The sequence below is a fragment of the Dermacentor variabilis genome, chromosome 10 (genome assembly GCF_050947875.1).
Source record: "Dermacentor variabilis isolate Ectoservices chromosome 10, ASM5094787v1, whole genome shotgun sequence".
Classification (NCBI taxonomy): Eukaryota; Metazoa; Arthropoda; class Arachnida; order Ixodida; family Ixodidae; genus Dermacentor; species Dermacentor variabilis.
In genome coordinates this window covers 86745636-86817724 of record NC_134577.1, presented here as the reverse complement: position 1 = coordinate 86817724, position 72089 = coordinate 86745636, and the positions used below count along the sequence as shown (strand labels likewise).

Here is a 72089-nt window from a genome sequence, read left to right as displayed (position 1 = left end):
ATTGACTAAAATAGTACAAACACGTGTTATAGCACTCAGGCCTTATGCATATTTACGGAACGCTTGACTCTATACATATACATTCCAACTCCATTTAAAACATGCTTTTGAATTTGCTCCTTGCTTCTTACTTGCAGCTCTCTTGGGCAGCGATACGAGCGAGTGCGCAAGGTATTCACCTACTGTGGTACTTTTGCTGGATAAAAATAATTTCAGGTATTCAGAGAAAGACATTTTATGCCAAATAACACAAGACTGTGTATGTGCAGGTATAATAGGCTTATGCCATGAGCTCCAACAGGCCAACATAAGCTCCATAAACCAGCAGGCTGATAGGCAAACAGGCCAATACGCCAACAGGCCGATAAGTCAACAGGCCGATAAGGCAACAGGCAGATAAGCCAACAGGCTCGTAAGCCGATATGCCAGATTTATGCATAGCCAAAAGACTGGTTGAAATTTCCTTGTTTCCATTGTTCAGTAGGACAACGTTCAAGCACTTACTGACTGCAGCATGGTCTTTGAGAAGACCTTTAATTTGGAAGTCTGCTTACACCAATTCACAAATTCAGTTTTTTGGTAATTGAATATTTAGGCCGCAGGTGAGGAGTCATTCAAACAGGGTCTCAGAGCGAAATTTCAACAACTGATATCACGAGGGAGTTGGCATAGTGGTACCAAGGAGGTTTGGGGAACTTCACTTGCTCAATACATTGCACAGATAGAGCACTTCATGCTTGCGGACAATGTGAGCTAAACACTGTGGTGATCTTGTGAGAGGCTCTTGTGATCGTGTACCGCGTAGCTTAATCGGTAACGACGGCAACCCATTTATTTCCGGAGCCGAAGAGATGAAACGGCATAAGAAGGTCTAGACCAACTCGGAAAAAGGGTTCCGGCGGGACGACAATTCGCGGGAGACAGATAGCTGAAATCATGGAGGGTTTTTTCCGGCGGTGATAGGGCTCACAAGCGGCAACGTAACGCCGCACGGAGCGGGTGAGACCTGGCGAAAAGAAGCGAAGGCGTTCACGGCCGTATGTGCCAGTGCGTAGCCAAGGGAACGTCATGAAGTGGGTGGAGTACAGTCGAACACAGGTGAAATGGGATGACAAGCAGAATTCAGGGCCGTGAGGACCAAAATTATGGTTCTATATTGTCTCCTTGAGGAGAAATATCCGGAGAGAGGCGTCACCCGGCGCTGACTTCAGCCGGTTGATGAGGGCTCGTAATGAAGGATCACGGCGTTGCTCGTTGCCGATTTGAAGCAACTGGGACATAGAGAAAACGGAAGCGATGGTGTCCGCATATGCCGATCAATGACAGCTCGTAACGAACAATCACGGCGTTGCTCGTTCCCTATTTGAAGCAACTGGGGCACAGAGAAAACGGAAGCGATAGTGACCGCATCTGCCGGCTCTTCCACGGGGTAGCGGGACAAACATTTCGTATTCCGGTGCAATTTCCCTGTCTTATACACGATTGAGAAGGTATAGTTCTGAAGGCATAAAGCCCAGCGACCGAGTCGCCTGGTGGAGTCCTTGAGCGAAGATAGCCAGCAGAGAACCTTGTAATTAGTGATCACACAGAATGGGCGTTCGTACAATTGTGGATGAAACTTCACAACCTCCCGCACATCAGCGAGGCACTTGCACTCTGTGATTTAGTAATTGCGTTCTGTGCACCGGATTGAGCAGCGGAAATTGGATCAGAGCCCTCGAAAACTACGAACGTCTTTTGTAGACTTCGGGATAGGAAAGTTCGTAACATCGCAAATTTTATCCGGGTCAGGTTGCACAGCTCTTGGTTCCACTAGGTGTCCAAGGGCGGTGCCTTGTCGGCGAGTGAAGTGGCATTTTAAAGAGTTTGACCGGAGACCAGCACGGTGGAATACGCCATGATTACATGAGACACGATCAAGATACGCGTCAAATGTGGGCGAGAAAACGATGACGTCGTCCAGATATTAAGAACAGGCGGACCACTTGAACCCCTGAATCAGAGTCCACCATTCGTCGAACTTGGCCGGAAGGAACAGAGACTGGAAGGAATCACTTTGCACCGATAAAGACCGTCAGGGGTAACAAATGCAATCTTCGCCTGGTCCAAGTCGTCGACGGCAATCTGCTAGTAGCCAAAAAAAAAAAAATAAGCGGCACCGTGCAGGCAGCCTAGAGTGTCATCAATACGTGGTAAACTGTAAACGTTATTTTTGGGACTTTGTTCAAGCGGCGATAATCAACGCAAAAGCACTACGTTCCATTCTTCTTTTTGACAAGTACGACGGTAGAATCCAGGGCCTACAGAAATACCCGATAATGTCCTTTGAAAGCACCTTTGTTACTTTCTATTGGATAACTTCTCGCTGCGACGCAGAAACGCGATGTGGACATCGGTGAATAGGGTTCGCATCGCCAGTATTTATGCGATGGGTCACCAGAGACGTTTGGCCTAAGAGTTGATTGCCAAATTAAAAAAATGCTGCGATAGCCTTCAAAAATGGGCAAGAAGGCTTCAGCTTCAGCAGGTGTAAGGTCAAAGGAAGCCATCTTCTCACTTTCGACGCCGCTACCGTGGGATGAGGTAGCGGTATGGGCTGAGCTGCAACAAGCTTTGGCTGGGACGCACCCGCCCTGACCATCCTGCAGAGCACTAATTTCAGTCGATGAGACAATATAGACAAGTAAACAATTAGGCAAGTAGAAAGCAGGTGCGGTTGCCAGTAATTGGCACCAGAGTGTGCGGAACGGTCATACCATCATAAGCATAACGGCCCTAATTGTAGCGACCATGTAATTGCTTTGACGTAAAACTGGTGTGGAAAACAAATCAACAAGTCGACTGTGTAACAAATATAGGTGGAAAACAAATAAAATCCATGCAGCTTCAACAGATTTGAGGCGCGTCTACAGGGTCAGCAACAAGAGGCAAGTCAAGGCGAAGTGAGCCGGGCGGATTGAATAAGGGCAGATTGAGTGGCAAGGAAATCCAGACAAAAAATGAGTTAGTGAGGTCAATGCTTGACGATGGTGAAGAGAACGGTGGTGGTCACGCAGTGATGGTGGGTCGGGCAGAACACATGCCAACTATAGCCATAGTGCTTCTTATAGCGACTCGTGAAGAGCAGCACTCATAATGGACACATGTGTGCCGGCGTCAATCAACGCGCACGTAGGAACATTGTCAACAAGAACATCCCAAAGATTCCGGTTCGTGGGTAGGGTGAATCAAGGATTTCGTGCCAAAGTCGTTCATGTAGCTGCACCTCCAGAAGCTGCACTGTCTAGTTTTCTGATCGGGGGTGCTGCAAATAGGTCGGAGAAGGATCACGGCGGGATGGAGGCGAGTGAGAATGAGAACAGGAGTGCGAAGATGAACAGGCTTACAGGGGTGTTGTCACAGGTGGCACAGGGTCAGATGATGGGTTTGGCAGATAGGGAGCGAATGACAAGCACACTAGAGGGAAGAGGGTGGTCGACAAAAGAATCGCATGTCGGATAAGACCAGCGGTTGTGTTGTCTATAAGAGTAGTAAGAGGGGCGAGGTGAGAACGTGGGTGGATAATGAAGTTTAGAGTGCATTGTCCGAACTAAGTGAAGGCTGACATTTGACAGTTCTTGGCGGACGATGGCCTGGATCAAGGATGTTTTCGCCGGAGAAGGATCAGATTACATGAATGAAGTGGCCGCCGGCTGTGGGGCCCTTACTTCCCGACGAATGATACGGGTGTCACATCGTGAGGGCTGGTGGAAGGCGTCGTCACGCAATGACGTAGCGGCTGTGTTGGGAAGGCTCGTAATGGGTTGGGATACTTGGCAGCTTTTAGCATGCTTGAGGCGGTGGCATTTCTTGAGGATCGTATCGATGCTTGTGACGTTATTAAACACCAGTAGGTTGAAGTCGTCGTGAGCACTGCATTTGAGGACGCGACTAACGTTATCATCGTCGAAATGCTCGGAACAGCCTTGCTACAAAGGGCCAAGACGTCGAGAATGTATGACATGTAGGGCTCGGTCAACGTCTGGAGGCATGCGGCAATTGCCTTCTTTGCACTGAGTTAGCGACAAAACAAATTGCCAAAAATGTCGTGGAGCTTCCCTTTGAAGAGACCCCAGCTCGTGATCTCCTCTTCGTGAGTCTCGAACCATGCTCGCGGAATGCCGGCGAGGTAGAAAAGAACGTTTGTGACCATAATAGCGGGATCCCGCCTGTTACTAGTGCTGACGCGTTCGTAGAAGCGGAGTCAACGATAACCATCAGGGCTGCCGACTCTGGAGAAAACGCCAAGATCCCGAAGTGGGGAACTGGTGACGTACGTCGTAGCTTCAGTCGCAGAGGCTTGCGTAGATGAAGTGCCGCAAGCAGGAGCCGAAGTTGCGTTGTCGGCATGGCGATCGCTGCGAACCTACATGGCGGATACGTGTAGTAGATGAACAAGTCTATTTGCAATATATTTACACGTAGACACAACGGTGTTTACGCAACGGTGGCCACGGTGTCGACTCTAAATACATCGACAACGTGTGGTCTTCCTCCGCTTCAGTACCGTACAGCCGCACTGTGGCGGCTGTTCCATATCAGTATCTGGACACCTTGCATATTGTAATCCTTTTCACTCCTTTTCAGATTTTATGTGGGGGGCAAAGCTTTCCACTAAATTCATTCACTCTTTTCACAGGGGTTAGACCGCTCAACTCTGAAATGGACATTGCTTCCTTAACATGGTTTAGGATCCCAGTGGGTGGCTGTAGATAAGCATTATTTTTCTTCGCTCTGTGACATTGAAGAAGGCAAGAATGACGACGTGATCTGAAGGCGAAAATAACCGTCGTTATGTGTCGTCGACGACGACGACAGTCATCGTCTTTGCAACAGTAAAGACGGACGGACTATGAAGGCAGGCACAGGAAATCGTGTTCGGAGCATCCAACTGGTGTCGCACAAGATCAAAGAGGCAAGGAGGCCAGTGGTGCTCGAAGTAGACACAAATGCAGGGTAACAAAGATATGCCCTCCATTAATGTAGCTGTTTGGGCTGTTGATTATCCATTACAATTAGTAAAGGTAGCATGCAAGGAAAAAGGACTAAGGAATGAGTGTGCCTTGCCAGTTTTTCGCTTTTATTTGATATTATTATGTAACTGCGCGTTGGCTTTGTCGTGGGCCCAAGACAGACAGTCTAACACCAGATGAACTAAGTCGTCAATTGAATCGCCCGGCATTAATGATGCCCAACTTCAGCAATTTGACTTAAAAATAGGTAAATTGATGCAGGCTGTAGTGAGGAGAAGGCGATGAAATAAATCTGATGCACTTTGAAATAATGTTCAGGGCGAAGAACATGTTCTCCAAGAGTTCTAAGTATAGAGAATGGTCGTTTCGCGTCATAGAGCCATACTGCTGCGCATTCGAAGGTTGCTCAAAAACGCTTGCTGAGTCAGGAACACAACGATGCACTGTCCACCATGTTTGTATGTGGGATTGACATTTCATCGCTCTCTTATTTAAAAACGAATGCAGTGTCATTTCAGTTTACCATGTGTACCTCCCACCTGAATGTGGTTAAGAGCCTTGAAGCCAATATTCTTGAAATGTCAAGCACGTTAGTGCTATACGAAATAAAAAGGTTGTGTGAGTCATCCGAGAATTGCCTCCCAACAGTTCTTAAAATTCTAACTTTGTCTTTTTCGTAAGTGCAAGGGCCTTCATCGGAAATCAGCGCTCGCTTAGTGCAGCCCCTCGATCATTTCGCCTGCGCCAACCTTCTGGAAACAAAAATACGTCACTGTATGCGGAGGATGTCAAGTTGACCTTTTGGTAAAACAGACATGACCACCCGCTGTGGAGAATTGAGAGAATATGAAAAAAAAATAATCAGGAAAACACGCGTACTGATCAGCGCCCTTGATGTCAACGATAAACAAATTATTCCCAGCAGTAGTTATGCTGAAACTGCTTTTGCTTGGTTTAACAAAGGACATTTAATACTACTGACGACAACACTCCATCTACAAAGGCCGAAGAACGAGACACAGGCAGATCCAGTCACATTTTCCTGGAACATTGTATGCGACGTATGAAACGTACACATATTATAAATCCCGAATAATTTTCTTTAGCAGTTAATTATTACGTTGATTTGACCATTTCCCACGTCACCTGGCATTTATATTTAACGCCATTTACTCTTGATATTTCTGTTGCATCTTGCGATAAACAAGAACATCTGCCACGTAGAATATTAAAAAATAAATGAGCAGTTTACTTGCTGAGCAAGTACTACTTATTTGTATATTTTAAAAAACGATGACAACAGGATCCATTTGTCGTGCATAAGCTACGTATCTTAATTCATTCGCAATGAACATTTGGTTTTGTGTAACTGTAGTCAATGTGAGGTTTATAATAATTGTAGTCTTTTGGCAAAATCACGTGGCTATCCTTACTTCTACCGCGTACAGCCACCGTCTTAGTAAGACTGAACTCGGCTTGAGCGCGTTTTTCGCTTGTCACGCTGATTGCTGCCGGACATTTCTGTTTGGGATGCCCTCAGCAAGATAGCTTAGTGTGCCATCCTGTTATTATATCTAATGTTTACTCCTTTCTACTCCGGCTTGTTAAAATTAAGCCGCTATTGGCGTGTGTTCACTGATCGAGTTAAGTGTGACTGCAGCTATGCTTAACGCAAGATGCAGTTTCGTATAGCCAAACCTGTTGCTGCTTTCAATATGTACAAATTCTTGTTAATGGTGCTACTGTAAGAAGTGAAATGAATGCACATGCGACACTCTACATCGAGAGATGACGTCAGGTACATTACACCACCAACCCTGAGTGTCATCACTTTTTGTCAACCTAGTCTTTAGCCCTGGAGCCCAGTAAATCTTAGGCTCTTTCTATTTCATTCACCTTTTATTTCTAAAAGGGAACAGCCAGTATAAAAATCACCTTCCTTGAGATGGATTGGGGAGAGATAGATAAATCTTTATTGTTGCTGAGAGGATAACTCAGCAGGTTGCCTCAGTATAGGGAACCTCTTAGGGCTTACTTGATGGGGGATAGGATGCACACTAGGCATTGGGGTGTCAAGGTCACTCCTCTGTTCTTGTCCCTCTCTTCTACTTTTCAACGTCCGCCCACTACAGGTTGTAGGGGTGTCCAAACAAATCTTCACAGAAATTGGCCTTGATATTTCCACACCGCTTATCAACCATCTGCACGATACATTTTATTACTGAATTCCTTCAACTTTACTTCGTTTTCCTGGTTGTTGTCTTCGAGCTTTTCTTATACCTGTTGCAAAAATCTCCTAATCGTGCGCAACATTTCGCTACTGCAATTAGCTCGTGGCTTGTGCTCTATTGAGCGAAACAAAGCAATATATTATGCGCGCGCAGACCTGTATCGTAGGAGTCTCTGTAGGATTGTTCTATTTTGTTGACATCGGCATTCTACAGAAAAGCGTGCTTCAGTCCTTATATCTAGTCGGTTTGTTGCCACGCTCTGCATTTGTAAGGTGGCACGTTCTCATCAAGCTGAAATTGCAGGTTTCCTTGTGCGATCTTCCTGGCACAGTCACTTCAACAGTATCAATGTTATGGCTTGCATTGCCATTCTATCTTTCTCTGACGTTAGTGCAAGGGCCCGTACGAGCTTGTCTTATCCTTATCACATTTGCTTTTGTACATGAGGTTCATGTTGCTTTCACGCCATCCAACCAGAATTTCTTTCGCTCTAATGACTTCATTTATGGTATTTGTCAGCAATGCCTTGCTCATTGGACCGATGTTTTTGTTATCTGCTTTATTAAAGTAAGAGCTTCCTATAGTAAATTTCAGTATCTCAGCTTACTCTGTTGTTCCTGGATCTGTTTAAGGCTGAACTACGCTTTCTTTCGTGCCAACGTTATTCCTAATAACGTCTGTGATGTACCGCCACGCATCGTCTCCTTCGTGGATGTTGTCGTTTTGATCGCTTATAGCCGTTTGCGAATTTTAATTGGCACTCCGAATGCTCTTATATGGTTCCAGAATCTTTTGGGGCGCCTTTGTCCCTTTTGCGAGTGTTATGCAGCCAACGTTCACTTGTACATTTAATTTTATCTTGCACGAGCTCACTCGCCACCATTTTCTTTCTCGGTATTTGTTCCAAGTAAGGCGCACGTCTTCCTTGTATAAACCCAAGTTCTTGGCTTCCGGATGATCCCAAGACGCCTGCTTCTGATCTTCCACAACTTGCTTTATTTCCTTGTTCCACCACTTACGTGGCTTCCTCTTTCCAGTCCAACAATTTTTTGACGCGTTTGTCTTGTCTCCCTCTTCATAACGTCTGCCACTTCCTTATATTCCCAGGCTGCTCTAGGAAAAGCTTCCATTTTTCTTCTCTATGCTTTTGCGATCTCTGTAATTTGCTCGTCATTCATTTTAAGAAATTGCCTGATTCCACATTCCCACGCTACCCGTCCATGACACTTATTCTGCCTGTTAAGTACTGTAAAGTTCTGTTCATAACGGAAATCCACTACTAGAGAACCGTTGTAATCAGTATATCCATCTAATTCATTTTCCCGTTCATATCTCCCAGTGAGGTCACCTTACCCGAATTTCTGAACTCAATAATATCGCTTCTACTGCAATAAATCAATTCCTTATATTTATCTCTGTTATCACCATGAATCCATAGATAATCTATTCCCAGCCATGTCGCTTTGCGTTGGTATGGGCCACAAATACATGAATGCTTCTTTCATGTCTCTTTTACTCTTTCCCTCTTCAGGCCATGCCTAATTAGCATGCTTACGCCTCCTCCTTTTCTTCCGAACAAAATTTTTACCCAAAATAGTCAGTAACGGGCGGCTCCTCCAAATCATGTACATGCGTTTCAGCATAATGGCTTCGTCATTCACCTGTGTTTAAATTTTCAACCGTTCTCCCTGCTTCTTACCATCCTGCACGTTCTTGCAACCAATTTTACCTTCTGTATTCTTATCCGTTGTGCCTATTTTTCTAGCTCTTTGTCTTCTAATTCTGCCCTTTACTGGTGTATCACTACAGTCTTAGCCTACAGTATCTACAGTCTTAATCTACCTTCCTGAGTGCTTGGGGCCTCCTAAAGGAAGCTACAGCCCGCGCCGCGAATCGATGTCCAACCGATGTTGCTACAGTTTCACTAAAATGAATCCCGTCACACACAAACGCGCCTTCGCGGCCTGCTCGGTGCACTTCTCGTCCGGTGGCGGAAGGTCAAGACGACATTTTATTTTATTTTATTTTATTTTATTTTTATTTATTGTTATGACATGTACAAAAACGGGCTTACATATTATATACAGCATCAGGAGGTCCCAGAGTGAGAAACTGCCAGGGGGACCTCCTATCATTAGTGGGTGCATAAGAGTGTTAGAGCAGCAAGTAGAGGGCGAACAAACAAACAAAACAAAAGAAAAAACGCGTTAAAAATACAATTCGTAGGGAACAAGTGCAAATAAATAGAAGACATTTAAATATATAGTAAAAACAGCGTTATACAGTAATATCACAATAAATAATCATAAGCAGGAATATCTAGTAATGTAACAAAAATTTGGCTCTTCTGCATATTACGAACTAAGAAAAATACAAAGTGTTTTACAGAAATATGAAGCCCAACGATACAATAATAGAAGTAATGTAAAGAAAATGTAATAAATATGAAAATGTTTTTATGATAAATGAAAAGATGCTTCTGCTAACAGTATTTTTTTCGTATTGTGTTTAAAAAACTGCAATGAAAGAGATGACTTAACATTAACAGGGATGCGATTCCAAAGCGAAATACCATGGAAACGAAGTGTAAATTTACCATATTTAGATCTGATTCTAGGTAATAGAAGGTTATTGCGTTCTGCAAACCTAGTATTATTTTTGTTCATGAGGTTGATGTCACGGACCGTAAAATTCATTGTCTTAGCTAGCGCCCAAATTTCCCTGTTTACTGCGATCACTGCCTTTTCGGTTGTCTAACACCACCTTTCAACCTCTGGCACCGTGCACACCGCGGTACAAAATTCTTTTGAAACATACCGGTGGTCGGGGACCCTTTGGCTATTTGCTTCGCAATCCCTGCGCCTCGTCCTTGCAGTAGGAAAACCTGCGCCTATATCACCACGAGGTACCTCTCCTCCGTTGTGTCCACATGCGTTCCTTGGCTTTCGCTATCCTCTCCCTAATCGGTTTTCCCGGAAGCCTGCTAACCTGGACTCGTACGCGTGCACCTACCTTCTGTGTTATTTCCGGCTCTAGTTTAAGCATGTTGGAATCCCCAAGAATGACGACTGGACGCTTTTCCTTCTTGCCATCGAAAACTGCACGTGAAGCCACGATGAGATCGCCTTGTGTGTTATCCTTTTGCTTTGCTGTCTTCTTCAGCGGTCGGCACGTCAGTGGCAACCCATTCGTGACCATCAATGGCGTGCCACTGCTTTCCGGCGTGGTGGTTTCGGCTTGATTAGCTGTTCTCACTTCGTTGCAAGCCCTGTTCGCCGTGCTCGCATCGAAGTGTTCGCCATTGATTTGCGCAATTGGGGCAATGAGTTTCACTTCTACGTACGCTAGCTTATCCTCTACCTCTTTCCTCTGCTTCTGCTCGCTCTTGAGTTCCTTTTCTATCTTTCCAACCCACATAGCTAGCATATCCTTCTCCTGCTCTACATAGTCTGGCCGAGACCCTAGCACACACATCCTTCAGATAAAAGCTGCACCTCCCGCTTCGCGTATTCGCTAGAACCGTGTTTCTTCCAACGTGTGACAGCTCTCACACTCTGAACAATGCACGCGTGGGCTCCCCTTGTATTATCTGTCAACTTTTACTAGCATGGCGCAGTACAAAGTCACCCGAGTTGTGTAAAAAAAATACAATTATTCCTTAGGTAACTATATCTAAAAAAGCCTCAGAAACTGAAATTCAAGAAAAATAATGTGTAAAGATTTCTCGGCCAACCTAACATTCCAAAAAAAATTTTCAAAATATCAAATAAATCACTTATCGATTCGGCATGCTGCTCCGGCTGCGCTGAGAAGGGTCCTCTACTCGGCACGTCTGCTCCCTTCGGCGTGACTTGAGAGAGGGACAAATCTTTCTGTGGAGGGATGACCGTACCATCAACATTTCGGGGGGCCAACTTCTCTATGGAAAAAAAATCTACATTTGCTGTTCGAGTCTTGCTGCGCTAAGTTGGCTACCGCGCCAGCTCATCTCGCATCGCATATACAGAGCATACAACAATATAGATGAAGCGTAAGTCAGTGAAAATATTCACCGCAACATCGCGTCACAACGTAGACTGAATGCACCCGTCTGTATTTATAGCCCTCATTCTATAACAACACGCATTACACTGGTGAACCCTGTGAGCGTGGCATGAATTCAGAGCAATGCGTTCACCTAGATGTCCTACGGTGTACCTTATTGATGTGCCTTTTCTACCAAACAAATCTATTATTCCGTTGTTAAGAGGAAGGTTTAGCTCGGGCACAACTCCGATGCGGCCTATTCAAATACATGTAAAAGGCAAAAACGTTTTTCCTAAATAACCCCTAGACCGAATTGAATGAAATTTGTTGCATTTGCGAGAAAAAGCTAAATTCCAGTGACTGTTGGAAGCGGAATTTCGATTTAGGGCTTGCATTTTGTTACAAGAACATAAAAAAGTCCGACCGTTTGGAAAACATAGAAGCACTAAGTTTACAAAGTCATAGCTCTGCATCAAGAAAAGATATTGCGATTCTGTGAAAAAGCATCGATTAGATCGTTCAAAAAGGAAAAATTCTATATGTCATTTTATATCTTACGTGAATTTGTTACGTTGGCTACAAGGGTTCTGCAAAAGGTGTATTTCCTTATTACTAAATTTTTTATACTGATGTGTAACATACCAATTTTGTCTGTTTTAGATGTACTATTAGATGGAATTCACGGAATTGTATTATCAATTTCCGTTATTGAGTTACAGAGATCTAAACTTGATAGTTTTGTTCTTTGAAAATTTTTGACTTTTGCCAATGTTTAATAAAAGAATTGACGACCTAACTCAGAAATTCCAAACCAACAGTCACTAGATTTTAAGATTTTCTTTTGAATGTAATAAACCTCGTCAAATTTGGTACAGTGGTTGCCGAGAAAAACGAATTCTCCTTTTACATGTGTTCAGACAGGAGCAACCGAGCTAAGGCTTCCTCTTAAGGTAAAATGAACATTACATTGAAACATTGAAATAATAATTTCACTACATTGAAATAACTAGACTATAATATTGACTAAGACAGCACACGCACCATTTTCAGAAACCCTGCACAGTTTCGTACTTATATTTATTCGTCGATGGAAGCAAGCAGCCTATGGCTTCACGTTCCCCTATTCTAATGACGTTGCCTGTACTTTTCCCACTTTTATATTGGTGACATACTGAATGAATAATTTTAATGAAGTAGTGCTTTGACATGCGAGATGAAGTCGCGCTACAATCGCATGACCACACTGGCGCTCACTGCTAATTGCTTTGGAACCGAATTCAGCCTCGTCTTCGCGACCATGTGAATTGACATTGCAGATGGTATAACACTCCATTTGCCATTAACGTACCAACACCAGGTGTCATAAATGCCTTTATGATTGAAATGTGGCGCATCTTCAAGCTAATGTGCCCTCTGCCGGGACCGAGTGAAACAATTTGCTGCTATCTTGTAACTTCACCGGCCAAACCTCAGTTGCGATGCTATTCGAGACGTTATCAAATTCCGCCATAGTGCTTAATTCTGCAATGGCGGCGCTTCGATCGAATCAGAGAGGCCATATCTGTCAGGTTGGTTCAATCACACATGACAAGATGACAACAACTGGATGATATTGTGGAATTGAACAGTGTCAAGAATAACACGCATGAACACCTTGTCATGACATTGAGTGTGGTGGTGCGGCTGCACCTTGCGTGCGAATACGTAGTCGCGTGGTATTTTTCCTATTTCGTTGGGTTTGTCTTGACGGAAATAGGTAAATACACGATGGCTAGCCTTCTGGAAATATCTCATGTTATTTATTTATTTACAATACCCCTAAAGGCCCTCGAAGGAGGGTATTACATCGGGGGGGGGGGGGGATACAAGAAAAGCAAGTGTACATTCAGGTACAGCATACATAAAAAGAAAAACATTTACAAGACGTGTGTTTTTTGATTTTCGTTCAACAAGGCAGTGTAGTCATTGTAAGGAACAAAAAAAAAACGTTTCATAAAAACGTCAGGAGCAAGCAACAAATCACAAAGCATAAAAATTATCAGGGAAACACACTTAATAAGGAAACATTTTAACAGCTTCTCACAGTAGTGCAAATTGTTTCCTTAAATTTGGCTATGTCAGTTTCCATGGCTATGTATGAGGGTAAATCGTTCCAATCGATGATAGTGCGTGGTACGAAGGATTGAGCGAAAGCTAATGACCGACACAAAATGCGTTTCACTTTGTTAGGGTGATCGCGGCGAGGAAAGATAATCGGCGGTGACTGAAAGAAATCATCACGAAGTGTGGAATGGTGGAAAATTTTATGAAATAGTGATAAGCGGGAATGTTTTCGACGAAGGCTCAAGGATTGCAAACCGGCACGATTTTTTAAAGATGTAACGCTGGTGAATGTAGAATAATCTGAAAAAATAAATCGAGCAGCACGGTTCTGCAGGGCTTCAAGCTTAGAGGCTAGATATACCTGATGGGGATCCCAAATTGCCGCAGCATATTCAATTTTCGGGCGAATGATTGTGGTATATGCCTGTTTTCGTACGAGTGGTGGCGCTTGCTTGAGGGTTCGTTTAAGTATTCCAAGAGTACGGTTAGCAGCTGCCAGGGTTAAATTTATATGGTCATGCCACGTTAGGTCAGACTGGAAATGAAGGCCAAGATATTTGTAGGAAGTGGAAGACTCAATCGTGCTGTTATTAATGAAGTAAGTGTTTCCAATTCGAGATTTTCGGCCGTTAAATGTCATGAACTTGGTTTTAGAGATATTAAGCGACATTAGCCATTTGGAGCACCATAAGGCAATTGCATCAAGGTCAGAATGCTAGCATTGGCGATCGATATCAGAGGAAATTGTGCGGTAAATTACGACATCATCGGCAAAGAGACGAACCCGGGATGTTACGCAAGAAGGAAGATCGTTAATATATATTAAGAAAAATAAAGGACCTAGCACGCTGCCCTGGGGGACACCGGAAGTAACGTGGGCAAGAGAAGAATTGTAGTTGTTAGCGGAAGTGAACTGGGAGCCTGGAGGAAAGAAAATCTTTAACCCATGCGAGGACGTTAGGGTGAATGTTTGGGCATGCAAGTTTGAGAAGTAATCTGTGGTGCGGAACGCAGTCAAAAGCTTTGGAGAAATCAAGGAAAACTGCATCTACTTGTAAACCAGCGTCAATGGATGAGTGTAAGTCATGAACAAACCCTGCAAGTTGTGTTTCACAAGAGTAGCCCTTGCGGAAACCGTGCTGATACTGGTATATTATGTTGTGGCTTTCTAAGTATTTGGCAGTTTGGGAGTGAATGACGTGTTCCATGACCTTGCATATGGTACTTGTTAGCGAAATAGGTCTGTAGTTGCATGGTGAAGAACGGTCGCCTGACTTGAAAAAGGGTGCTACCTTGGCTATTCGCCAATCATCGGGGATAGTGCCTGTCGCGAGAGATTGTGAAAAAAGGGCCGTCAGAATACTACAGATGCCATGGCGTGTATTTTTCCGTATAGTGTTATTGATACCATTATGATCACATGTATAAGAATTTTCAGTTTACTTAAAAGGCAAAACATGCCCGCTTCGGTTACATCAATTTCTGGCATGTCGATGTCAGATATACAATCCTTCATAGGTGTGGTAGTAATGTCCTCGCAGGTAAAAACAGCCGTGAATGTCTCATTTAGAAGTTCTGCGCATTGTGATTCCGGAAGTGAAATGTTGTTGCTATCATGAAGAGGGATACCAGGATGTTGATTGGGATCCACGATGCGCCAGAATCTTCGAGGGTTATTTTTAAGCATAGATGTTAGGTTATGGCAAAAGAAATGACGGCGTGTGGTTTTAAGTAATGTTTGGTATTCTTTATCGCAGGCTTTGTAACGCAGTCAAGAAACCGACGTAACGTTTTTACCGGCCTGTCTGTAGAGTCGCTTTTTTATTGTTTAAACGACGACGCTGCTGCGTGAACGAGGGAGTAGTACGGTTGCTTTTTATTGTAATAGTAGGTATGCATTTTTCTATTAGTTCTTTGAGGAAGTTTTTAAACAGAAGCCAATTTTCTTCTACCGTGAATGATAGGTGCTTGTCAATAAAGTGCTCTGAAAAATTCAATAATTTGGAATTCATATTAGCAAAGTTGGCTCTGTTGTAGCATCTGATTTTTTGTTGGTGGCTTGTCGTGTGTTAAACGGGCGTGTGAGGTTGCCGGTGATAATGGCGTGGTCAGAAAGGCCATCTAAGTCGGTGATATCAGAGCAAAGGTCAGGATTGTTTGTAAGGATGAGGTCGAGAATATTTGCAGAGGTTGGCGAGTGCCGCGTAGGTTGATCTATTACTTGTGTTAGCGAGTGGTCAAGGCAAGTGGTAAGAAATTCGTTAGCTTCGGTATCTTTGCACACAACTGCATGTTACATCTGCAATTTTCTACAAGCACCTAACTGGTACCATGACAACTAGTACGGCAGTTACAAGTTAGTGAATTTCCTATAAATAACTAATTGACTATCAGTGACTAAAATGAGTGGCGACTTGAAAACTTTTCTCCGTATAACATAGCCTGCTTCTGACTTGAGTAGATGGATTACCTCTTGATTAAAGTTTCGCGCATGACACCCGCAGAACCCCATATACATTTTGCTTAAGCTTTTCTTCCCATAGAATTTGCCATATCTTGGGGCCCTATGACGTAAAACTATTTGAATATCTTTTTATTGAAATCTCCTGCCATCAAATTTACGTAAGCACCGGAGCAATAATTGGGCCGTGACGCGAAGAGTTGCCTGAAAAGCCCAATCAAATGCTCTCCTCGTTCATAAGAGTTAACGTTTGTTTGCTTTGAAAACGAATAACATTGCCTACATTGAACGGGCTTTCCCATGTAATTGGCTGACTAGAGGCCGGGAGCACGCTCAAGTGGAAAGGGTTTCGTTGGGGCGAAGCCAACGCACCGAAGATAGATAACCGGATGAAGACGGAGGTGCAGGCTTTTGCGATTGCTGCACCTTCCCTTACTTAGCCTACGTTTGTTTAAATCGCGGTTGCGTGAAAAGGAAGGTTAAAAATACCGCTAAAACAGATCCTCAGCAAAGAATAGTTGGCACAGTGATGTAGAAACGTGCCGAAAGGGTTCAATAAGGTTATATGGCCACGCAAAAAAGTATAGTTATCTGCAAGTAAACCCATGCTCTCCGGCAGGTGTGAGTAACCAGTGCCTGAACAATCGGCGGCAGCCATCTTCTATTCCTTTTCAAACGGGGCAGTCTCCGATTATTCAGAAAAATATCTAATTTTGTTCGGCATATAATTGCACCTTTAACGCGTACACGTCACTTTGACGGAAGGAATTTTCGTCGTTTCGTGACGTCGACTGACAGACGAGTGAAGTGGGTGCAGCCTGAAACCTTCTGACCAATATCAGAGGGCTAATGACGAAAAAGAGACGAATAAGAAATATTTATTTTTGTTTATTTCAGTAAAATGATGCATAATCAGTGTGGATACGTTACGTAAGATTGGGACATGTCGCAGTTTTTAAGACGTCTCGTGACAGGCAGGTGAAGGGGGGGCGGTCCAAAAAAGTTTTTGACCAATTGCGGAAGGCTGATCGCCGAATAATTGCAATAGGAAAATTTGGAATAGCTTTACGTTATCGGGTCCTTGCTTAACGTTCTGCACGTTTCTATCATATAAATTTGTGTAACAGGCTTTTGAACTTCTATCTTTCAGAGGAAACAGCTGTTATCGGGCAATATTACCACTAGTAGGTTCCTGTACTCTTAATTCATAGGCCCAGATTTCACGTTAGAAAAATAGAAACGTGCAAATTCGAAAAGAAGTAAACGAGCCTTTCATCTCTACCAAACAACTGCTGCCGTTTCTGCCCAAATATAAGAAATGGTAAGCTAAGTTTACTGTCTTGATTGCATTTACTTTCAGGAAGGCTCCAAGGGTTTCAACTTCGGCTATGTGGTGATTTTTTATACAGAGAACTTCTCAAACATCCGGAAAAGCACGAAGACAATACAAGCACCAAAATGAATACAAATCACTTTCCTTCATTATACCGCGAGATTTGGTCACTCTCCTGCATACACGAATAACGTGTCATATCAGATCGGCACAATGTTTTCAGCTGTCCGCAAAAGGAAAAAAAACCGAAACGATTGGTACTTTTATTAAACTAATTGTCAAACTCAGGTTAAGTGGTGTTGTGGAAAATTTCGGGCTCTGAATTACAGCTGCATAAACGAATCACGCGTGCTTCATACGTGCGACCAAGCATTGCTATACTGTAATCATTTCACGTCTAGCATACCGTGCGAACCTTAATGCAACTGTTAGCTTATCTTCTCCACGTCCATTGCATTGTGATTCGCCGTGGCGTCAGTATCGAACCTGGATTGTTCACTGTTGACTGAGCCATTAAGTTTACGATTCCCTGTCGACACGTTAAACAAACCAGGGGCAATAAATAATGAAAGCTTTAAATATGGTAAACATGTATCATTTAGTATCCTCAGAATACAGTCGCCGTAGTGGCTTAGAGGCTATGGCGTTGCGATGCTAAGTATGCGCTCCCAGGATCAAATTGAGGCCGCGGCGGACGCAGTTCAATGGGCACAAAATGCAAAAAAAAAAAACACCCATGTCCCGTGGATTTGAGGCACGTTAAAGATACCGTGGTGGTCAAAATTAATGCGGAGTTCGTCACTGTGGCTGGACGCACCATCTAAGCGTGATTCTGGCACATCAAAACCAAGAATGCAATTCAATTCAATCCTGAGATAAGCAAACACATACAAAAGCGCCCTCGCAGGTTTGTATGATACGACGCAGCTAGTCGAAATACAGTGAATATTACAGAAAAAACTGCCCCCCTCCCCCGCGCTCCTGTCAGCTCATAATAAACCAGGGCCTTCATTCCTTATCGTTTATAAATCCTATCGAACAGTTATAATAGCACCACTATATACACAATAACATCAAACTTTTTATATGAACACTTGCACTAAAATTTAGTTCTTTGAAGTGTCGCCTGCAAATGGCAGCCTTCAGAAACTCGGGCTGAGAGTTCCATTTTTTTTCAATCTCTGTAATTAATTTTTGTTTCTTTCTTGCTGTGGCACTTTGATTATTTGAACCTTGAATCTGCCGTACACTAAATATTAAAGTAAACTTGTGTGTTCTCAACCAGTTGAAAGTACACCATTAGCTGAAGCTAGCGCTGTTATAGTCACAGAAGGCTTTCAAAATTTAAGTAATGCTTTTTATTCAAGCTAGTGCAAAAATTCCATGCTAACACTGCCGCAGTTTTCTGTTTACACTACAGCCTGCCGCACAAAAGTTCAACATACCGTTTTAGTTCATTCTTTCTGACCTATCCATAACTTATGAACATGATATATACAGGTATCCAACTCTACAAAGCAAACGTGTTTGTCTGACCCTATGGTAGAGGCGGGTTTTTAAAGTCATTGTAGAAACAAAGGCGAACTATGTTTGGGCGAGCTGTATTCCTTAAGGGTAATCAAGTATCCGGATGAATATACATCAAGCTTTTGACGTCTTCTGTTGAAATACTTGTGGTATTAGTAATAGCGGGTGTTCTGGTAAATGTTGAAAAACAGCTAAAATGATAATATCTAGAGGCGCACATTTTCAAGGCAGTAACGTATATATAAATGACCATAAGTGTTAGGATTCATATGATGGATTGGTTACACTAATAGGGATGAATTAGTGTATAATACTCGGCTAAAAAGCTCTAAAGATCTAGGAAAACATTTATAGACGGACGGCGTATCTTTCAGGATTCAAATTATTATGGGAAATAAGATATGTTGTGAGAAATTCAAATGATGCGAACACTCTTGCTGGTCACAACATGGAAACCATTGGGAGAAACGCTGACGAATAATGTAAATGCCTGGTGTGAATAAATAATTAATCCACGAACACGCAAAACACACTGAATTAACAGATATTGAGCATGACAAAAGCCATTCACTAAGGATTAGTGGTACTGAATCGTTTTGTTGAAGCTGTGGCACATTGTGATACGGAAAATAAAGGCCATAATGATATTGACAATATCTGAATTGTGAAAGCAATGACACAATACATATTCATTCGTATTTAATAGTGCCCGTCTGGTATGGGTTTGACAGTATCGTAGACAATATTTCTATGTCATAGGTATCCTCGCGTATGAACAATATTTTTATAGACGAGAGTGCATGTATTCAGTGGAAAATCAGTGCAATATTTCACACCAAATAGAAAGACGCCAGTGAGTACAATATATTGCGCTTGCTGCAGAACAATAGTCTAATCCAAGCTGTAGTATATAAGGGTATCTTGTAGCCAATTTTTGATGGACATATAAGAAACGCGCACTTGGAATGTCTGCCCAGAGTACATGGCTGATATACTGCACCTTCTTTACTGTTTTACTACGGAAAGATAGCTCAAAGGATGTCATGACATCTATTGCAATTCTGCCTCCAGGAACGGAAAGTTCGGCAAGTTTTCACGAGTGCATTGTAGACGTAACAGCAAAGGTGCGATATAACTCAGGCAAGACGACCGGATAGGGGCTGATTTTAGGCTAATTTTTAATCCAGAAAAAAAAGAACTTTTTGACAGCCACTATTATAATAAAGAAAGCAAGACAAGCCACACCGATGCGCTTAAAAAATAATGAATAAAGTTGGAAGGCGATTCAACCTTCAGTTCAGGTTGATGTACGACAAAGTCTTCCTGAGCGAGTTGGGGGTTAAATAGGGGGTAGAGTCACTGCTCCCTGCGCTTTATCACGCCACTCATCGCGTGAGCGCGAAGTGTGAGAAGGGGTAGAATGCGCCCCAGCTGCAGCACTGAAGGATCGAAGGTTTTAGGAAATAGGAAATGAGAAGGTTGGGTTGGAAGTTGTTGGGTGGGGACTGCAGAAAGCAGCAGGAGGAAGTAGAGAGTTATAGAAAATTGGAGCAGGTGAGGGTTAAAATGTGGAAGTTTAGAAAGGTGTTGGTGAAAAAGTATGAAAGAGAGAAAGAGAAAGCTACTATCAGCATGTACAGCCAAGGGGACGGGCTCGGCAAGACAGCGGGCATTTATGTAACAAAAGCAAAATAAAGTATAAATAAAATGTTATTTCCTCTTCGTTTTAAAGGGATTCTTCTTTCTGCCATCTGCTGGGTGTTCGTTGGTTGCCTTGTCGTTGACGAGATTCTCAATTCTTGTCGTATCAAATTCTTGTGCTCGTTGTTAGGTCAGTTGCTTGCTCTTACGATGTTGATAGGTTTTGAGCGGTTTGCTTCTGATTGCAGTAGCCCATTGTGTTCTTGCGTGTATATCTGTTGTTTTGTTGTGGTAATATTTGCGGTTTGATAAGAAGTATAGAGCAGTAGGAGGAAAGTTGGATTCAATTTTTTACAGCGTAAACCTTTGTAGGCTCATTCCAATAGCCGTTTCCGTTGGCAATGGTGTCCGCCGGCGATGCCGCCTCCGCCGCCGGTGTCCGTAGCAGCTATCGCCCTGAATGAAAAAAAAGAAATATCCAGTTTCTGCTGGGACGGAGCCCGGGTCTGCAGCATGAGAGTCAGCTACTCTACCATTGAGCCGCGCCACCGGTTTTTTTTCTTCTCTATTGCATAGCAGAAGAATGTTCAGCAAAATTTAAAAACCGAAGCGCTAGAAAAATTCAAGATGGCTGGAAACGCATTTAAAAGTCAGGCGAAGGCATCGAGTCCAGCGTTGTTTCTAGCGCAGCGTACACACTACAAACATAGGTAGCAGATTCCCGAAAAAAGCACTGAGTGCTTCGCGGTGGTTCGGCGCGCCTGCCACACATGCTACTACGCCAAAGGCTACGGAGGCGAAATAATATGAACATGTCATGTGATGGGTCACAGGGATCATTAAAATGCAGAAAACGAATGATGTATGGTGCGATTTTTAAATATTTTTTAAGTGTTCTTGGGAGCATGTCGCTGAAGGAGACGGCATTCCTACAACCAACGAAACAGTGATTCAGCATTGAGCCACGCCAGCGTTTGCTAGCCTGCAGCAGAAGCATGCCCTATAAGTGCGTCCCAGGGCGCGAAGACACATGTGACGTGACATGCGCGCCACGTACTGTCGATAAGTGCAACATTTCTATATGCAATTGCATATAATTGCACCAGGTACAATGTGACGAAGCTTATGCACATTCATCGATAAATGCAGTTAACGAATGTTTGAGGAAGAAAAAGAACATTAGGGAGATGTATACAACAATGCTAGACGAAAGAATACATTTCGTACCTAAATAAATCGAACTGGCTTCGTGACTTCGTCACCGCCATATTTAAAAGGGGATGCCATTAAATGATCAATATTGCTATGGTACCATCCTACTTGTCTTGCGGTATGATATCCACGCCAGATAGCGCCTTTACGTGCAACCTTTGCATTGCAGTTTCCTATTAGAGAGTTTTACAATTGCGACCCCAAGACTCTGGGGTTCGAAGTGGCGATACATCGGTTGCTCTTGGGTTCGGAGGAGCATCAGAATTTTAGAATTGCGACAAGATCAGCTTTAGGTTGCGTGCTCGGGACGCTGTACTGGCGAAAATAGAAGACGCTTGAAATAAAAAAAAACAACAAGCAGAATTTTCTTACAAGCGAAACTTCAAAGAATTCATTTTTCACCAAAAAAAAAATAGAATTATGCTCTCAAGCCTGCGTTTGCGGAACAAGGTCAGCTCCCGCCGGATGACGGCGAAAATGCATGCCGCTGGTCGCTGCCGATGAGATAAAGAAGGCCCTGCCGCTTCCTCGTCGCCAGCCATGAAGAATCTGACCTTGTTCGCCGAACGCACGCTTGAGAGCAGCACAATACCATGGAGCAAACGCTCTGTCATGTGGCTTTTTTTCATATTTCGCGCGCTTTCTTTGCAACCCGGAATAAAGGACTACGTGAGATGTCTCCTAAAGGAAACAACTCAATGGGTGTTTTCTGAAGGTGCCCTACAAATCTGCGTATCATACTTGAGGCCCTCAGCCAATAATTAAAACGTTGCGTAAGTAAACCTAATTAATTAGTCAGTTATGGGATAAACAAAAATTGTCTGAGTTACGAATAATATGCGTTCCGTTCGATTCGCTTACGACGCGCCTTTCATTTTTAATTTTTTTGGCTAAAGTTATGTGCGAAACCCTGTATGCCACCAGGATACTTCACAGTATCTGCTTGTGGAATCATAGGGACCTGGTAGAAGAGATATACATGTACTGGTACCTTCAGAGGAAACAGAAGCACTGAACACCGGTTCACGCTTAGAGTTTTCTATGCTAAATTTTGATCTCTCAGGCTTTTCTGTTTTGGGTCTGAATTGTGCTTTTTTGTGCGCCGAAGATCTCCCTAATAACGCCTTTGAATAACCGCAGTTCATCGTCTGCTTTGAGCATGTTACCATCTTAATCAGTTTTAACCGTTGGAGTATATTCAATTGTAGCTACCAGTGGTCCTAGATGAAGTTCCGAATTGTTTACGCAGCTATTAGACTCTCGCGGTATGTCTGTCCTCGTGGTAGTCGCAGTGCATATTTTACAGCGAAGCTGTTAACCTGTAGTCGGCTGCGATTTTTTGTGTCCACATGCACGGCGCTCCCATAAATCGGTGGGCCGATTCCAGAAACAGTGCAAATAAGCGGGAAGCGCATAGCGTGCTGTTCTCTCCATCGCGTGACCTCATCAGGTGTCATAATTACTTGACAAAGACGTCATGGCGTGACGTCATGTTTGACGTGAAGACGTCGTCAGATTACGTCATCAGGCAATGCCGTCATGTGACGATGCAGTTATTCTGGTATATTAGAATTAAACTCAGAAGCTATCGTGTCTGCAGTTTGTGTGTAAGTCGTACGTTACGAATTCTCTGGCGCGCTTTGATAAATAGTTCAATAAAGCACTTGCGCTTGGCGGAGCGCTTGTAGGAATGAGCGTGTATGCTGCACTTCCGCAGACATGCGTCTATGAGCGACGCACGACGCAAACCGCGGCGGATTTCATCTGCCTCCGAAGCCTGGGGCACCCCACGCACCTCGGCCTTGCTAAGTGGTGCAGTAAAGGTTGTTGGTGCCCTCATACTCCGTGTTTTTTTCGTGATATCATATCTATTCCTATATATCGTTAGATTAAAGCGTGGAATAATTCCTGGTCCGTACCCGGGAATTCAACGGCTATTTTCTGTAATAACTGTTCAGTGCGAACTTGAGCTTGCCCGCCTCCAGCATACTCCTGTACACCACCCACGTCTGAGCGGTGCCCAATGTCTTTAGGAAAATTAAAGAACTGAATCCAACCGTTGGCAGTAAACCGCGCTGCTTGATTGTTTGCGTACTCTGAAAAGGCAGCTATGCACCTGTTCAGGTTTCAGCTGAGTTTCTGCCTCTTCCATCTTTTTAGCAGGCTCCTCCCACATTCCTACAAGTGCAGCCGGTGCTCGTCGACCGCCAGGGTTTGCACCGTCAGCGCGACTTCTCGAGAATTTTGTTTGCGCGCCTCTCGAATGAACGTCACCCAGCCATTGATGTCACCAGTGGTCTGCTTCCGAAAGGTCGCCCTCTGCGCGTGGGCGACATTTCGGAAGCGCCCACGCAGGAGCATGACTGAAAAGCGTGGACACCGAATGCAGAAAGAGAGCAAGAAAGTTGGCAAGCTAGTACAGGATGAATGCAAGTGTAAACGGGCAACCAGAAGTCATCAGGAAAGAATTGATAGAAATAGAGACAGTGAATTGGGTACGAATAATGCAAACAAGAAAGACCATGGAGATTTACAAGTTTCAGCAGAAAGCAATAAGGATGGAAAATTTGCACAATATCACGAAGGAAAATGCCTTGCTATCTGCAGCTCCAGCTAAGTGCCTAAGTACAAAAAGATACCTAGCAAAATATTCGCAGCTAGATTAGATTCGCATTCTAATAGAATGCTAATGGTGTCACACCTTCCAGAAGCAGTTTAATTTATAGTTAACAGAGGTATGATGCGGTCAGCTGTCGATATAGGCAAGATATGTTTAGAGTTTTTGTCGAAAGAAATGCATTGAAGAGTCTGATTGGACTGGTTTTGTTAGAGAGTTACATAGCCGTACAAGGTAGACAGATAAGTTTTGAGGAAGAGGGAAGAAGATAATATAGATGTGCATCAAAAATGCTGGAGTGAGATACATGTGTCGCATACATCAGTAGCTAAAGTAGGCGAGGTGTCTATTTCTAACCGCCCCATTTCGATCGGAATGACCATAAATAGTCATCATTGTCATCACCACTCCGTAAGTGCATCACCCACGATATTGCGCAGCTTCGGCGAAGCGATGGACGTGCTTATAAACAAGCGGTCGCTTCCTAAATTTTCGTCTAGGTTCGTCCACGTGACGTTCTCAATGTTAAAATTGAAAGTTAAGGCTAGGAACTTATATCTGCTGACGCTGTTTCTGAGCCTTGTGGGGGCTGTTGGCAGAGTCGCCAGTCTAAAGCCCAGCTTGTCTTGGCGCAGTCCCTGGCATATTGCCAGGGGGTATTGGGAGGGTTGAAATCATTCACCACTGAATGTTGATCTTCGGCACCCGCTTATAGTTATCCTTCTAAGAAACACTCAGCGAAATCACTCGTTTGCTTTTTCGCGGGCTATACATGTTTAGGATGTGAGCACGAACCTTCCCTTTCTTTGGGGGAAGGATACTAATGATGCGGTGACTGATATCTGGTTGTGGTATATAAAGGTCGTAGTGATAGACTTGGCTACCAGCGTCGTAGCCCTTGGATACTTTTAATTTTAGATGATGTATTATCCTACAAGTTTACAAGGTTGCTTCATGACTTCCTGCAAGCATAATACATAAAGGTGAAATTAGTGCCCAATGAATTTATTTTTAGTGCTGCCACTGGCGAGTGAAACGTGTGGCAGTTCCACAACCAGATTTATAGTTGCTCGAAGTTTGGTGTTGTCCGAATCAGAATCAAATTTTATTACTGCATAAGAAAGCATTACAGCATGTAATATACACGAGGAGGTCCCGGAGTCGGAGACTGAATTGGGACCTCCTGTACATGATATATACGAAAGGAAAAGTAAACTCAGTTAACACGGCAACAATAATAAATACAACTATAAATACAAATTAGAAATGCAGAAATTATAAAAACAGTAGAACACGAATAAATCATTTAAGCAACACATCTAAACAAGAACATATTGACCAGAATGGGGTTGTTTAAAGAGTCTCATACCTAGTTAATAAGCATGATATTAACTTCAGTAATACCCAATGAATATGCACATGCATGCATTATGCGGCATATACAAAAACAATGTTATGTAAGGCTCGATTGGTTCAAAGGGAACATTTGAAATTATCTAAAAAATGTATGTAGTGTAATTATTTTAAACAAGATGGTAGCAAGTTCCATTTCCAAGTTTCCAATTGCATTCCAAGTTTCTTGAGGGAGAAGAAATCAACTGTGGGTTTGCGTGAGAACCTTCCAACTACGAACAAGAGACTATTTTGGCTAGTGAAAGCAAAGGCAACTGAAAAGGATTACATGTTTACATGGATAAAGGAAGGAAAGCTGTTCGTCAGGAAACGTCATGGGGATCGCGCAATTAGAGTTCAATCAGAAGATGACTTGTCCAAGATAGAATAGAAGCTGACAATGTCAGTAACACTGATAAAAAATGGCAGAACTACTTAGCCAAAGAGACAACCAATACTATAGTCGAACAACGTTCCGAGTAGATGTGGGCAACTATGTTCATAACAGGCAATGCTTCTCAGTTTTTCACATGAATGCTAGAATCCTCGGGAAGAAATTTGACGAAGTTAACATGCTTCTTGACTCTCTGCACTATAGTTTCAATGTCTTGGCTTTTACAGAAACCTGGTTCAGTTCTAATGATTTTATTCCGGAACTTGAAGGTTACAGCTGTGTGTCTGTTTCGCGATGTAAACGAAGAGGTGGTGACGTTGCATTCTATTTTCGCAATGACGTATTGTACAACGAGTTAAAAGAGTACAGTATGGTTAACGATGTTTGCGAATCACTTGTGGTTGAGTGTGAAGGCCTGCTTCTTGCTGTCGTGTACCGTCCACCTGCAGGTAGTGTGAATATTCTTTTGTAAACTGTTGAAAAGATCCTGGAGCACAGCTTGTTGTTGAAAGTGCCCGTGTTACTCACTGGTGACTTCAATATTGACCGCCTTCTTGAGAACTCTCATAAATGTGATCTACTCGATGTTATTGACTCTTATGGTTGTCGGAATTTAACCAAACTGCCAACAAGAATTAATGTCGAAACAAGTACACTGTTAGACTTGTGTATAACGAACCATTTAAGTGATGAAGTGGTCTCGGGCATAATATCTAGCGGCATCAGTGACCACTTACCAATCTTTTGCATTATACCGCGCTCTAACCATCGTAGTGTTTCGCAGATTGGGAAAGAAGCGAGAGCAAGTAGAAAAATAAGTGACAATAACATTACGAAGTTCCAGGAGCTTGTAACTAACACCGATTGGAGTGTAATAGAGAGAGAACAAAATGTTGACCAGGCTTACAGTAAGTTTATAGGACTCTTTGAAGAAATTTACGACACTTGTTTCCCACTAGAAATGCGCAAAACGCACCGCAAAATTAGAAAGCCTTGGGTGTCCTACGAACTATATAAAAAAATTGAACGCCGTAAAAAGTTATTTGAAACATTCATTACATCGAAAGATCCACACGTCCTGCAAGCCTACAAGCAGCTTCGAAATAAAACAAAACTCTAAAATGAAGAAGGCTAAACGCGAGTACTATCATAATAAGTTTACTGCGGCTGCAAACAATCCTTCACTGCTTTGGAGAACATTTCGAGAATTATTGACGGGCAAGAAAGCGAACTGTCCTCAGTCAATAGTTATCGACGGGATATCGTTATCAGGGGAATGCCTAGCCAACAAATTTAAGTCGCATTTCCAGGTTTCTGCTGCGCAGTGTAGCGATGCTCCTGTAGGCCGATGTGAAGCATACAAAGGATGTTCTGATATGCCCACTATATTCCTGTACCCAACAAGCCCAGCCGAGATAGCAGGCGTCATATCTACACTAAAGAATAACTGCGCATGCGGAGCGGACGAAATAAGTACAAAGCCTATAAAGAGTGTAGCGCAAGATATATGTTTGAGGAATTAGCTTTTCCGCGGCGTCAATGATAAAAGTGGTAAAGAATGAAACAGCATGATCTATACTAAATTTCTGTAAAATCACGTGATGCGGAGGAGGATTCCAAAAAAGGTTTCCAGTCACCGGAGGCCAGTTTGCAGCGACGGAAGTGCGGAGGGAAGTCATGTTGGTTTATGAAGTTCAGCGTAACTCGAAAGTGGTGTAGTCGAAATGGATTCTTTAATTTCACCCCATTCAAAATCAGGAAAGAAGGAAGCGGGGCCTATCGACAAGTCTATTGTTGAGTTTGTATTAAGATGTGGAGCATAATACGTTGATTTTTTCTTATCAAAGAGGCCGCACAGGAGGTTATAGAACTTTGCAATGATTCGACCCTTGGCGTCACATCGCGAGTCTCCCCACATCGTGTTATGAGCGTTCAAATCTCCCGCGAGGATATACGGCTCGGCAAGACGATCAATGAGGTTATATAAGTCTGTTTTTTCGAGATGATGACTAGGGGTTATATAAATGAAAGATACAGCGAATTATTTATTAAAAAGAATTGCCCGAACTGACACTGCCCTCAAGGGGAGTCAGAAGGGTGACTTGGCGGCAAGCTACGTAATAGTCGGCTACCACTGTTACACCGCCAGAGGCGTTAGCCTCGTCGCAGTCCTTTCGGAAGATGAAGTAATTACGAAGAAAATTAGTGTTCATAGGTTTCAGATGTGCCTGCTGAACACACAGCAACATTGGATTATATTTGTGTAGTTCTTCAACATCGTTAAGGTTATGAAGTCCTCTAATATTCCATTGTAGTATTTTTCTTTCCATTATGATAAATGTGTTCTGTGTTGTGTGTTTAAGAGACGGTGATTAGCTTACGGCCCTTTCCAGGCGCCGAGACGCGAGGTCTGTCTTTTTTGGAGCGATCGCCGGAATCTCACCGCTCCTTAGGTACTGGTGGCGCCGTCTGGCTGGTCGTTGTGCCCATCGCCTCTTGCGAGGTGCTGGACACGCGCTCTTCCGAATGCCGTGTTTGACGTGAAGGCCTTGGAACGCTCGACGAGACCCTTGAGGCCATCCGCCCGGAGGTGATTGGCCACTTCTGCTGGAGTGGCGGAGCAGCGTTTGCTGCAACCGCCGGGGGTGCAGACGGCGTCGCTGCCGACTCAGTGCGTGTGGGCTCTGCAGCCGCCCAAAAGCTGTTGTGTCGCTGCCCCCTGACGAGTCACATCGGCAAAGGTGTTATTTGGTAGGAAGGATATCTGCCTGCGTACCTCCTTGAATCTCATGTTTGCTTTTCCATTAATTATAACAATTTCCTTTTCTTTTTTTTTGAATATGGGCATGACCGTGAGTACGCGGCGGGCTCCCCATCACAATTTACACAGTGAAGAGCGTTCTCACAAGATTCAGAGGTGTGTTCATGGGCACTGCATTTCAAACAAGTTTAGCGGTCTCGGCACCTCTGTAAACTGTGGCCGAAACGCTGGCATTTAAAACATCGGAGAGGATTCGGTATGTATGGCTTAACGCGAAGGTTGATGCACCCGACCACGATCGAGTCGGGCAGGAGACTTGAGCTGAAGATGAGTATCAGATGCTTGGTTTGGATTTCTTGGCCATTCCGCTTCATCCTAATTATGCTGACATTGATAGCATACTCCTCACTAAAGTGCTCCAAGAGTTCAAACTCAGTCAGCTCGAGGAAATGACCGTCAAAGACAACGCCGCGGATTGTGTGCACAGTACGGTGCGGGGTTACCGTTACTTGGCTCTTCCAAAATGATACAAGTTTCGGTAGTTTCTCATATTGCTTTTGACTCAGGAGCTCCAAGAGGAGTTCACCGCTTTTAATGCTGGACGCCTTATATCCTAGACCAAAAACTTAAGTCAAAGATCTCGAAACGAGGAATAGTGAAATGGTTCGCACTGGTTCGCAGAGAATGGTATGGGAACGAGTGAAGTTGTGGACTTAGCAGCCGAAAAATTGAAATACATCTAAGGTGCGCGCTCGCATCTGAGGACGATCAAGGGGTTTAGGAAAAGCTTTCTCCATAAGTAATGATGAAGTTCTCGGCAGTGATGGCAACAATCCACCTTGGAGCCCAACAGGGCGATGCGACAGAAGTTGCTGCAGGAGGAGTCCTGCCAACGCCAGCTTTGCATCACTGCTATAACCGAATACAGCATAAACATGGCTGGCTAGCCATGCAAGGTTAAGCATTGTCGCCGAGAAATTAGGAAGTGAGGAGAATGAAAGGAAGACCGCAAAGATGAAAAAGCGAGAGCGAAAGACGAAGATTGGAGAGGAGGACAGGAAAAGGCAACTGCCGATTTCCCCCTAGTGAGCCATCCTGGAGGTGCCGTCTATGTGAAGCAGGGACCAAAGAAGTCTGTTTCCTCCTTTGGGCTGTCTTAAAGGTCCGAACACCCGGCTTCGGCTCAACCCCGAGGATCCCCTTTTCCCTAGACACGGCTAAAGCGCGCATGGCTGCACGCGCGAGGGTCCAACTTTATGCGCTCCGGCACATGGTGTCGCAGCACACCAAACGCCTGCTGACGCAGACACTCCTGGAGGGGGCTAAGGAGGTTTCAAGAAGGCATGTTGAAGAGACTTTGGTATGACAGCGCAGATGTTGGTTTACCGGTATCTATGTTTGCGACAGGCATGTAGTGCAGAAGCAGAGAATCTCCACTCTGTGTTTACCATTCGCAAATCTCGGAAAGCGCAATTGAAACCATTCGCCTACTGTCCGAGATGCCTTCGAGAATGCAGCTGAGCAGGACGTCTTGTTGCTGCACCACCAGTAACTGTACAAGGGTGAACAGAGCGACCCAGGATTCCTCTGGTAGCGCCACCACCAAAATATTTTGAATCATTTCAACGTCTTCTTGCAATAGAGCACGAGAGAGGGCATCTGCAACCTTGTTAAGGGGGGGGGGGCTCTCTGGTAAGCTGCTTAGTAATCATATTTCTCAAGGGTCAGTGCCAAGTGAGCCACATGGCCAGTCAGGCATTCCAAAGTGGAAAGCCAGAATAGAGCCTTGCGATCTATTTGACTTGTAAATTTGCGTAGCTGAGATAAATGTCAATTTGTGGGGCATAGCAAGGGATTTTTTTTCCTGTGAGCAAGTAGTTGTGTTACCATGGCCGATTGTGTGTGGCTCGCCGTAGGAAATTAATGCAGTTCACGGCGATGAGAATGCTGTACACGGTGCCATCATCAAGCTCTCTTGCGTATGTTTGTACGCCTAAGGTCGTTTCTGGTCTCGAAGCTGCAAGCTACTTATGTGTGCGATGACATGCAATAGGGCAACAAAAGCCATGTTTTCCTGACATTTGTGGTACCTTTGCGCACTTTTTCACTGCAGCTGATGCAGGGGAGGCCTACGGCAGGGCTGTTCTGTCTGAAGTGGCATTAAGGGATGCACATACCCCGAAACCACCGGAAAATACGACGTCCGTGGGCGGCGGAAAGTCAAATATCGCTTTCAGCTCATCTTCGCTGGGATGCACCATGCCGTTCTCTACAATAAGGACAAGGAGGTATATTCTGTTGGCAGCTAATTTGATTTTATGATGTATAACCCGCCGTGGTTGCTCAGCGGCTATGGTCTTGGGCTGAGAGCACGAGGTCACGCGATCGAATCCCGGCCGCGGCGACCTCATTTCAATGGGGGCGAAGTGCGAAAGCACCAGTGTACTTAGATTTAGGTGCACGTTAAAGAACCCCTGGAGGTCGAAATTTCGGGAGTCCTCCCCTACGGCGTGCCTCATGATCAGAAAGTTGTTTTGGCACGTTAAACCCCATAATTTAATTTACGAAGATGTATAGTGATGCTCGCGTTGGGAGGGGGGGTGCATTTGTTATACAACTGACTGCAGGTGCTGGAAGTGATAGCTGACAACGTAGCATCCGTTAGTCTCCTAAACTTCCATTGGATACAGCAGAACAAGATTCACCGAGAGAAAGCTATGAATATGCACAGCTCTGATGGCACGACTAGAATTCTACAGTACTGGAGTTGTTCACGCAATATTTAGAGGGGTAAAACTCGACATTGACGCATTTTTTGGACGGACGTTGAGCTTGCATTTACACAGTTACGATCGCACATTAAACGCTTGAGAGTTAACATCTCTTGGAAGGATGAACTAACCGTCAATAGTACGGCTCTCGAAAAATGCAATGGAAAGAAGAGGTTTCTTAGTCTCATCAAAAGGAAGGAAAACGTTGCGAGCGCATCCCCTGATTTAACTTGCGTAGGAGCATACTCAACTGTCACGTTGGTGATCGAAATCCCCTTTAAGCTATAGGGCACGACAGTCGTTCGCTAAAAGCCTTACAGCGTTTACTCGAAAGAAAAGGGGGGCCGAATAATGTGCTACAGCAAAATGTGAACGATGGATTCATCAGGCCGTGAACATCAGCATTTGCCTCTTCTATTTGTAGTTCTAGCTTTCATTTTTCAAAGCTTAACTTTTTACCGTCTACAGTGAGACGGGTTCGTAGTAATTTTTTCAAGTACACCACATATTTATACTTGCGAGTTAGCTGATGATTTGGTGGATATCGCCCTCAGATACAGGACTTCTTTACACATTAGTACATTTTCTCAAACCAGATGGTAATCATTAGGACGGGCCTGGAGTTAAAAAAAATAGAAGACACGCGGTGACTATCAATGTGCGTTCGTGTCAAAGTGCCCTTTTCTTTGTATTTGTTTCTTAGCCACTGAACATCTTAGCCCCGGAGCCATGTAAACTAGCTCAGGTTAACGCACGCCTTGACATATATTCTCACAAATGCCCTCTACGTATGTTCAAAATAAGGCAGAACCCATGTGTATAGGTTGAGGGTTATCCTCCCTGTCTTTGGTTTCCTTTTGTCTCTTTGTCTTGGGGATGAATAATAACCTCTGCAAAGTATGCCAAATGTCACACTTAAGAAGGAGGGATGGTTTCTTGCTCTGTACTGCGCCTTAATTTACGTCACAGCTAATTTCATTTAATGTGTAGTGCTGTTGGAGGCTAGATGTCCAAAATGAGACGGATACCACTGTAATGAAAGGGTACGTTCTTGAATATATATATATATATATATATATATCTATGTAAGGAAACCTTGCTGAGGGAAACGCATTGACGCGATAGAAGAGAGTAACCATGTTCTTTCTTTATCTAAATTTTGTTTTTACCATTGCAGCTGCCAGTCCACGCGGTGCCTCTGTGCCTTTTAAATACGACAAGCCCAATTGGACTGATTTAATAGAGGTAATTAAATTTTTACAAGCCTATATTACTTCAATGCAAAATGGTGAGCAGTAGGCCGTAGGATTATCCTAACATGGTCCTTTATTGGCTGTGCTTTTTTGTCTTTTATTCACTTGAAGTAAGTAACTGTCGCTGCATGAAGTACTGCTTTGCACTGGAGTTTTTATTATGATCAGCTGTGCATATACATAAACCATCCTTGTTAGCTCTTTTACAAGCAATCGTTCACACTTAACGGCTCGTAAGCCACCGCACTCGCAACACAGTGTCAGAGTGCTCGTTTTTGCTCCTGCTATACTTGATATCATGGCGATAAAGTAACCATTCGTCCCTAGCGCAATTTGTAGAAACTCATATTGCTGAGCAGCCTAGTGCTCTGAGCCAAGCGCTGCCCTGAAACCTGAATTGTCTCCAGAGCTCGGTCGCTCTTCAGTGCGATGGCGAAGCTATTTGAATACTTTGGGTGCATGCCATCCATGGCATATTTCTATCAAAAAACTTGGGATATCTTTCACGAAGCGGCAATTCTCAAGCTTCAGGTTGAGCCTGGATGACTTGATTGTCTGTTGTACTCTTTGAAACCCCATCAGGTGACTGTCAAAATACGCGGACAACAGGACATCATCCAAAAAATGAGACTGGTCTGTGACTTCAGGTCTTTGAGCACCACATCTATCCCGTGCTGAAATGTGGCAGGTGCCTACAAAAAGAACAAATAGTGTATACTTCAATTCAAAAATGACGTCCGGCGATATAGCCGTAGAGTTTTACTCGACAGTTTCGTCATCTTTGAAATTAGCCGTTAATAAGATTTATCAACCGAGGATGTTTTGCATTGTAGAGTCTATTCAAAAGTGAAGATGGACTTCCTTCCTCGTGAGCTTGCTCATATGGCCATATCGGACACCTTGTAAAGGAGTGTGTTCAATATTCAGCATGTAGCGTCAATTGTAACAAAGAAGTCAGGCTACACTACACAGCTGGATGCCCGAGCGGCTTACGCTTGTGCCAAGGAGTGGCCCCATGGCGAGCTGAGTGGTGGCACTGCAGACATCGAATGGAGGCTTTGACCGACGTTGTCCGTCCTCTCTTCTTTTTTATTCAAAATACCCACGTGCAAAAACTAAGCCATCTTGGCGTATAACAACGTGGCGACGAGCGGGTCATAACTGTTTCGGGCGATGAACATGAACAACGAGCGGTCCACGGCGGCGCATGTCTGTTGTCGGCGTAAGATGCTCTATGAGATAGTTCAGAGGAGAGGCCCGTTCGACGATGTGGTATGGTCTGTCACACTTCGGGAGAAGCTGTTTCGGAAGTTCAGCCGTGTTAAAAAGCACGGACGAACTAACTAGTGCACCGGAAGGGAAGTTAGGATTGGTACTTCCACAATCACGATTGCATTTTTGTCATTGTTGGTCGTCGGATGAGAAAGTTTGAACTGACTGACGACGACCTGACGATGATATCTGGTGACGACTAAAGGGAATGCAAAATGTTACGCGTCTGATTGATACAATAGCTTGATCAGGAGACAGGACGAGCGCTAGTCCTGCCTGCTTCTAGTCTCTGTCCGTGTCACTTCGCGCTACAATCCAATATCACGTTACCGTACGAACTCGCCCAACTTCCTATAATTTCCATATGGTAGGGCCATATCTATGCAATGTGAAGGATTCGGACCGGAGAGGGGAAAGTACGTGAAAAATCCTGTTGCATATTGTGTACTCGTATTATACGCGTAAGTGGTATATGGGAGCCTGATGTGCCATTTTCTATAATCCAATAAAATGTACGTGGTGAGCATGTCATCAATCGTTCGATTGGAACTCTCCGTAAACCGATTAGTACGAGGATGGTACGCCGAGGTGGATCGCTGAACAACGCGGCTTGGAGCAAGCAAGTCATCAAACGCCTGATAAAGAAACACACGGCCTCTACCGCTCAGCAGTTCCTGTGGTGGGCCATGATGAAGAATGAAACAATGGGGCAGAAAGAGCGCAACGCCAATGGCGGTGTCTGCAAGCCGAGCAGTGATTTAAGCATACCATGTAAGGTTATCAACTGCGATAACAATGCATCGTTTTCGAGTGGGTGATAGTGGTAGTGGCCCGTACCAGTGAATTCCCACAGGGTCGAAGGCACGAGAAGACCACAGAATGGGTTGTTTTAACCACGGGGATTTGCGGTGATGGCAAGGCGGGCACAAGTGTTCAAATTTGTGGACAAAGCTTAACATTCCTTGCCAGTAACAATGCTGTTAGTGGCTCATACGTCTAGAAGGTGGCTCGGTGGGGATATTGTGGGTCGGTGTGGATAGATGAATTCATATCAGAAGGCAAAGTCATGTGAACAACAAGCAAACCACATGGGAATATCATCATGGTAGTCACGTCAATACAGGTCATACCGGATGGCCTCTCGCGACAAGCCATCTGCGGGCCACTTGGGATTCGCTCGGACGTTTTCACGCATATGCCAAAAGTACTTCTGGCCTAACCTTCGCCGTGACGTAAAGCAATACGTGAAGACATGCCGTGACTGCCAGAGACGCAAAACACGACCCATGCGTCGCGCTGGACTTCTCCATCCCGTTAATCCTTCACGGATCCCATTTCAACAGGTTGGCATATGCTTGCTTGGACCATTCCCAACGTCGAGGGCTGGTAACCGTTTCATTGCTGTTGCCACAGACTACCTTACACGTTACATTGAAACCTGAGCTCTCCCACGAAGCACTGCTAATGATATTACGCCCTTCTTTGTACATGGCATCGTGCTCTGCCACGGTGCTCCAACAGTGGTTATAACCGAACGGGGCACAGCATTTACGGTGCATTTACGGCGCAGTTCACCGCAAACCCACCGCTTAGCTTCCCGAGACGAATGGGCTCACAGAAAGGCTAAACAAAACGATCGCTGATATAATTTCCATGTATGTTAACGTCGACCACAAAAACTGGGACGACGTTCTCCCATATGTTACGTTTGCATAAAATACTGCCGTTCAAGAAACTACCTGCTTCACCCCTTTTCGCTTGGTATAAGGCCGGGAAGCTGCAGCAACGTTGGACGCAGTGCTTTTACCCACCCGCTGTTCTAATGTTGTCACTGATGCTGCCGAATCCGCTCGATGCGCCGAAGAGGTTCGCCAGCTCACACGAGTGCCTATCCGCTGCCGACAACAGAACGACGGCTGCCGATACAATCTTCGTCACCGAGACATCAATTATCAACCCGGTGGCAAAGTATGGGTGTGGATACTGATCCGCCAGCGTGGTGGGTCGGACAAACTTTTGTGCCGCTACTTTGGACCTTATAGGATCGTTCAATGACTTGGCGACGTCACATACGATCAGATTCCAGAAGGAGAAGGCACCACTCGCTGTACCCGACGCACACGCCTGTCCGATGTCGTTCACGTCTCTAGGTTGAAGCTATACTACTAACGCTGATCGCAAAGCTTTCCAGCTGTCTCACCATCTACGTCTTCTTTAACAGTATCCCTGTGGCAATCTCCAGTGCGTAAATGTTCCGCATCGAGACGATGCTTCTAGGGAGGGGGTAATGCCCGACGTTGACAAACCCGACAGCCACTCGGTGCAATTCGGTGCAACATTCTTGGCACGCTGGGTTGCTCCAAAAGGAAGACGACGACGAAGGTGTTAGGACAGCTTCATAAAAGATCTACAGCGTCGACCAAAGTCTTTTGTGGTTTTGTCTGTGACAGTATAATTAGTGGATTTTCGTTAATTAGTTCCCTATGTCTTTCGTTTTCTCTGCACTGGCTACTCTTCTGTCGAGAATGTTGTTTCACCCTGATAATGCGCATGTCATTCGTCACATGGAAGTAGGGGGCTCTCGCAGCGTTGAAGAAAGGAAATGCATGGAAGACAGATGTCGATTATGCGGGTAGGTAAGACCCAAAGAGTGCAATGGTTTTGAGAGTGTACTGAAAGAGTGCCGTATTGGAAATAACACTCTGGAAATTTGCGCCCTTTGGGGCTGATCTCGTACCATACAATAATCGCCATCTGTCTTACCTGCATATCCTTTCTTTCCTGTATCAGCTTGATACAGGATCCTCGACTGTAAAGAAGCAAACGCAAGCAAGGCAGATGGCGAGTATTGTGTTGCGAGAAATAAACGCCCAAAAGGGTGCAGCAGCTTTAAGAGTGAATGACAGTGTGTGAAAAAAGTGCAGTCAAGAATTTAGAAACCTGAATGCAGTCTTTTTGCATCCTACGGATTGCAAATCTGTGAGCCGGCATAGCGGGAAGTGGTAGGATAGGCAGTACTTCAATTTATGGTGTGCTGGCACATATGTTCGGCGCAATTATTCGATGTCATTTTTCCCTGTTTAAGTGTCAGCCGAGCGCTCTGACCAACAATGGCATTTTCTATCTCGCAAGGAGGCCACAGAACTTGTCGCACTCATTCGCAAACTCGGTCGCCTACGGAAACTCTCATGTTGGCAGTCATGCGATAACAGACACCCCAGATCTTTTGCTGCAATTGTGGGCATGAAGGCAGCGTTGCTTTTTAGCGTGAGCTACTTTGAGTTTGCAATAACACAAGGAATAAAGCGCGAACGCCTACCAAATATAGAGACTGCGATTTCAAGCAATTCGCATCGTGCACCTGAACACAGCCAACTAAGGTACAGTCGACTGCAAAAGCCTAAAGACCACGGCATATGCAAAAAAAGAACAAATAATTTCTTCTAGGACAGCCGCGAAGCGTACAATTGTGTAAAAGCATGGCGCTGGTCAAGCAGACACACGTGGACAGTACACTTGATTTCAGCCTTGATGCCTATGATGCGAAGAAAAAAAACTAATTTAACGACAACTCTGGTTCTTAAACTTTTGCACTCGACTATACAGTAATTGCATTGAATCCATCTAAAGCACCAAGATTTCACTTCCAGTTGGTATCATCTACCGCTTTTTGCAAAGTTTCATGCACATCTAATATATTATTTCCCACTTATATTATAATAGTATGCTCAATTCTATTATTGTAAATTATCAGCTTTTCACGTCCACCAAGATCTCATGAAACCGTCTCGGCGGTTGCCGTTTCATAAGGACTAAAGTGAAGCACCGTAATGGTATTGTCGATGATTTCTTTACCACTCAGAGACTGATAATCATGGACATTCATCAGTATTGTTTGCCGTTTATGACACATGCTTACTGGTCACTAAACAGCACTATTTATACAGTTTCAAGAGTTTTGGAAGCCGTTTCATTGAGCTATTATAATGTATCCTTCTTAATGCGACTTGTTTACGCAACATGCACCAACAGAACTTTAAATTTGTACATGTTGTGTGGAAATAGAAGAAATTCTAGCTCGAGCGGTTTCCCTTTTTACAGCACTTTGCCATTTGTACATACGTCACAGAAATTGTGATCTTGTGAGCAGCGCCTAATGAGTATCAGAAAAACTTATTGGATATATCATGCATGGCTTTGCCCTTTTATGACTGCACTACTTCCCTTGCTTTCTGAACGTTGCACTAAAAGTAGAAAGAAAGAGCGCCAACCTTTTGCGAACGAAAGAAAATTACAGCTTTGTAACATATTTTCGCAGTTTTGTTAGCTGACAAGAAATGCTTCAAATAATTTTGATATTCTGGGCAAACAAATTGATTCCTCATTATAGTTATTTCTTAGTACTTCTACAGATGTATAGCAGATGCTTTTAAAATAATGTTTTATAATAAATTTCTCGACATTGGTTAAGTGGAGTGGCCTATGAACGCAGATGACAAAGTATTTTTTTGGAAGTACAAGGGTAATAAAATACAACACATTACTAAAACATTGTGCAATGCATTTGAAGTAATGCAGAAAATATATAGAAACGACTAAAAAGTGCATGAACTTTGGAAATTGCGTTTTTAATGAATCCATCATTAAGGGGCTAAAAACTTTCCTGCCTTCAGGTAAAAAAAGACACGTAATAATGGGCGTGGTATGAAACTTGCTCGCGCAATTAGGCCAGCACAGGTGAAAAAGGAACGTCAACACGATGGTCGGCCTATGAAAGCGCTCCCGGCTTCCAAGCAGCTCAGACCACAGGAGTAGTGGATTCACCAATCAGCGTAGACACTGTCAGGCGAGTTACAGTGATCACACATTTTCCACGCTAGAGCAGATCCTTAGGCTGTTGAAAAAAGCTTTTTTTTAGACACACAGAGAGATGTGCCGTGATTGAAGTTGAAATTTTAATACTTAGGCCAATGTTCACTGCAGCCCTTAAGAATTAGGAGTTTCTTTACACTGCCTTCTCGTTTGTACGAAGTGGAGCATCAAGTAAATGCTGCAGGCCTCTGCATACGGTCCTCACTGTCTTCGTGAAGTCCCGAATACAATAGGTGATTTTTCGTTTTTGTATCCTTAATGTAAGCAAGGTGGAAGTTTATACCTGCTCAATACTGCTTACAAGAGAACGTGCTATACGCATTGTCTGCTGCAGCTGAACATAGCTGCAGCTCCATTGTGCAAAATGTTTCGCGCAATGAACCGCAGTGTTTGATGTAACAACTTACAATTACCTAAAACGTTTGTGAGCAGTGCAATGATTAGAAGTTTCCGTTGGTCTGAAAACTGCCCTTTCTATTCAAACAAAATGCATACCAAACTTTTTCCTCAATGATAACCTAATTTTTTACTCTCCTTTGTAATTATTTCTCTATAAGGCACACGCATGCATGAAAATAATATCTGATTACCAATAAGGAGCTTCTCTGTATGTTTCCCCTATATGATAGACAGCTAGAGGGGTGTAGTTAGCTTATATAAACAGGAGACCCATTCGCTCTGGGTACGCAACATTTTTGTCATGTTCGCCAAACAAAGGAGACTCCTCGAGTTCTTTAAGCAGTAGTACTTTCCTGGTAGATGGACCCACCGCAAGACCAGTTCGATGTCGAGACAATTGATAATTTGGCCGCGCCTTAGAGCTTACCTTGTCTCTGCGAGCGCAGCTGGTAGATTAGATGATGCATCTATAAAAGCGGCCCGACGCAAGTGGCTATCATTCATAAATGTGTCCTCTGACGGGCTTTGTCGGTATTGCCTCTGGCGAGCCCTACCTGAATCAGCCGACCAAAATTTCGCCCAACGAGCTGTTTACAGCCTTAAACATGGTTGGACGAAATGTGGCCACACCCTAGGCAGCCCACACCCTGGCTGCCTATGGTGTGGGCGCTGTTAGAGTGTCGTGACAATATGAAAGCGTATTGCTTCTGGCTATTGTGCGGTTAAATATGGCATCGAGGGAATCTGCACAATTTATGGAGTTTCCAAATGCCGGCACTATTGTTGTAATTACCGGAAAAAGTGGGTTCATCCTTGTTAAGCTGCTTTGAAGTGTTCCAACTGAAATTAACGCCGGGCTCTATGGCTTCTCTTTTAAAAGTTTTGTACTTGTCGACGTGTGTTACAACTTGCTCAACTGTATAGAGCATATTTACTCCACTAATGCGTGGATATAATTTCTAGCCGATAAGGCGCACTAGTGGGATCTTTCAAGCTTCGTATGTCGACCTTTATGACGTGAATTTATGGCCCTGCTTTTTTGCTTTGCAGAACCCTAGTTAGATTGATCGATTAAATTAAACGATGCTTCTCGTTTTTGTCTAGGCTTTGAACACGAGCCAGAAAATTTGGCTGAAGCAGCGAAATTATCCTACAGACAGTGATTGTACTTACTGGCAACGAACCTGGCTGAACAAGACTGATTACTTTTTTGATGAATGGTTCCGAAAGGAACCGCAGTGGTAAGTGGCTAGAAAAAAGCGCAAAAGTGACTAAAGAAGAGGCTATGAAATTCTGTATTACCACTATCGAGTTCCTGTTTCGTACCCCACCTCATACTCTCCATCAATTGTCATTGCTATGGCTTATGTCGGTGTTGTGCGCACGTGTAGGTTAAGGTGCCCGTACGAGCATAAACGTAAAATATGTCATGGTTTATGTGCTTGTTGTGCCAACATATGTGGCACTAACATTTACTACAACGTCGGTCCTGGAGCCTGGCTCGCGTGCCCAGCATAAGAGAAACTGGTGACGCTCGCCGAAATGTTGTTTAAATTGCAGCGACTATGTTGATAAACAAGGAAAACTGAAACTATCACTGTCACCCGCGTCATTCAGTGATTTCCGTTCAAATATTTCAAGCGTCGGTGACAGAGCGAGGTCCATCGAAATAAGGCCCTAGGTTGACCCTCACATGCTATTCAGGGCTGCATCCTTGCAATGCAAACAATCACAAAAGCAATCTATTATTTGAATTTTGTTATTTCTCATTGCTATATCTATTGTTTTGTGCTCTCCTTAGGAAGATGGGACATCAAACACATTTCCTTAGTCTGCAGCTATGGTTAATGAAACGTAAAACATGAGGTAAAGTATCCGCTAGCTTAAAGCCGTATCCTCTGCAAGTGGTCTCCCAGGCGTTCGGGTGGCAAGCCAGGCTACTCGCTTTGTCTATATATTTAAGCTGTCTCTTGGTTGCATTTACAACACCTGTGTCCTTCCTCTCTTCTTTCAACGTTGGCCGAAGGCCATCGGTCCCTGCCAGTCTATAGCGTGACGAGATTTGTCTTCACTCTCCGCTACCACCAGCCTACTTGCTGATTTACGGATCTAGACACGTGACTAATAAACTCCTTCCTGCGCAATAAAAATTACTGTAGCATCGACACTATACGAAATCTTACAGCACAACGAGCTAGAGCATTGACAAGTAACTGGTATGGTCTTCTTAAACAGCAACAATTACGTCTTTAAACCAATGCCTGCTCCTTTTGTGCAAAAACAATTAAAAAATGAAATGTATTACCTGCGTCAGTACATAAGAGCCGTAGCATAGAAATGTTTGAAGCTCAAATGAACGCATTCTGAATGCACTCTACTTCACATATCGGGTGCTACGAGAAATATCTCCTTCATACAGACTGGTTTTGTCTGTATTGTTCTGTATGTATTCGTGTATACTGCCTCTGCCCCTTTTCAAACGCTTGCTGCATCTTTTCCGTTTTTATTACATTCATGCGTACGTATCTTTATTTGCTTGTGCTAACTTACGATTGTATTACAGTCGAATTGTACTGTTATCGTATGCTCAACTTTTAACCCACCCTGTAACGGCCGAAAGGCCAAGAATACAAGCAAATAAAGTATCCGTTGGCTACTCACCCATCACAATGCGTGCCCCTGTCTCATCTGCTGCTCGTTGCCATCCAGCTGGCGCACTTATATTATTCGTTGACTCGTTAGCTGCCGTTCAAACTTTTTTTCTCCAATCAGAACTGCGGAATCTCGAAACTGTCCTCGCAGCAAGCCGCAGACCGTGCACGAAGAGACATCACAGCTAGCGCGCAGGTTTTGGCCCACGTTCTACCACGGGCAATGCTATCCCTGAAACTACGAAATGCCGCTCCCTGAGTTGACACAGCATTACTAAGACGGACCAAAAATACTTTTCTTACCTTACCTGCTCGACGCACTTTAGTCGACGTTACGCCCATCGTATTCTTCAGGAATGATCGCTGATATTTGAATTAGCGTCCAAAAGTTTTTCAACTAATTGCACAACACAATACGACTGGCTGAGAGAAATATACATCTAAGCCTGTGTAAGCATTGCCGGCCATCAAATAAGCATCAAAAAACACATTGGCGAGTATCCTCCATGCTTTAAAGTACTTGATGCGGCCATGTCGCGTCGACAACGTCGTTGGTTTCCGCCAATTTTTAAGCCACCTTGAATGCATCTTGTTCATTCTCCATATCTTAAACACATGTGCTCTCTAAACGCGTTTCGATAACGTTATTCCCGAAAATTTGCTGTCAAACTGCGCATATGTAATACTATTTTTATCGTGATTACGGGTGTTACCTTTATCGTGCTAACTAAGCTTTGCCATTGGAACTGCGAGTAACTTACGTATCATATATGCTTATAAAAGCATCTGTTTTGCCGCGGCTAATGAAATGAATGGGTACAGGTGCCAAAAAATTTGCAGTTAGAAATCACAGTTTGCCTGTTTATATGGCCATGGCCAGGGATTTCTACGAGAAACTGCTTTTACTGATTGCTTGCTAACAATTTAGGGCCATCAGGGGGCCATCCGTTGTGCATTTTGATGAAGCGGATATTACGCACCTTCGGAAAGATATCACGGTCTTGAAAAAAAGATTCCTTTGTTTGCGTTTATTAAGGTAGTGTCCGATTTTTCTATACGAAATTGACAACTCTCGTTTGCAAGGGACATCAGTCATTTAGACACGTCAACCTTACGGCATATTGTAATGCGTGACTGGTCTTCCTGCAGGAAGAAATACCAGGAGCGTGCCAACCTTGTCAACGAAAGCAACGTGCCTGTAATGAAAATAAGACTACAAGTAGAGAAAGGTAAGAAAGGATGCGGCCTCTTGATCGCCAACTTGGGATGGATTCTGCATGCGATTGAGAAAGCTACCTAAAATAGCTTTGTTATGTTAATTATCTGCACACAGATAAGACATGGTTCCCAGAACCTTACGGAAGAAATGCTCAACAGGGAAATGCAAGTGCCTGAGATGAGATAAGATGTTCCTTTACGTTACTTTACGTTATTATAAGTGCAAGGTACACAATACACACCGCTTCAGCGATACGCCTTTTGTGTAGCTGTATCGCAGTTGCTTTAAATATTCAGTGCAACTAAACAAATACAGCAACGGATTTCTGCCTCAAAGCTGCAGGTCACTGCTTTGACTGCCTGAAATCTGGTGCTGGCGGAAGACAGAAAGCTAGCGTAGTTAGATTGAAGTTTGACCTTCTTCTTCTCATAAAAAATTACCATGGAGCCTACACATATTGTCCTACAGTTTCAGCGTTGCTTTGAGGCGTTATGGCCTATATATGAATCAGTCAACACGTGCCATATAAGCTTAATACTACTGGCTTGAATAGACATAAAAATGCATTTATTTTATAGCAATGCTGCTTTATGTAGCATGAAAGAGAAATGGAAAATGCTAGTAAGGCCGGAGCAAGCTAAAAAGCTTGAAATTAATTCAAAAATACGAATTGTAATACCTATTTCCGACTCTCCTCTGTGTGTAAAAATGCCATGTATAAGTAATTTTAGGATGCGCCGGCATGTCACCCATTTTTCAGAGTGAGCTATTTTCTGACTAATTCATGGACTTTTGAGGTAGGTAGGTATTTCTTGTCTCGCCACACTTGAGACCAATTCAATAAAAGGAAATGCGGCTGACAGCCGAATCGAACCTCGTCCTCCGAGCATACGTTGTAGCGACTTGCCCTTTCTGACGTTTGGCACGTGCTTTACGTCCCTCTTTTCTCATGAGAGCTCGACCTTTTAGACGCTCTGTTAGAGCGCATCGCCCCACCTCCAAGATAGCGCCACGTTCACCAGTACTTTCGTTATAGCACTTAACGCTACGTAGGAAGCGTGCGGCACTGTACCACCTTCGTGTACGGCCTATTTCGAACGTGTTTTAATGTTTCAGTGCCTCAGTGCTAATTCCATCGTAGTTTTAGCCTACACAACAATACGTAGCCATAGGTACGTGTGATTGCATACCATCGCTAATGACATCAAAATTGGCGTTTCTGTCGCTGACGCTCTCTCAGTACACGTGTAGAACCCAACAATGGGCATGTCGTAATCGCGCATCAACCGGTTGCAGCTAAACTTCAGAAGTCATTAAGTGAGTCGCGCAATGAATCATGCCATGAAATCCTAAATGATCGTCGTCGCCATTGTCTTGCGCTGCCTTCACGCACACGCTTTCGTGCGGGCTTTTGCTGTTCGTCATTTACAAAGACGTTGGTCAACCTGGCACTGCATTTGCGTAATGCTAAGAAGTGCAGAGTAGCCCAGCTGCCAGCCAAATGATTCTTTTAAAATAGATCCCTACAGAGTGTAGGATCTACTTCATTTTTCTTTGGATTTTTACGCCAGGGGCAGCTCATACGGATACAACAGTATCGGGGGCGTAGAAAATGTCTACAGCAGCGCAAAGCATATGCTTACCTTACTACACGCGAAAGGTGCGCACGAAGTTGCGGTGACTGGTTGTTTCAGTTGATATTTGAGAGTCCGCGCCCGTCAAATCACCGCATACTAGCAATTTAGACACTACCGCTGCGCGAGAACGCAACGACTCGCGATCACAGCGCCGGTGTCTTCACCAGGAGGCGTGGTGCTTCTGAGGCTCTGCTGCAGAGGCGTATGAGTGGAGCACGACGACGCCTGCTGTTGTCTTCCTTCCCGTTCTTAAGCCAATGCGACTTCGTAATGACCACGTCTCTGACGAACGCACTGCTGCGTGCTTATCAGATATGCCAAATCAACACAATATTCTGCAATATGTTACAGACTGCCTGATAATTTATTAATCTACAAGTAAACAAATCATGAACCAAGCTAGTTGGTGAGCTTCATCGTTTTGAGAGGCGAACAACTACATTTCCTTTGAGTCAATGGTATGTTCGAAGGCTACAACACTGCCTACGATTTTGTGGGCTTCGCTTTCTTCACTTAGCCTCACGTACGATAAGATATTCAAGGTAGTAAAGCAGTGAGCCAGTGGCGAGCCACTAGTTGAGAGGTACGGTTTGCGCGCTTTTCCCTAATTTTTTGCCTACGTTATGTTGTAGCATTATAGTGCACACCGGGGCGCTATAACGTAAAACTATTCCAAAGTTTTCCATTCCACTTCTGCAATCAGCACTACGCGATTGGTTAAACATTTTTAGACCACCCCCACTTTACCTGGCTGTCACGGGGCGTCACGAAAACCGCGATAGCTCCCCATGTGATATGACGTGTGCACACTGATTATGCATGATTTGAACAAACAAAAGCAAAATAGGTATTCCTGATTCGACGTATTTTCGCCATTAGCCCTCGGCTTTTGGTCAAAGGCTTTCGGGCTGCACCCACTTCCCCTACCTGTCACGCTACGTCACAAAACCACAAAAACTCATAGCGTAAAAGTGACGTGCACCCGCTAAAGAGGCATTAATATGCCAAACAAAACTCAGTTTTCCGATGAATAGTCGCAGGCTGCCTCATTCCGGAAGGAACAAAAGATGGCGTCCGCCAATCGTTCAGGCAATGGCTACTCGCACCTGCCGGATATCGTGGGTTTATTTGCATATAATAAATCTTCTCACGTGGCTGTGTAACGTTTTCGAGCAATTTCGGCACGTTTACGACCTCGTTCCGCCAACTCTTCTTTGCTGAGGATCCATTTTAGCGTCATTCTTAAGCTTCCGTTGCATGCCGCCGCGATTTTCGACCAGCCACCGCGAGATAAACAAGGGGAAGCGGCCAAATCGCAGACGCCGGCACTGCCCTCTTCGCTTAGTGATCGATTCTCAGTAAAGCGGCTCGGCCCCATCAAATCCCTCTATACTTGAGCGTGCTCCTCGCCTCTTGTCAGTCAATTAGGTTAGACAAGCCGCTCAGCGTACGCAATGTTATTCGTTTTTGAAGCAAACAAAAGTGATCTGCTAGGAACGAGGAAAGCGTTTTATTGTCTGTTCAGACAACCCCGCGGGTGACCGCCCGATGCTTGCATTGGCGGTTACGCAAGTTTAACGCCACGAGATTGGAATAAAAACATTTTGGAAAAGTTTTAGATTATAGGGTCCTAGTATAAAGCATCTTTTGATCATTACCCTAATTCATTTGTCTTTATTCACTTCTGAATGCATGTCAAGAAAACCACTTATTTTTGCTTGTTTGCTTTGTGGACTTATTCAATGCGCGCTACGCACGGTATTTTTATAGAAAGTAAAGCGACGCCCTACAAGTTTCAGTATTGGACATCAAAAGAAAAGTGCGGCATTTTCAATTACACAGGTAAGTGCCACGTTAAGCGCAGCAATGTTTCAGGATTTGTGCCTAGAGTATTATTTTTCAGAGCTTTCAAAGGAGGTACCTGTACCAAACGCTCGTGTTCATGCGACAACTTTATATTATTATAATTTTCCAATTGATTTATTTGCAAATTATCTCCTGGGGTTTATGGTTTCAGCTGGGTACCAAGACAAGAGATAGGATCCAATCCTTTGGCACGATAACATAAAATATAATAGAACAATAAAACATCGATCTAGTTGAAGTAATTGTAGAACAAATTTAGTGTAGACAGAAAACCTAAGTCAATAATAAATGCATTGCCGCCTGGTATGACGAACAAAAAACTATGCAGTCCTAAAGCTGATGACTTAATCCATTGCAAATAAAGTACCAGTAGAGCGGTGTGTAATAACATTAAGTACCTGATAGGAATTCGCACAATTGCCTTTAGCTTAAGTTTTTGTAAGCTCAATCTTGTTCAATTTTTGTGTTTATTTAGCACAAAGGTTACAACTTTAATATCACAGGGAGTTTATAGTGTCACGGATATAAGAATATTTGCAGCATGTGGTTATTTACATAAACATCGGCTGAGAATCCCGAGAGGCTGTTGCCACTTCGTCGTCTTAACCGTCGTCGACATTGTCCTGTTTTTGCGACTGACCGACTGATTTCGTTTACGTTGCGCCACAGGTCTTACCATACACCGAAATGCCGCGTTCTTTTCCAGTTCCCAATGGTGATCTGCGCTCCTATAACTGTCATCGTCCTGACCCACAACGTTACTCTGCCACATACAATACTGAGGGTCACAGACAATCGCACGTATCTCTCTGTGGTGAATTTCGGGCTCACTACGCAGAGAGAGAGACAGCAAATGATAAACGAATGGTAGAGAGGATAACCAGGATTGAGTCCGGTTGGCTAACCTACACTGGGGAAAGAGAAAAGGGGATGGAAATGTTAAAACAAGAAGAGAATGTCCATTGGGGTTATCATTCGGTCTCTCAGTCCGGATCACTGACGCTGACTAAATCCGGTAGCTTCCAAATATCGCAGCAGTGCTTTTGTGGCCTCTTGTAGGGGTGACATGCGAGGCCATGATCCGAAGATCTTATGCGAAGTGAATGGCTTCCTATCTAACTTATTTAGAGCTGTGCAGAGGTCATGCCTTTCATGCGCGTTAGCCGCTTTTGCTCGTTATCCAGTGTGTACCAATGGCCAGCCTATCTCCTACAAGAGAAATTATTGGGTTTTGGGTGTCACTGTTGGCCGGGACCTCTTTGGAGTCCTCAGGTTGCTCACTTGAAGAAGACGCTCACATCAATTGTTCACGTCTTCAGGTTCATCGCCGAAAAAACATAGGGATCGTCAGTGGGCTGGATAAGCAAATTCCGCCTAAAGATATGACTCTGGCAACGATTACTGCTTTTCACATAAGCTGCAGTGAGGCTTTTGCCGTCGACGCTTTTTGTGAGCCTTTTCTGTGTGCCAGTTGTGCTGACAACAACGTTAGAAAAATGATCGCCCCGAATTCCACACCTGCGGAGGCTGAACAGCTCTTGTGTCTGGAATGAAGGGAAACAACTTTATTTAAAATCCGGCAGAGCTTCACGACCAGGGCTCAGGTCTCTCATGAGGCCACTTTGATGCCTTGCCTCATCGCCGCTTCTCGGGCCTGCTTGACTGCCCCTCTTGCGTCTTGAGGTTGCAGCTGCGCAGAGCGGCAGCCCACCTCGCCGCAAGAACCTCCAGAGCTACTGCCATTGCAGCTGATATAATACGACACTCCCAGAACATGTGTGCGAGCGTCTCTCTAGTTTCCTTGCATAACTTCCAAAGAGCACTAGGGTATTGCGCAAGGAAAATGTGCCGCAATCACACCGGACTGGGGAAGGTTTGTGTCTGTAGTTGTCGCGAAACGACTGCCTGGCGACGTTTGAGTTTGCGGTGAGGTGCGGGCAATAACTGGCTGCCTAGCTGGTAGCGCTTGGTGATGTCATTGTATCTGACCAAGCGTTCTCGCGTGTTTTGAACCAGGAGTTTCGAACTCGAAGAGGCGGCCTCCGCTTCTGTGCGGTGGGTCAGTTCTCGCGCAGAGCGATGTGCTACCCCGTTCAAGTTAGGGGGCCCCTCGTCAGCAGTGGTGGCGACGTGCTCTAGAAATCGCATGATCGCGGTGCTATCGAAGTGCTGTGGACCATGTTTCCTTAGGATCTTGAGAGCATCGGAGGAAATGCGCCCCGCGCGTAGTTGTGAACTGCGTATTGTGAGTCACTAAGAACTACGTCGCAGAAGGGATCGGTAAGCGGAATCGCCACCTCTTCCGCTGTTTCTGGGTATCACGTTGCGGCACTACACGTGTGCGTGCGCAGGGAGTTTATGTGCACGACTACAGCCGTGAACCGGTGTTGTCCTGCGTACTCTTCCGCGTCTACGAAGCGCGTAGTCCTCTTCCCCCGCAAGGAGCGCAGCAGTGATTTGGAACGGCCCTGGTGTCGGCCCCGATTATACTCGGGGTGCTTGGTTCGAGGGATAGGGGCGACAATGAACGTGTCGCTGAGGTCGGGTGGAATGACCTGTTTCTGACCGTGTTGGACGTGGTAACTGACGGCGAGTTTCTGCAGGATGAACCGGCCCGTCGGTGTCAGGGACATGCGTTCAAGTTACGAGGCTCTTTGCGCATCCACGATTTCCTCAAGTGTGTTGTGTACCACCAGCAGTAGCAGAGGAGCAGTGCTTGTGGACTCCGGTAGGCCAAGGGGGATCTTGTAAGTCTTGAGCAAAAGGGTGTTGATTTTCTCCCTTTCCGTGACGTTCCAGTTGTGGAAGGCAGCAACATAAGTAATGTGACGGATTGCGAAAGAGTGTAGGAGGAGCATGACGCTGTCATCTTTAATGCCCGTATGCTTGTTTGTAATGCATTTTATCAGGCCGGTAGCCGCTGTGACCTTTCCTTCGATTTTGCGAATAGCTTCTATGTTTGACGCATTCACTGCTATATGCATACCGACGATGCTTAATTTCGGGACTCGGGGAAAACAGGAGCCGTCTTGCGTAAAGAGTATTATTTCGTCACATTTGCATGATTCGCCTGTAGGCTTGAGGTGGCGGCGCGGGCGGTAGACGAGCAGCTTCGATTTGAGTGGAGATAGTCGGAAACCTGTACCTTGGAGGTAGGTTTCAACTGTGGAGACCGCTGCTTGTAAGGTGGATTCTATCTGACCGTCACTGCCATTGTCGACCCACAGGGTGATGTCATCTGCATACAGGGCGTGATGGAGGCCCGGTATGCAGATGAAGGCAGGGAGACCTAGCATTAGGAGGTTGAAAAGGAGCGGGGATATGACCGACCCTTGAGGAGTACCGGTGCTTCCTAGTGCATGTTCATCGGATGTCATGCTGTCGACCACAAGGGCGACTGTGCGGCAAGACAGGAAGCCTCTGATGGAGTTGTAGCTTCGCTCGCCCATGTTGAGCTTGCTTATTCGGCTGAGGATTACTGCATTTGCTACATTGTCAAATGCATTTTCTAGATCTAGGTCGAGGATAACCCGGCTGCGCTAGTTGGGTCTTTGATAATCTGGTGGTAGAGCTGGAGCATGACGTCTTGAGTGGAAATGTGTGAGCGGAAGCCTACCATAGTAAGTGGGTAGGCTCCAGTGTCCTCGAGGTGGCGGTTGATGCGGGAGAGGAACGCGTGCTCCATCACCTTGTCAACGCAGGATGTGAGGCAAATGGGCCGCAAGTGATCGAGGCTGGACGGCTTGCCAGGCTTCGGTATCAGTACTGCCTTAGAGCGTTTCCACGCATCTGGGATGCGACCTGCTCACCAGCATTTGTTGATGTATACCGTAAGAGCGGTTATCGAAGCATAATCGAGGTTTCGCAGTGTCTTGTTCATAGCCTTGTCGTGAACAGGTGCTGATTTGCCATAAAGGTCGTGGAGAGCTGCGCAAATTTCTGAGTCGTGAAATTCTTCATCGAGTGTCACATTTGTATCTCCAGAGTAATGTCCGTGTTCGACATCGGGTCATTCAGGGAAGTACTAATCTAGCAGGCGTGTCACGAGCTGTTGATCACTCTTGGTAGCCCATTCCTTGTGCAAAAGGCGTAGCAGGTTTGCTCACTGAGCAGACTGGCTCTGCCTTTCCCCCAAGATGTGACGAAGGAGACGCCACGTGCTGCCATTGCGGAGCTGCCCATCGACTGCGTTGAAGATGCCGTACCCCTGTTTGCGCCTTAAGGTCCGGCAGTGGTCTTCTAGCTGGTGATTGATGTGTCCGATCTTACGAAGCTTTCGGTTGTGCATTTGGTTCTTACATCTTGCCTGTAGCGATGTCTTGGCAGAGGTGGGCTAGTCGGCTGTCAATCTTGTCAACCTGCGCTTTGAGTACGATCGTCTGCGTTGCCTTGATCATGTCGTGATTGAGCGTCTCCACCCATTCCTCGATGTGATCGATGTTCTCCTCACCGCTCTATTCCACTCCCTGCTTTAGGAACTTGTCCCAGTCCGTCCATTTGAATAGCTTAGAAGGAGGGGGTGTACCCGACTGAGGAATTCTTGTTTCTATGATCATGTGATCACTATCGAGTTGTTCAAAGGTACTGCACCTCGTTGCTTGAGGGATGTTTCGGACCGCCATCTGGTCCGCTGTCGTGTCAAGTGCCGTTGATGTGCTCATGCGGGTCGGCGTCGTGGGATCGGTAATAAGAATTAATTTGGCATCATGCAGGTCCTACCAAAGGCGTCGACCGTTCGCTGTAATGTAGCCATAGCCACAGGCCTCGTTCGGGGCATTAAAGTCTCCCCCCACCAAAAACAGGCTTGAGCCCGCCAAGGCAAGCTCACCTCGAAACAGAGAGAGGAAACGACTCCACGAGTGAGCCGGATTACTATATACATTGAGGAGAAACGCACTGTGTTTGCGGGTCCTATTGGGAAGCAGCTCTAGAAGCATGTGTTCCGCATGCGTGCCGCGTACGCTGTCTCTATCCCTTTTCAACTACTATCCCTTTTCAAATTAAAATTGCGAGTCCGCGATCAACACGAATCGGCGAGGCATGTGCAGTGCAACCTGCAAGTTTTGGTACGGTACCTACTGTTTCCTGTATCCTTATGGCGTCGGGCTTCGGTTGCGCGTGTCGGACGTATTGTTGAAGCAGTGGTTGCTTTTTAGTCAAGCCCCGACAGTTCCACTGCCACACCACGAGCTCTTTATTGGGGCTGGCCATCGTGGTGCTGCACTTGTACGTTACCTGAGATAGGGCTAGTGTGAATGACTGTAGGGCCCATGGGGGACATCATTTCCATGCCTGGGCGAAAGCCTGTGTGAGTTTCGATTTTGTCTATGTGGGTTTCAACCCTCTGTGTTCGAGCAGCGAGGTTATGGACCGCAACGCCGATAATGCGGATCCCTGTTTGAATTTCAGAAAGCAGCATCCTTACTTTTTCTTGTTCTTTCCGCCAGTTATTTATCGTGACATGTGCTTTGTGCCAATCACTTACTGCTGATTCAAGCTTGTCAAGCGTGTCGAGCTGTTGAGATTGGGAACTAGCCGCAGCGCCTTTCTTTACGGGCGGCGCGGCGCTGTCCTTACAGTTCGTCACGGGAGTCGGGACTAAAGGAGGCTTAGGTATAGATGGCTGCGCCATCGACTGTTTAATCTCGCGAATTTTTTGGGTTAACTGTAGCATGAACGAGTGTAACCGTGCGTTTTGCGCTGTACTGCTTTTAATGCCAATTCCCTAAGGCCCCCTTATTGCTGTGTTCTGAGGAAATAGCTCCCTCAGTCTCGAGCCCTTAACCACATCTGTCCAGCTCGCCTTCTCAGTTATGTCCGGGTTTTGGCGGCCGGCATGCTACGGAAGACGTGAGCTCGAACTGCCACGGCTCGGTCCGGGGCTTTTGCTGCGTGCTCGACTCCGAGACCTGCTCTGCTGGCGGGATTGAGGCCCCGCTGCCGAGCAAGACCGCTCTCGACCTCGAGAGCGAGAGCGGGGTCGGGTGGGATATGTGCGTCGTAGGTATGCTGTTGTAGCCCGAGGGCGGCCTCTGCTGATGCCCTCTGTCAATCCCCGCGTCGTTTCTTAACGAGATAGGGGATCTCGAATCGAGCCTTGCAGCTCTTGTCCGCAGTGAGATGCGCTTCCCCGCACATGTGACACCTTGACGTGCATGTGTGATTGTGGTCTGGGTTCAAGGCTCCGAAGGCTCTACACACACGGTCTTGGGAGTTCGGGCAGACGTCCATGCAATGGCCGACGCGTACGCACTGGTGGCACAAGTCATTATGATTTCTTTACAAGATGCACCTGAGCTTTGCACCCCTGTAGTACACCCACGTTACGACCCGCCCACCATGGAAGGCGATGATGACCGACGTGGTCTTGCTAAGTCTTTTGGCCACTAAGGCATTCGAGTTCCTCTTGTTGACGATATTGAGGTGAATGGTATTGGCGTCTTCTTCGAAAGGAATGCCTCGGACGCCTCCCTTGACTGTATAGCCGGGCGCAGTTTCATAATCACGAATCTCGAACTGGTGCCCGTCGACTTCAAACCTGTCGAGTCGGCGGTACCACCGGTTCTCTGAACTACGCATTGCATTATGAGCCCAGCTCCATTTGTTTCCATAATGTCAACTAGAATACCGGCTATCACCGTTTGCTCCCTGATCCACATCGCCCTCTTCATGTCTTCTAATGCTACGCCTTACATTTTTCGTTCATCACTCTTTGCGCGGTTTTAAACTTGCACTCTAGCTTCTTTTTTACCCTCCAAGTTTCTGCGCAATATGTTGGGACCGGTAGAATGCAGTCATAGTACATTTACTTTTCAGTGGCAGTGGCCAGCTCCAAGTCACGATTTCGTAATGCCTGCCGTGTACATTCTAGCCCACTTTCATTCCTCTGTCAGTTTCCTTCTCTTGATTAGGGTGCCCTGTAAGTAACAGTGTTAAATAAACGTAGTCCTGTACTAAATTTTTGTGGTGGTCCTGACGCATGTACTCATTCCATAGTCGTCATTCTAACTTTATCAACCAACCCTCGTCATGGCGTCGCCTTCAGGCCGACGTGGTGAAACATTCATCATGCATTCCTTGAATACCATGGTTTCGATACCGCTGTTGTCATTCCATCATCGTAATACCAGCCTCATTATTCGACATCATCATGCCGTTGTCGTCACGTCGTTGTCGCCACGCCTTTAGCGCCGCCGCGTCCCATGTTGCCTAATAGATTGTGCTGCTATTTATGTGCTCGTGGTCACGATGCCAATACCGTGACTGCATCGTCGTGATTCCACTCTTGTAATCGGTCTCTCGTCATGTGATCGTCATCATACGGTAGTTAGGCATTTGTTCTCGTGCCATCCTTGTGATGCCGACGTAGTCCCTGCATCGCTAGTTTTCAGATGATCGAAGCGTATTCATGATATGATGAATATGATTTACATATTATGGCACACACCCATAAAAAGAGGATCCGTTAGAAGCGTGCCCAACTCATTTTCAGTTTATATAAATATTTTTCTTATGTTCGCCGTGCACTGTGGCAAATTTGCCTACATAAACTTGCTCTTCATATCTGGTACGGGCTGGGTGCCAACGATGGATTCTCGCTCTCTTGCCACCATATTGTTCGCAAGAGAAAAGGAATAGGCACGGCTTCATCGCAAACGGGATTCTAACCCCTGCGCACCTGAATTAGTTGTTTCGATACGAAATTTCTTGCTTCGTATATTTAGTGCGAAGTATATTGTAAAGGGAAAATTGAAATTTAACATTTTTTATCCACGTTACAGAAGCTGCGCTAAATGACAACACAATTGCTTTAAGTTTGTGAATGAACACGTAAAGTATTCCGGGAAAAACGCTCGGTTTCCTTGTGTTTGATGCTGCCGGGACGGAAAATATTAGTCTAAATTTCTGGTAAACGTTATGTTATTGGTATAAATGCACCATCATAGCCATATAACGCTAAGAAATCTAAAGAAGCTTATCACACGTGCCGATTGAGATGTGCTTTTCTCGGCCGGTGCACGCGTTGCATGTTTGATAATTCGGGGCCGAGCTCCTGGAAGCCATATTGACCATTCTTTCATCGAGCGAAGAGACTTTGCTCATGAGTTCACTGAGACCTTACTTTTATCAATAGATAATATATCTGCAGCTGACTATCCTAGGTGGTTATATGACATTTTAATCTAGTAACAGTCCGAACAATTATGTACGATAAAAAACAGAATCGCGCATGAGCCTTCTAGAAAATGCTTCGGGAAACATATCGAAAGAAACAAAGTAACCAAAGATAATCTCCATTCTACATCCACTGTACCCTAGCGTCATCAAATTAGTGCATCCACCGTAAAATGAGCTATTATAAGAGCTGTGAAAATACACCTTGCTTATATTTTACTACTGCAGCTGATATTCAACAGAACTTTATTGCACAACAAACTAAGAAGCAACATGTCCATGTTCTATGGCACGGAAAACGTCTTAAAGTGCAACAAAGAGTGTCACCGCTACTATTGATTTTCTTAGTGCCCCACTCGAAATGAACATCTGGTAATGGGCACAAGAGATGCAAAATTCGCGTCAAGAGCCTCACTCTTTCTATTTGCTTCTTTACGTGAATTGTGTTCCACATTTTGAGTGATGCCGTCAATTCATCACACCATACCAAAAAGTATAAAAGAAGTCTCAATGAGCAAAAGTAACCGAAAAACACGGTCCTTTCCTTCTCTATCTTATGGTGCCGTGAAAACAGGAAAGGAGGTGGCCATCCGAAAAAAGGAATAATGGGTTGGCTACGCCATCAGTGTCGCGCCATTCATGCTGCCGCTTCCTGAGTAACCACCGTAGATACCGAAGCATTGGAAGCGACTAAACCGACGGCTATCGACTGCCGAGTCCTCGTAGATAAGCTCGAACACAAAGACTGCGGCCGTAATGAAATGCACGTGGGTAACGCTGAAGAAAAATCCAAAATCACTGAGGCCTCGGAAGACCACTAGAACATTTAGAACAGCAAACACAGTGTTCGTTTTCACCGTAACGTCCGCTCCGACCTTGAACAACAAGACTATCGCTAGGTATTTCACGGGCGAGCAAGTAGTTACATGAAAGCGTTGTCCCCAGTATTTATCTGGAGAACACTTTTGACCATAGAAAAAGACAAGGATTGTCGTGTTGGGTACAAATAGCATCATCATTATTATTATCGGGATTTCAGTATTGGAAGAAAATTAGAGGCAGTCAGGGGATCGGTCTCACCTTTTAACATTTGCTGCCGAAACCCGAAAGTGACACTGATGCCTTGGACTGCGATTAAGAGTGCTAGTCCGTGGGTTGGCCAGGCTGCATTCGCCACCTGGAAGTTCGCGAGCCGGGATGACGTTTTGTTTACCCCCTTGCCCTTCCGCACGGTGGCCCAAGATTTGCCAGCGTGAGATGTCCAAGGAGATAAGCAGGACACATCCTCTAAGCGCCGCTCTTGATCAGCTAATGGTACCCATGCAATCTACCAATTTTTAAATAACGCGAGCACTTCGAGGCCTGCAAGGTGACGAGAACGAGGTTCTGCGATGACGCTCGTTCTTTAGCTCTCGAAGCAGCCAGAAAGTCAAATGAGAGCTCCTCTCGCCCGCACGGCGACTTTCATCCGGAATCTTCATCCTGCAGCACTAGTTCTCAGAAGCAATGACTGTGCGCATGCCGAACTGTTGGAACTTCATCACAATGGCCACTAATTTCATTTCCCGAGTTTTAAATGCCGAGTTCATGCAGTGCTAACCTTGCTCCATGTCTAGCGCTTGGAGGCGCCAGCACCATGCCAGCACAATTGTCCAATGCGCGAACTGCGCGCACCACCGGCAGTGACAAGAAATATTTGCGCAACGCCCACCGCAATGATCTTAAGTGCGTCGTGGTGAAAAGAAAGACCGTAAATCTTGAAAGTGAACCGCTATAGAAGTGAAGGCTTACCTTTCGTACGAAACTTGCAGAACTTTCTGTGAAAAACTGTCAAGCGCACGCGTCATCGCCATTGTAAGTTTGAGGGTTTCCACTAAATCTTACAGTTAAGAAGAAATAGTCCTGCGAAACTGAAGAAAAAGGTATGGATGGTGATTTACTTTTACTGGATACAAACCAACGTGCTAGAATTTGATAGCTTCGAGTACAAAAGATTCAAAGCAAAAGCAAGACTTGGGTTGCTAACTGTAGAGCTAGAAAGGAAGCCGTTCCTTAATACCCAAGGAATTCCAGTGCTCCCCCGACAGACACTAAGCAGCCACAGGGAACGCAAGAGACACGCAAGGGTGACCAGAATATATGAATACAATGAAAAAAAATAAAGTGTACACGGAATTTCATGACGTCACAATTGCGTGACGGTCCACCAATTATGGACCCTCCCAAAAAGACTTCAGCCCTGTGCCTCGCATTGACGACGTGCTCGGTTGTCTCCTTGGTGCCAATAAATTTTCGATAATATACATTTGCTCTAATTATCGGCAAATTTCTGTGGATGAGCAGGACCAAGAGAAATTGGCGTTCGTCACTCCTGATGAACTATGTCAGTTCAGCGTTATGCCATTCAGTCTATGCAATGCCTCAGCAATGTTCGAACGTATGTTGAACTCGACTTCAAGTGTTCAAATGGTCAACATTTCTTTGCTACATAGAAGACGTTATCGAACATTCCCCTTCATTTGAGGCACATCTTGAGCATTTATCAGCTATTCTTCAAGTACTGTGCAAGGCTGTGCGCCAGCTGAATTAATCGAAGTGTGACCTCTGTCACCAGCAGATTGCAGCGCTCGGCCACTCTGTTGACGGAAGCGGTACTTTTTGTGCTGTCTGCTCTATTCCTGTACCCCAGTGTGTCAAAGACGTCCGAAGTATTATAGGAGAATGATTCTCCATCATATGGTTCGGGAAAAATTTCGCCGCGAATGCTCGACCACTTACTCATCTTCTCAAGAAGGAGGTGACCGTTTACGTGAGGCCCAACTCAACCTGTCACTTTTGCCCACCTCGCCACCACACTCGCCGCGCCACCTACACTAGCCCATTTTGACCCGTCCTCTTCTACAGAGGTCGAGTACCGATGCCAGTGGTCACTGAATCAAAGCCGTCTTAGCCCAAGGCCAAAGTTAACAAGATCGTGTTATCGCCTACACTAGCCGTCTTTTTACAGCAGCGGAGCGCAATCACTCGATCACAGAGCGCGAATACCTGGCCCTCGTCTTGGCGGCTTCGAAATTCGCCCGTCTTTGTGGGGCACGCATTTCTCTATATTACCGGATCACGCGCTCTGGTGGCTTTCGTCACTCAGGATTCTACCGGCCGACTTCATCGCTGGCCTGTGCAGCTAGAAGTATATTGCTCTATAGTAGTGTAAGAATCGAGTAGTCTAGATCAAAACGCAGACTGTTTATCCCGTTGTCCAGTGGATGAGCCACCCGCCGTGCCTGACACCGATGCCGACGCATGCGTTTTCTCCGTTTCTGAACTGCTGCACGTCGCTGACGAGCAGCGCCAGGATGACACCTTGCGCGTCATTATTGATCGCTCCGAATCTTCATCTTCCAATTCGCCACTTTATTCGTTTGGCCTCAGGTACGGTGTATTACACCGCCGCAAGCTTCGCGCCCATGGTCCTGCCCTACTCCTAATCATTTCTAAGCACCCCCGGTACATGTTCCCCGTGAACTTCATGACTTACCGACCATTGGTTTTCTCGGCTTCTGCCACACTTACGACCGCATTCACTGCCGCTTGCTTTAGATAGACCTTGCCCGATCCGTCCCTAAGTACATCGCGCCATGTTGAATATGGCAGCGCCAAAAAAGACCATCGGTGTTCCGTGCCGGTTGGCATTAACTGCTCGACTTCATGGTGGAACCGTTCTTCCGCATCGGCAAAGACTTACTTTGCCCTTTCCCTCGCCGGTCAACAAGTGGGTCACTGTGGCGACAAACTACACCACTCGCTATGCTATCACCACAGTGCTCCCAACCAGCCGCACCACAGATGTCGCCTATTATTTCTTACACGGCGGTGTTTTAAAAGCTGCAGCTCCTCACCAACTTCTCGCTAAATGTGGCGGGACCCTCGCTTCAAAATGTCATCGCCGACAACGTGCAGTACTGCTCCACCAGGTCCAAGCTGACTGCATTTTAGCATCGACAAACTAACGGAGCATCTGAGTCGATCAATGGCAGATATGGTTGCAAAGTATGCCTCACCCGACCACACTTATTGGGACCTGGCTCTACCCTATCCCTTCTACCATGTACTATGTCACATGTGCATATAATTTATCGCAAAACAACACCGCCATTATTCTCCCTTCTTTCTCTTGTTCGGCCTACAATGCTACTGCACACATCCTTTATTTCCGCTGCAGCAGAGGCCAGCAAACATGCAGTTGATGCCACCCCCAGGACGGCCCAAGCACGGCAAATTGCACGCGCTCACCCCCTGACCTCCCAAAAGAACGAAGAGCACTTGTACAATCGACAACTCAGAGACATGGGTTTTTCGCCTGGGTCTCTAGTACTGCTGTTGTGCCCGATCCCTGACATTGTGCCATCACAAAAACTCCTGTCCCGGCACACAGACGTATACCGAGTGCGGCACGCCGTGACTCCTGTTATGTATGAAATGGCCCCAATCAATGCCCGTCCCTCGCCTGCCCTGCCTTCCATTGGCGTTGTGCATGTCGCACGCCTCAAGTCTCGTAACTCACCTACTGACACCGATATTTAGATACACCGGGAGGGTGTGTCTACCCCTGGGGATAATGCTACATCTGTATTGCGTTTTTCTTTTGGACCATACATGCGGGCGCCCCTACGAAGAAGATGAAGCGCTTCGCTTTCTCGAGCTGTCTGCTGAACTGGTCAGCGCTGAAGTTTTTATACCAGAAGCTCCGAAACAGCGGAAGAGGAGGTTATCGCTGTGGCAATAACCTCCACATATTGTCATTACATTATTATCGATTGCAGAGCAACAGTACGCAATATTGCGAAAGGTCGGGTCGCGGCTCCAGTAAAACACACAGTAGACACCAACCAACACCCACGACCAATCCAAATCATTTGGCCGCCAGGACACTCCTCCCTACCCGGCAACGATGCCGCCCACACCACCGCTCGAGGACTCGCCAACCGAGCACCAGACGGCTCACGCTAGGATCAGAGAGGGATCTCATGGTCAGTTACCAGGAAATAACTAAGCACTACAGGTTAGCCAGGGCCGTGTACCCGCCAGCACATAACTCGCTTAACAAGCGACAAGAAGTAGCTTGGAGACGACTTCAGGCGAACACCTACCCCAACGCCGTAGCCCGTCACTACTACTACCCGAACCAATATGCTAATACATGTAAGCATTGTAAGAAAAAAGCGGATCTGTTCCATATTATGTGGTCGTGCCCAGCCGAAAATCACACAAATCACGAAATAAATAATACTGAGCAGTGGGGGGCCGTGTTGCTCTGCTGCGACCCTGACCTGCAGGCCAAGGTCATCAAGAGAGCTGAAGAAGCCGCCCGTGCCCAGGGGCTCGTGGCTACCTAACAAAAGGTTATCCGTCAATACCTTGTTTTCAAATAAAGTTTTTACGCACTCACTCACTATAAATATACAATTATTAGAGGCTTCAGGTTTTCACCCGTGGTTCGCATAATATTGATGACATGTACGCAATACCAAAATCAACATTGCAAGGCTAAGAAAATGTTTTACCTAAGTTGTCGTTGTTACAGCAGGTTGTGGTATGTTCATGTGTTCCCTGGTCACTATAGTATTGAGGTATTTGTACAGCAATATGCCAACACGAATTATGACTGCCATGCGCAGGGTTTTGGGGGATGCATAGTGTGATACGTATGTTTTTTTTGGCACAGATGGTAGGGAATGTGTGCAAAACAGTAGATATACTGTTAACCGTTTTTATTCTATAAAGAAAGTATTACCAGAAGTTCGGGCATATCTGTGAATTATTTTTCTTTCAACGCATTCACTATCCGTAGAGAGCATGAATTTGCACTATAATGTGTCCACATACCTAAGGAGCAATGAAATATTGCACTAACATATGGTACATGGCGCGGTGTGTTTAGTCGGCTGTGGATAAAATAATTATCATGCGACAAGTCAATTCCAAGGTTATTAACACACAAAGTACTAATTCTTGCAGCAAAAGCAAGGCGCAATGGCAGTATGTCTACATTTCATTGATGGACATGAGTCCAAATTTCACAGGATTTTAAATGTAGAAAGCCAGCATCCCCATAAAGCCCCCATCGAGTGCAGTTTCATATTTGGGATGACTAGTCAAGAGCAGACTCGTTTCGAGTTGCTTGATGTTTAAAAGTACCGGCAAAGTCGCAAGTCTGCAAATAAAATACCCCAGAGAAAATTGGCATAACTCTTATTTCTTACCGCATATGGCGTGACTTGTTCTCAATTTGTGTTGGAACAAAAGTGTCCACTCCTCGCAGGGTTGTGCGAAGTGCATGATACATTTCCGTGGTAGGAGAATAAAAGAAGAGAACGACAAAGAGTGGACGCGCGAAGGTGAGTCCCGTGCGTAATGGAAGATGACGAGGTCGAGGAGCTTCAAGCACGAGAACGCACGGCGCAAAAAGATAAAACAAAAGGAAAGTGGCCCAATCGGGAAAGCTCACACTATTTCCAGGGGCCAATCAGGCAAAGGTAATATGGCCTATGCGGCAGAAAACCGAGGCGCTTGCAGGAGAGGTGAAGAATTCCTGGAAGTTACTCAGGGGTGAAGTGCGGCCACCGAACCGGGCGCGCCAGACGGGCCGTAGGGCTCCGGACCCGAGCCTCCAGGACTTCCCCGATCGGAACCTCCTGCCAACCCGTTCCCAGGCGTCGCTACTCTTCTCCAGCACGGACTGCTACCTGAGGCCGGCGAACTTCTGTGCCTGCAGGCAGAACTGGAGGAGTAAGTTTGCGGGCGCGAGTTTGTATCCAGATGACAGGCCAGGGCACCACCTCCATCTGCCCGTGCCACCAGGCCGCCTTCATTATCTCTCGTAGACAGAGCAGCCATGCTCTGATCGGTGGCTCATCGGTCAACTACATTGAGAGTGTGGTGAGGTCAACGCCATTTATTGCACCACCTCGTCTCCGCCCCTGCGCGCCGAACTGTTGCGTGCGCTCACAACCACAGCCTGCCCCTGACTCAAGTGCTGTTGGTACTTTCATAGCACTGAGTATACATTATTTCTTGTTGCCAATGTTTCATTGAGTGTTTATGCGTTCCTCTCTACATCAGTTGAATTAAAAGTTTTGTGTGCGTTATGCAACAAACGGCTTTGTCCTCATGGTTTTTCCGAGGCTCCACTTCATGTAACCAACAGCAACAATTAAAGAAAATAACCTGCAGCACACTCACACAGATGGAACTAAGCCCCATCAACCACTGATTAATTGCCATCTTCTGAACGTAGGGACATCTCTAAAGGCTTCGCCACCACTTGTATTATCAAGGTGCTCCCACGCCTTGTTGAGACAGCATGGGCGGTAATCTGAGAAAGAAGTGAATGCTACGCTCATTGGCACCGTTTGTAACAACATGTGTCCTCCATAGATGTTCAGTTATGCTTCGTGTGGTCATTTGCAGTCCATCTACATTGCCGACAGCCAGTCATTCTATTTCTACACAGCAAAAACTACGCAACAGAAGACACATCATATATACAGAAGTCATAGTTCTCCAAGTGAAATTATCAAAGGTTATTAAAGCTACAAAGAACTTGGATCAATAAACGAGCTTCAAAACCACAAATGCATTGGATTGTAGTGTAGTTTACGTGCTTTGAAAACCAACGAAATACATTAAAAATGTGGTACCATTTTTGTCGTTTCTTCCAGATGCGAGCGGTACGAGCAGATGCGAGCAGCACGCCTGGAATTCAAATATCACGACGACGGGTGAATGTGACAAAGCGTTTCAAACGATTTGTGGTGATGTGAGCTACCAGGTTTACAAGCACAGCTGCATCGATCCAAAATATATCTGCGTCGGTTTCAAGAGCCGTTGCTAAAATTAAGCAAGGTAAGAAAATAAATGTGTTATTTGTTTTAATCGAATGTGCTCACAGTATGAATAACTAGTGCAGGCAATCAAACGCACGAGACATTTTATCCAAAGTGTTCATCAAGTGCAATTTCATTACTTGCTTTCATAACATACATCCTCATTGTCTTAACTTTTTAGCTCATTTACGATAGCTCAGTTACGCGCGTTTTTTATGCGTTGCCATGGATACCTTAGTGGGCATGTTGTAAAAAATTGATCTCACATCTACGCTATGCAAATCGCACGTGGTTTGTTAAAGAATGGTTCTTACAAGCTATATACGATACAATTGATTGGCTACGATTGTCTTCTTTATTTAGTTTCTCAGCAGATTTCATCAACCCAACCATATACTACAATTTATCCCAAATTATTCATCAATTGACTCGAGGCCCTAAACTCTTAGACCGAATTCTTGCGAACGCACCCAGATCTACGAGGTACGTTACACATCTAAACGGCTTTAGTAATCACAAATAACTCCAAACTACGAATAAATTTTCATTGAAATTTACGGGTGTATGACAAAGAGAATTCGCGATTACAGCAAGGACAATTAGGCCGAAAATACCAAAGAACCTGATTCCTTCTTTAACATTACACTTCTTGCCTATTTCTACACATGTCCTATTGAGGACATCTGGTTAATGTTCAGAGACAAGCTATGCGTGTTGGTTCACCAACACGTGCCTATAATAAAGATAACAGCAGACAAAAACAATCCATAGTTTACCATTAATATTTTTAAGCTCCGAAATAATAAGCTCTTGTAGAAACTCATAAAATGTTTGCACAGACTGTGGCCTTGTGAAAAATATTACAATTGCGCAACAAACTGCCGCCAAGCTCTTTATGCTGCAAAAGGGAAACATTCTTGACATGACGTCCCCTCGCTCCTCAAATCTAAACCCACGAAATTCTGCATACTCGATATCCTAATTGTCGGGATACTCCATATCACCTTCCACAATACTAACGGTGCTCGTCTTCTAGAAAATGAGTGTCCCTCAGTTTTCTGTTGTTTCTTTTCATACTTTTTCATGATGGAAGGTTTAGGTAATCTGCCAGCAACCAATCTACCAGCAACCAATTTAGCTACTGGAAATGCCAGGATTAAGAAGAAGAATAGATTGCAATAAATGCCAGTGGCGGAGATGTGTGTATTTTATTTTCTGTAGCTCTGCAGCTCTTCTAAGAAAGTGACATTGCAGCGGGTGTGTGTTTCCAGTGGAAGATGCCTACACAGGAGTACGAGGAATGTGACCTTTGTACGAGTTGGTATTCGGCGTAGTGCAGCTTCACGGGAGCGGAAGCTCGACAGCTGTGACCCAGCCATGTTCTTTGGTCCTAGAAAATGTGCGAGACGTGTTGCTGGCATAGCTTATAGCTATTCATAGCGGGGCCTATGGGCGATACAAATGTTTTCGTGGGCTCTCATGTTAACCCGGACGTCAGAATCTACGAAATATTGCCCAGAGGTCCGGAAAATTTTTGTAATGCAGTGCGGAAATGTGCACCGTTAGCTGAAAGGACGTAGTCTGTTTTCTATCGATTCCGTGATGTCAGGTGTCGTGCGCTTCTCGCATATTTCCAATTTTACAGTGCAGCCTATTAGGCCCTCGCTGTGTTTCTCTTTTCGTCGACAGTTTCGTCGAGCTGGGGGAGAAAGAACTCAGAAAGAGTGAAAGCAGAGCCTAAAAATAGTACCGCGCAGCATAGTGGCGCAGCGAGGGTAGGTGGTGCCTAGCGGGGGAGAAGGGGTGCCGCACAGCCGAGTTAGGAACGCCCCCCAGTTGCGTGCTGTCTCCTATGGCGCGAAAGGCAGTGGGGTCTGGCGAAGGGAGTGGCATTATACTCCGGCGGCTGCTAGGGTGCCTCAATGTCCTCCTCACGCGCCGGGCCGTACAAAGTGGAGGCAACTGCGGCATCTTCTACGGGCGTTGGCCACGAGAATGGCTGACGCCATTGCCGGAGCTCGTGTATCTTGTGGGCGCTTTAACACTAGTTTACTGGGCTTACCCCAGCTCCGCTGGTCTCTTGTGTTTACGATAGCGGAGTTACGCATTATTTTTTTTTTGCGCAAGAAACATTCACACTTCTAATAAATGATAAAATGGCGAGTACGCACATGGCTTATGCGTAGTTAAATTGAACTGCGCATAAGCCTGTGCTTTTCGCAGCGCACGTCGTAACCTGTGCGCTGCGAAAACGTAAGTATTTATACGTTAAAAAGTTCCACATTATGAAACTAAAGGCGATTTATTTCATCGGTCATTCTGTATTGTAGTCTTAAATATTTTCTGGCAAAAACTACCCTGCACGTAAACTCGAGCATGTGTGTCCGAATGACAGTTTGCTTTATTCGTTTCAAGATATTCTTTTATTTAATTTCGACTTATTACAATACGGAGCATTTCCAGCAAGACAGGTGAAACGAGGTGAACAGCATAATTCTGCGGCTTAGCAGGAGCAACGTTCCTTTTTACAATGCTAATTTGTGTTTTGCAGTAATAATAAAAGAATGGGTAATTGAATTGTACAATAATTTCAAAGAAAACTTTAGCTAACTGCGACACTTTTTCCGTTCAGAAAGACAGTTGCTGTACAATGAACAGTTAACATAACGTTGTTAAGCCCGAGGGAGAAGAATGAAAAAAATCCCGTGCAGCTGAGGGAACAAAAGCCAATTTTTTATTTATTTCGGAATATCGGATATAATAGTGCTCAGTGAGGTTAGGAGGACAAAACAAGCATATACAGTGCTAAAGAGTGGGCACGTACTGCGCTACCGGGGCTTAGCGGAGAGACGAGAACTAGGAGTCGGATTCCTGATTAATAAGAATATAGATGGTAACATACAGGAATTCTATAGCCTTAACGAGAGGGTGGCAAGACTTGTAGTGAAACTTAATAAAAGGTACAAAATGAAGGTTGTAGAGGTCTACGCCCCTACATCCAGTCATGATGATCAGGAAGTCGAAAGCTTCTATGAAGGCGTGGAATCGGCGATGGGTAAAGTCAAAACAAAATACACTATACTGATGGGTGACTTCAATGCCAAGGTAGGCTAGAAGCAGGCTGGAGACAAGTCAGTGGGGGAATATGGCATAGACTCTAGGAATAGCAAGGGAGAGTTATTAGTAGGGTTTGCAGAATAAAATATTATGCGGATTATGAATACCTTTTTCCGCAAGCGGGTTAGCCGAAAGTGGACGTGGAGGAGCCCGAATGGTGAGACTAGAAATGAAATCGACTTCATACTCTGCGCGAATCCTGGCATCATACAAGATGTAGACGTGCTCGGCAAGGTGCGCTGCAGTGACCATAGGATGGTAAGAACTCGAATTAGCCTAGACTTGAGGAGGGAACGGAAGAAACTGGTACATAAGAAGCCAATAAATGAGTTAGCGGTAAGAGGGAAACTAGAGGAATTGCGGATCAAGCTACAGAACAGGTATTCGGCTTTTACTCAGGAAGAGGACCTCATTGTTGAAGCAATGAACGACAATCTTATGGGCATCATTAAGGAGTGCGAAATAGAAGTCGGTGGTAACTCCGTTACGCAGGAGACCAGCAAGCTATCGCAGGAGACAGAAGATCTGATCAAGAAACGCCAATGTATGAAAGCCGCTAACCTTCAACTAGAGTAGAACTGGCAGAACTTTCGAAGTTAATCGACAAGCGTAAGACAGCTGACATAAGGATCTATATTATGCATAGGATTGAAGAGGTTCTCCGGAACGGAGGAAGCCTAAAAGCAGTGAAGAAGAAACTAGGAATAGGCAAAAATCAGACGCATGCATTAAGAGACAAAGTCGGCAATATCGTTACTAATATGGATTAGATAGTTCAAGTGGCTGAGGAGTTCTATAGAGATTTATACAGTACCAGTAACACCCACGACGATAATGTGAGAGAGGATAGTCTAGAGGAACTTGAAGTCCCACAAGTAGCGCTGGATGAAGTAACGAACGCCTTGGATGCTATGACAAGGGGGAAGGCCGCTGGGGAGGATCAGGTAACAGTGATTTTTTGAAGGATGGTGGGAACATTGTCATAGAAAGACTGGCTACCCAATATACACAATGCCTCATCACCTCGAACGTACCGGAATCTTGGGAGAACGCTAACATAATTCTAACCCATAAGAAAGGGGACACCAAAGACTTGAAAAATTATAGACCGATCAGCTTACTGTCCGTTGCCTACAAAATATTTACTAAGGTAATCGCAAATAGAATGAGGAACACCATAGACTTCTGTCAACCAAAGGACCAGGCAGGATTCCGTGAAGGCTACTCAACAATAGAGCATATTCACACTATCAATCAGGTGATAGGAAAATGTGCAGAATATAAACAACCCTTATATATAGCCTTCATTGATTACGAAAAAGCGTTTGGTTCAGTCGAAACCACAGCAGTCATGGAGGCATTACGGAACTAGGGTATGGATGAGCCATATGTAAAAATACTGGAAGATATTTATAGCGCCTCCACAGCCACCGTAGTCCGGCCTCCATAAAAAAAGCAGCAAAATCCCAATAAAGAAAGGCGTGAGACAGGGAGATACGATCTCTCCAATGCTATTCTCAGCATGTTTACAAGAGGTATTCAGAGACCTGGAGTGGAAATAATTGGGGATAAAAGTAGATGGAGGATACCTTAGCAACTTGAGATTCGCTGATGATATTGCCTTGCGTAGTAACTCAGGAGACCAATTGCAATGCATGCTCACTTACCTGGAGAGGCAAAGCAGAAGGGTGGGTCTGAAAATTAATCTGCAGGAAACTAAAATATTGTTTAACAGTCTCGAAAGAGAAGAGCAATTTACAATAGGCAGCGAGGCACTGGAAGTCGTAAGGGAATACATCTACTTAGGGCAGGTAGTGACGGCGGATCCGGATCATGAGACGGAAATAATCAGAAGAATAAGAATGGCCTGGGGTGCGTTTGGCAGGGATTCTCAGATGATTAACAGCAGGTTGCCATTATCCCTCAAGAGAAAAGTAGATAATAGCTGTGTCTTACCAGTACTCACCTACGGGGCAGAAACCTAGAGGCTTACGAAAAGGGTTCTACTGAAATTGAGAACGACGCAACGAGCTATGGAAAGAAGAATGATAGGTGTAACGTTAAGGCATAAGAAAAGAGCAGATTGGGTGAGGGAAGAAACGCGAGTTAATGACATCTTAGTTGAAATCAAGAAAAAGAATTGGGCATGGGCCGGACATGTAATGAGGAGGGAAGATAACCGATGGTCATCAAGGGTTACGGAATGGATTCCAAGGGAAGGGAAGCGTAGCAGGTGGCGGCAGAAAGTTAGGCGGGCGGATGAGATTAAGAAGTTTGCAGGGACAACATGGCCACAATTAGTACATGACAAGGGTAGTTGGAGAAGTATGGCAGAGGCCTTTGCTCTGCAGTGGGCGTAACCAGGGTGATGATGATGATGATGATGATGATATGGCAGGTTCAAATCGGAGCATTGAAGGATGGGGGAGGAAATAGAACAAAATTACATATACCATAAAAGGGAAAACGAACGGTAATAATGCTTGCCAAAACAGTTAATACAGTAGTGCACACAGAAGTTTACAAGAATTTTACACAGTTCTTCGTGCACAACATCCCTAGTGGTAATGTTGTCGAATCCTATTACTTGTAGTTCGCACTTCCATTTAAACACTGAAGCGCTTCGATGTCGCATGGCCATAGTTGCGCATGGAGCGTTTTCTCTTTGTCCATTGCTTCCTATAATTATTCCTTGATGGTCGGGGGTGCAGTGTGAGTTATTCATGGGAAGAGGTTTTGTTTCACACATGGCGTCAGCAAGCGAACTTTTATACGACATTTCGGTGCCTGTCGGCGTGTACAAAGGGGCAATCCATCTTCTCCGTGAACTTCGTGAAGTTCTCATTAGGCAGCTGCCCCGTGCTTTTAGATGTGCTACGGTGCCTACGAGAGTGCTATGAAACCTGTACGGCGTTGTTGGGCTTGGTTCTCAGTTATCAAACCTGGTTTCTGCGGCATAATCCAAAGAATAATGCGAATGCCCCAGCCTGGCCTTCGAGCTCCAGTTGCTGAACGTGGTGAGCCTTGCGTATATCTTCATTCAGCCTTCAGGTTTTTTTTAATATTGACGACTGGATTGTTCTAACAGAACAGCAAAGCCGGGGCTATCACTGTGTCGGTTGACTTGACCATGACCTTCTTGGTTTTCTCTGGCACTATGGTATACTTATGCAGCAGTCCTTGCAGTCGGCTCATAGCTGGCTGATCTTAGGTGATGTTTGTCGGTCATTGTCTTGGACACACAACGAAACACCTCCATCAGATATGGCGAGGTGGTGACGGTGAAGAACAAGTCAGTGCCGAGAATTTCACTCATCCGTCTAACTTGAGAAAAGCCTAGTAACACTCAAAGCACAACAATAGCCGCGAGGTCCCGTGAATGCTATTTCTGTGAGCCGTCAGAACCTCATCTAGGGATGAAGTGTATCGACTAGTTATACATGACACTTCATACCTTCCAGCGCAATTGCTGGTGCAGGCATACATTCCCGAAATGCATCAATTCTACTACTCAGGTCATGCGCGCATTCAGATTCGAAAAGATTCGTTGGCTATCAAAGGAGCAACCACATTCATGAAGGTTCCTATACATAAATTTGCACCTTGGACCCAGCGCAAGCTCTGTTACATTTGTGATCCGGTAAAACACAGTCGCCGGTAAAAGATAACATTTCTGCTATGCGCGTCTAACTTTAACTTTCTTCATCACTAATGGCTACTTTTTGTACGCAGTGTGTCTTCTTATTCTAGACTTCTCTTTTTCCGAGTGAGATTGCTTCTTTATCTAACAGAGGCCTGTGTAGATTAGTATACTCGATAAAAAATCTTATCCAAAACAACCAGCAAATTAGAGATATAAAAATTTATTGAACGCGCTGGCAGCTGACCTGCGTCACGGGTGAAAAGGCAGCCTCAGGATTCCCTTGGTTGGGCCACCACCAGGATCTATCTCTTGGACGAGTTGGCCGTCTTCTCGCAATAGTGCAGGAGAGAGGGCGCCTGCAACCGTGTTGGGGGTTCCTCCTCGGCAAGCTGCTTTGCAATCATAATTCTGAAGAGTCAATGCCAAGTGAGCCAACAGGCCAGTCGGATATCCAATGTAAAAAGCCAGGACAGGGCCTGGTGATCTGTTTGAATTGTAAATTGTGCGTCGCCGAGATAAAGGTCATTTCGTGGGGCATAACAAGGCATTCTTGTTCATGTGACCATGTACTTGCCTTACCGTGGCCGGTAGTGTCTGGTTAGCCAAGGCAAATGAGCGCAGGTCGCTGCGAGGACATTTCTGTAGACGGCGCCCACACCATATACACTTGTGCCTCTTTGGACGACAAGACGTCAGTCGTGGTCTGGAAGCTGCGAGCTTGTTATGTGTGGGAATGCATGTAATAGGGCTAGGAAAGCGGTGTTTTCCTGAACTCTCTGGGACCTCTGCGCGCCATTTCACAGCAGCTGACGCAACGGTGGCCTACGGCCCGGCAGTTCTGGTTGAAATGGCACTAAAGGATGATCATACTCCGAGATCACCGGAAAATACGACGTCCGTGGGCGCCGGAAAGTCAAACATAGCTTTTAATTTGATATTCTCTGCGCTGCACCGAATCGTTGTCTTCTGGCGGCTAGTTTTACTTTCAGAAGATTTATTGCGATATCCGCGTTGTACATTTGTTATCAAACTGACTGCAGGTGCTGAAAATCATAGTTCACAACGTAGCATGCGTTCGTCTCCTAAACTTCCGTTTGATACAACAGGGCAGAATTTGTCCAGAGAAAGCTAACAAAGTGCACAGCTGTGATGGCATGACCGGAAGTCTACAGCCCAGTTGTTCACTTACAATTTAGAGTGAAACTCGATGTTTACGACGCATTAGTTACGACGGACGTTGAGTTTGCATTTATACCGTTACGACAGCACATGAAGCGCCTGCGAGTTGACGTCTCTTGGAAGGAGGAACTAACCATTGATAGTGCAGCTCTTGAAGAATCTAACGGAAAGGGCACGTTTCTTAGTGTCATCAAAAGGAAGACAAATGTTGCGAGCACATACCCTCATTTAATTTGGGTATGCAAATAGGCACCTGGGACGTCGGCGATCGAGGTTCTGTTGAAGCTATAGGGCAGGACAGTCGTTCGCTAAAAGCCTTACAGCCTCTACTCGAAACAAAAAGGGGCTCAAAAATGAACGCAAGCAAAATCTGAGCGTTGGATTCATCAGGCCATCAACATCAACATTTGGCTCTTCTATTACAGTAATGGTGATGGAAGATGGCAGATTTAAACTATGTACTGACTCTCGGCTTGAGAACGAGCAAACAAGTTCCTTCCCATTTCCAAAGCCGAGAATTGTTGGCAGTATTAACCTAACAAAAGGCTGCCATTTGTTTTCAAGAATTGATCTGTGCAAAGGGTACTGACAGATACTTCTCCAAGAAGAATACCAAGAATATACGATATTTGGAACATCTTTAGACGTGTACGAATACAAGAGACTACCAGTTGGTTGGGAAAACACTGGAGATTGGTTCAAGAAAATTATTTGGAGTCCTGGATCATTTGACTGCTCATTCTTGAATTGTGCACATTGGCGAAATAATTTTTTATTTTAGCCCTTAACAAGAGCATGAGCTTCACCTGTCGAGAATTCTGCATTCATTAGGTAAGAAGAAGCTTAAGATAGACGTAAAGTAGGATGACTGTTTCCAGGTATGTATCGTTTATTTAGAAAGCACTTTTGACGGTTAAACTAAAAGCACTAAGGAGAGATCAGTGAAGTGAATATCAGATCAGATCAGGGAATATAAAGTCAGGCAAATGCTCTCGACTTGCATTATTTGACAGTGTTTCAGGGTCTTGCGGGACGTTTTAGAGCATTTATGAGATATTTCTGATGTAAGATATGATAACATGCCGCTTTCACAAAGAAGACCGTTCGTTGTGTCTGGAATGATGAATGCGACAAAGCCTAACCAGAACATGTGAAGGGAATTTCAAATAACCTGGTCTTAGTGATCTGGCCAAGTAAAATGCGCTTCGTCAGTGCGGGGCCCACACAAGAATATTTTTTTTATAAATGAACGGGTAACAGTACTGAACCGTTGAGCACAGTTAATCCGTAATGAATAAAACAGAACGGCCAGCGTTATACAAGAAAAAGTACGTTAAATCTAGAACAACCGTTAACGGCAGAAAATTGTCCGTACATGCTTCTATCAGAAAATATTTTACGAATCCACCTTCTACTCTCTCTGTATCCCTCCAGCAGCATAT

General features: G+C 45.0%; 1 protein-coding gene across 1 annotated transcript; it reads left to right on the top strand.

Moving 5' to 3' along the window:
• The first annotated feature begins 32603 nt into the window (after positions 1–32603).
• On the top strand, positions 32604–62738 carry LOC142559638 (uncharacterized). The gene is made up of 5 exons (XM_075671208.1): positions 32604–32726; positions 40382–40518; positions 43078–43157; positions 46555–46626; positions 62544–62738. The coding sequence occupies exons 1-5, from the start codon at positions 32619–32621 to the stop codon at positions 62714–62716; spliced, it is 570 nt and encodes a 189-aa protein (XP_075527323.1). The 5' UTR covers positions 32604–32618; the 3' UTR covers positions 62717–62738.
• Positions 62739–72089: the final 9351 nt, after the last annotated feature.

What these genes read in the sequence shown, in the direction of transcription:
- LOC142559638 (XM_075671208.1), top strand. Translation starts at nt 32,619, where the DNA reads ATGTTCTTTCTTTATCTAAATTTTGTTTTTACCATTGCAGCTGCCAGT. An exon ending in ATTGGACTGATTTAATAGAG is followed by an intron (nt 32,727 to 40,381) that starts GTAATTAAATTT and finishes GTTTTTGTCTAG; the next exon opens with GCTTTGAACACGAGCCAGAA. An exon ending in CGGCATTTTCAATTACACAG is followed by an intron (nt 46,627 to 62,543) that starts GTAAGTGCCACG and finishes CGTTTCTTCCAG; the next exon opens with ATGCGAGCGGTACGAGCAGA.